Consider the following 72089-nt stretch of genomic DNA (forward strand, 5'->3'; position numbering starts at 1 on the left):
GCTGAGAAGAAAATATCTTTCATCATATTTTTGCCAAAGAGTTGATGACAGATATATCATACACTTTGGAGGCTAGACAGCACAGGGAGTTAATTCATTCAGTTTGTCTGAGTTTTGTATGGAGGTCACGCCTGGCAATGCTTAAGGGGTATTCCCTTAAGCATTGCCAGGGAATCACTCCTGGGGGTGTTTGGGAGATCATATGGGGTGCTGGGGATTGAACTCAGGTTAGTGACTCTACAATCTCACCAGCCCCAGAATTATTCAAAGTTTTTGGGTTTTGGAGGAGGAGGCGGGGTACATCTAGCAGTGTTCAGGGTTGTACCTGGCTCTGTGCTCAGGGATCACTTCTGATAGGCACTGGGACCATATAGAGACCATATAGTTACTGAATCCAGGTCAACTTTGTGCAAGGCAAATGCCTTATCCACTGTACTCTCCATCCTTAATCAAAGTTTTGAAGACAGTAAGTGGTGAACCACTAAGCCTGTATCTGACAGAACTGTTCTTCAAAAAAAAGGGAGGAATTAAGACATTTTCAGGTAAACCAAGCTGAGAATGTTTGTTACTGAACTCCCTGAATGTAAAGGGGGTCCTTCAGGTTGAATGAAAGGACACTGGACAGTAACTTAAGCTTTATAAATCAATAAACATCACTGGGGTAAAAAGTAATTTTTTAAAAATAAGACTTTTATTATTACTGACTTAGTTTGAAAATTACAGAGGAATGTTATTGACATAAAATTAAAAATTACATTTTCAATACAAATGTTAAATACTAGAACTATGTTTCAAAATGCAGTAAAAAGTTTGAATAATACTATGTAAATAGTTTTGATGTTAGTATTCTCTAGGTACCTTAAGATTTGTGTGGAAAGAATAAATATCAAAATTGAACTTGAAATACTAATGCTTTCAGTGGGATTAATTTTGTTAGACTGTCTTTGAATACTACATGGTTTTTCTTAAATTTGCATAGACAAATTTGAAAAATTATTTTCTAATTATAGAAATCAGAGAAGTTAGTAAAAACATAAATGCAAAACTGGTTGCAATAGAATTCTCAAGAGAAACATAACTAAAAACAAAAATATATCTGTACTGATCCTAATAGCACTGTAGCACTGTCCTCCCATTGTTCATTGATATGCTTGAGTGGGCACCAGTAATGTCTTCATTGTGAGACTTGTTGTTATTGTGTTTGGCATATTAAAATACGTCATGGGTAGCTTGCCAGACTTTGCCGTGCGGGTGGGATACTCTCGGTAGCTTGTTGACTCTCCAAGAGAGGCAGAGGAATCAAACCCGGGTCGGCCATGTGCAAGGCAAACGCCCTACTCACTATGCTATTGCTTCGGCCCATTGATCCTAATATATATACTAATTTATTTTTTATCTTTTATACTAGTATGTATCCATTCTCACAATTAGGGAGTCTGTAAAGTTCCAGGATCTGCAGTTGGAAAGCTGGGGACCCTAGAGAGGAGATGGTTTAACTTCCAGCCCACAATTTGGCCCAAAACTGTGTCTGAATGCAGAAGTAAACAAATACCTCTGTTCAAAAACAGGCAATTCTTTTTTCTTAAGCTTGTGCAGAGCTTCAGGGATTGGATGAGCCCCCCCCCCCATATCATGGAGAATAATGTGATTTCTTGAGTCTATCTATTCTAACCACCATTATTCTACTCTCCACACATCCTCAAAACCACATGTAGAACAGTGCTTGACTAAACGTCTGGACATGCTACAGTCCAGTTAGATTGACACCAAATTAACCATCACACTATTCTTGTAGAATATTTGGGACACATAGAAATAAAGAAGATATACTCCCAACTCCCTCATAATAATGATTATTAGAATTTTATTAGTTAATGCTTATTAGAGATTGTGTAATATTATTAGACACCTTTCTTTTCAGTTTTTTTAAAAAAATCTTTTCAATTAGTTGAGGCATTGTGATTTACAATATTTTTAATAATGGTTCCCCATGTACGTAATTTCAGCACCACACCTATCACCAGTGTCATCACCTCCTTTCCCCCAAGGTCCCCAGTTCCCCTTTGTTAACCTCCCTCCCATCTCAGTTTTTTGGGTCATTTTTCTCCTTGCGTTGTCATTGGCCTTTTCTTGCAACCTTGCAGTATATCTTTCAGTCGCACATATGAGAGAACATTCTGCATCTACCCACTTTCCCTCTTACTGACTTCACTCAACATGATATCCTCTAGTTGCAGTCATGTTGCAATAGATTGCATGATTTTGTACTTTCTTAGAGCTGTGTAGTATTCCATCCAGTGTGCATATAAATCACAACTTCCTGATCCATTCATCCACAGTTGAGCACTTGGTTTATTTTACATATCTTGGTTATTGTACCATGTGCTTCAATGAACATAGATGCACATATACTCTTTGAAATTAATGTTTTAGATTTTTAGGTGTAGATCCCAAGAAGTGATATTTTTGGTTGATATGAAAGTTCTATTTAGGAGCTGGAGTGATAGCACAGCGGGTAGGGCATTTGCCTTGCATGCGGCCAACCAGATTCGATTCCCAACATCCCATATGGTCCCCTGAGCACAGCCAGAAGTAACTCCTGTGCACCATCGGTAGTGACCCAAAAAGAAAAAAATAGTTCTATTTAGATTTTGAGATATCTCCGAATTGCTTTGGTTTTTACTTCCCTCAATGTGCTACAGATCAATTTTTAAACCAGTTTGACTAGAGACTTTTGTTGGTAATTTTTAAAAATTTATTTAGGAAAGTTTCTAAGGAAACGTTTTTATTTAGGAAAGTATTATAAGTTTCACTATGTGATTCGGCCATAAAATCACTAGTATAGAAAAAACCTGCCCCCAAATAAAGGAAATATTATTAAAGTCAAAGAGCAAGCCCTATGTCTCACCTACTGCTTTTCTTCCATTTCATTCATGTGGATACTAAGTTAAAGGGGGGTGGGCTAGCGGAGGTGTTAAACAATTCCTGAGAGACCCTAAAATTTCATCCACCATTTCTAAACTCAGGCCCATCTCAGGGAAACATTCCCAGATGTCCAGCTTGAGGATCTGTCCCCAACCCCGCACTGAAGGTGTTAACAGCCCATCACCTTCTTCCTAGTCCCAAGGCTGAGGCGTGAGTGGCTAGAGAAGCCCCTAATAAATTAAGGGTGGCAGCCTCCCTGGGGAGGGAGAGGTGGCTTGTTCAGCATTTAAGCCTTTTAGCTAGTGTCCTTTATCACTGATTGATTTATTGGATATTTGTGTGGTGGGCAGGGAGATTTGAAATACAACATAAGCGCTTCCTGCGATGTCAGTACTCTCATGTTAGTGGTCTGAACAAGGATGTAATTCATATCTGCAGGTGCTTACTCTAGTATCAAATACTTCAATAACATCATGCTTATGGAATCCACTGCTCCCTAGTGTCCTATTTGTATTCTGATATGCCCACGTCTTTTCCTATGTGTGTTTTCCTTTCTTAAGGAGCTCTCATTTCCTTCAATAGGATATGTTTTATTTCATCCCCTTTCCTGCATTTACTCATATTAATGTCACCACATTCACTGGTAATAGCTGGGTCTGGAAATAACCCACAAAGCCACGTAAATACTTGACTGAAATGCAACGCCTGGGATGCATTATTATGAAAGAATGGAATGGAAAGGAGTGGAAGTAACAGTTTCTTTTGGAATTTTAGCTAAATGGATCCCAGCGAGCGAATTCTTGAAAAGAACACAGTCAGAGAAAGTGGTGGCTTCTCACCAGAGCTGGCAAGGTTGTGAGCTCGGAAAGAAAATGTAAGATTTTGGATATTTCATTTCCAGCTAGGAAGTTTTTGGTTGATTGATGGAAGCATAGCACAGTCAAAACATCCCTTTGGATTTTGCATTTCTTTTATTCTTCTTTTAGTGCAGTAACGGAATGTTTTCAATTGACTGAAGCAGAAAACTTCTGAACATTTAGACTCTGAGGTCTGTGATGCTGAACTAATGGTGATAAAATGCTGTCACTCCTATCTGTCTCTCTCTGGCTCTTTGCTCATGTATCCAGGAGATTGGATTGTGCTGGCAAAAGAAGAATCCACTTCAGTTTGCAGCAGAGTTTATTTTGTTTTATTTGCTCTCTATTCCTTAAACTTAGCATCTGTGAAATGGAGCTAGAAACTTGCCAGATTTCTAACTCATGGAAACGTTAGAGAGAAAATACAGTTTTGGCATGTTGCAGGCTATAGTAAGTCATAAGCAAGAATAACAGAACTAACTTGTGTTTCATATTACTTGTTTAGAACACAAAATGAATTTTTGTCCTGAAATGAGTTTGACAACATGAGAGGCAGGCAATTATTACAATCCTCTGATACTAATATGTTGATAGATTATTTGATTCATATATCTAGTAATAATTGTTTTGTAGAGGGAGCCTTGGTTAGGTTTTAGGACGTTTTAGATTTTGGAAGGAATTGAAGATGCAGGAAGAGAGGTGTGGGCAGCCAACCAAAGACATAGTTGTTCTAGCGCAGCAGATATGCCTTGTAGAATCGTTCTATATTACCTGTAATAGATGTATATTGAGTTATGGTATAGTGTATGTATCCTATTCTTTGACATAGGTTTGGATCCAGAGGAGAGGGTTGTTGTTTGTGGCCATTTCCCATATTAAGTCACTGGTTTGGAAATATTTCCTTCTTGTATGAACTTCTTAGGTGTCATTGGGGAAAGGACCACTACAGATGCTGTGAACTTGAGCCTGCCAAAGAATTTGTCCTGGGATTTGGAAAATCTTGAGGGGGAGGGGACTATATGGAAAGATGAGATCCTGAAAAACTTTAGGACAAATCAGTTTCATGGTTGTGGGGAAGACCATATCAGTGGGAACTTTGGTTTTGCAAACTGATTTTATTTTTTTTTCTTTCTTGCAAGGGATTTTTTTTCAAATAAATGAATCTTTAAGAAAAACAAGCTGTTCTGCAGAACAATGTACCAACTTGTTTTTGTGGATAAAGTTTCATCTTTATCTACATGCCATAAATCAAAGTAATTATCATTAATTTATATAGGAAAAAATTTAAACTCTTTCACCCCCACCAAAAATTCTAGCAAATCATAAAAAATTACAAATGGAAAGGCGATTGGACAGTCAGGTTTGGACCTGCAGTGATGAGACACGCTGGAACTCACGGGTTGGGGGTAGAGCTGGCCCTTTCCTCCCCATCCCAACGAGACCCCAAGTTGCCGCGCACGAACAACCTCCCTGGCTCCTGATCAAGCTGCTTAATGGCTATGATCCCAGAGACTCAGAAACAAATCTTGAAACCCAGCGACTTTTGGCAGAAATGTGTCCAGACCCCGCAGTAGGTTACTGTTGTCGGGCCACTCCAGGGGTTAAAGGGTGCTGTCCCTCTGCCTGCTCCCCTTGGGTGGCCCAGTGGCCGCCATCCTCCAGAGGCCACTGGACAGTCCGGTTTGGGCCCACAGTGACAAGACACGTGGGACCTCACGGGATGGGGGTGGAGCCTGCCCTTTCCTCCCCATTCCAAAGAGACCCTGAGTCACCGCCCACGAACAGCCTCTGTGGCTCCTGATCAAGCTGCTAAAAGGCCATGATCCCAGAGACTCAGGAACAAATCTTGGAACCCAGCAGGTTTTGGCAGAAATCCCTCCAGATTTAAGTGTTAAAATTTTGGAATTTCAAAATCGACATCATATGTTATCCATAACCAGAAATAGAAAACAAGTTGTCTACTGTTGCCTTTTTGGCAGATCCAAGTGTTGGGGTAAAATATCAAATAATAATGGTGGGTCTCGTGTCAAAATATTGAATGTGATCAAAGTAGAGAGAGAGTAATGTGAAGGCCATCTGCCCCACAAGTAGGGGGAGGGCGTGGAATGGGGGTATACTGAGGCTTTTGGTGGTGGAGAATGGGCACTGGAGTAGGTATGGGTGTTTCATTGTATGACTAAGACTTAAACCTGAAAGCTTTGTAACTGCTCTCACAGTGATTCAATAAATAAAATGATAAAAAAAAATTAAAAAAGTAAGGTGGAGTTCATGCTCAATTCAATCAGCCTAATCAGTGGCTGAATAAATAGCAGTACTCCTACATTTAAAAAAATTACAAATGGAACCTAAAAAATACAAGTGTACAGTAGAAATAAACGTGGTGTGATCTATACTTATATAAAGTACTTCTAGGGAAGGAGCTTAGTGGGAGCACTTTGGGTGCTCATGGTTCACACTCCCGTCTAGAATGGCCAATGCAAACACCAACATTGTAAGTTGTATGTGTGTGTGTGTGTGTGTTTTCCTTTTGTCATAAAATAGACAATCCTTTTTGGATTTCATTTGGCTAGCAAACACAGGGGTCAATGTTGGTCTTTCATAAACGCTAAGAGGCTAAACAAGAAATTCCAAACAGCAGGGCTACTTGTATTATTATCTTCCTTTTCCAGATGAGAAAACTGAGACTGAGAGTGGGTAAATTGCCCCAACTGTACACTGGAAAGTGGGAGAGACAAGATTCAGCTGTGGCATGCTGACTTCAGAGTCCTGGATCCTAGTCATCAGAGGCGTGACTATTCCTTTCATGGAACTGTCAACCCATGCGTGTTTACCGCATGCCCAGCTAGTGGAGGCCCAACGAAGATTTCTGACCACCGAGAGTGCTTTAACTGAGATTCTGACGCAAATCCAAGTGTGTGTCTCAAAATGCCACACAGAGCTGGCACCCCCTCCTAATTCTTGTCCGTTGCTGTTTCTTTTGCTACTCAAGACCCCAACATTTTTCATTCTCTAGGCACCGCCCTAATTGCAACTGAGTGTTTTTGGGTTGAGTCCTACTGTGTGTCTAGTTAGAGGAGGTGCTGAGGGCAGGACTTCAAGAAAGCAGTCAAAGCCCCCACACTCAGAATCGGAGTTTCCTGGAGAAGGCAGGGAAGCGCAATCAGTAGCCCAGCGCTTCCTTAAACAGATTCAGAAGAGGATTTTTTTTTTTGCTTTCTTTTTGGTTACATCCAGCAATGCAGAGGGTTTACTCTTGGCTCTGCACTCAGGAATTACTCCTGGTGGTACTCAGGGGACCATATAGGATACGGAGAATCAAACCCTGGTCCGCCGTGTGCAAGGCAAATGCCCTACCCGCTGTGCTATTACTTCAACCCCAGAAAGGGGATTTTGATGATTGGTTTCAACGAATGAGTAAGTACAGGGAGGAATTTCTCATCCAGAATCTGGCCCCGTAGACATACTGCACCTTACTCATGGATTCAAGCTTGAATGGACCCACAGGTTGGGCAAGAACAGATGCTTGGAGTACGTACATGCTGGGAGAAGATGATGGCTTCCAACTGCTGCTGCTGCAGGCTCTCTGCCTGGACACTTCTGTCAGTGACCAAGCGTAGTGAGCGCTAGTCTGGGTTAGATGTACACTGGGACGAACTCCTCCCTGAGGTAATTTCTGCTCTGGGGCTCCCCGCAGGCTTTGCTGAGACTCTCAGAGCTGTGATGTAATCTGAGGCTCTTCCTACATCTTCTTTCCGCTGCTCTGACAAATAATAATAGACTTTTCTTTTCTGCCTCCACCCCCTCTTTAGGTCTCTAATAGCATTTCTCCAGTAAATCTCTGATACTTGAAATTCCTTCTCAGTGTCTGTTCCTCACACTGTGATGTCCTACTAGCATGCCGCCTTAATGAAACTTCTCCTCAGACTTGATCTTCTTTCCCTCAGTTGCTAGCTCCTCAGTTAGCTCCCTGACTGCCTTCCCAGCAAACCCCTCTATTTATCCTACAAAATACAGTGTTTTTGTACCTGTCACATGGCCTCCTAGGATCATTCCACAATGAAGCAAGCAAAAGTATGAGTGTGGGATCTACAGTGAAGTGAGTATGTCTGTTTGGCCCAAGAAGGAACAGAGACCCAGGGAACTTTAACAATTTATGTGAAACTTCAACAGAACCTTGCAGAACTCATTCCTTCCCAGTATACTGAGTTTTCCCCCGAAGACTTTTTCTATTTTAAAGTTAAAAAATTAACTAGTTGTCTACACATATTAAGAACTAATGTGTAGCAGGCATTAGGGCAAGCACCGGGCTTGTAAAAAGATCTATCTGATTCATTAACTATGATCTTTCTCAAAAGAGTGACAGTCACTGTGGTCATGTGAATACAAAGTAAAACGTGTTATCCCAGGAGTTAATGCTAGGGCTCTCTGGGAGGAAGAAATATAGACTATAGACCAAACATGATTGCCACTCAATGCCTCTTTTGCAAACCACAACACCCAAAAGGAGAGAGAGAAAACAGAGGGGAATTCCCTGCCACAGAGGCAGGGTAGGATGGGGGGATGGGGGTGGGAGGGATACTGGGATCCGTGGTGGTGGGAAATGGGCACTGGTGGAGGGATGGGTATTTGATCATTGTATAATTGAAACCCAAGCACAAAATTTGTAAGTCTACAACTGTACCTCGTGGTGTATCACTAATAAAAGTTAAAAAAATAATCTAGATGTGGGGGCAGGAGCGATAGTACAATGGATAGGGTGTTTGCTGCTTCCCCAAGCAACGCCAGGAGTAATTCCTGAGTGCAAAGCCAGGAGTAACCCCTGTGCATCACCAGGCATGACTCAAAAAGAAAAAGAAAAAAAGAATCTAGAAGTGCTGGAGAGATATTGCAGTCAGTAAGGCATTTGCTTTGAATGCGACAGGCCAGGTTTGATCCCCAGCATCCCATATGGTCCCCCAAGCAGCACCAGGCACCAGGAATAATTTCTGAGTGCAGAGCCAGGAGTAACCCCCAGGTACCACTGGATGTGGCCCAACCACCCTCACTCCAAAACACCAACAACAACAACAACAACAACAAGTCTAGAGCTCTTCTGGGAAGAGGGAGAAGAAAAGATATTTCATACAGGATTTTGAAAAAAAAGTCAGTATAGTTCTAGATGTTTTATGCTGGCTGTGATTGTCTATAGGGATGGATCTGAGAATTGTTTTCAGCATAGAGTTTTTGCACATTTCATGTTAGATTTATCCCTAAATACTCCATAGTTTTGATGTTATTGTAAATTATAAAGGTAAAGGTAAAAGGTAAAGGCCCTCCCGTTGATCATCGATTTGCTCGAGCGGGCCCAGTAACGTCTCCATTGGAGACTTTGTTGTTACTGTGTCTGGCATATCGAATACTCTCGGTAGCTTGCCGGGCTCTCCGAGAGGGTTGTAAATTAAATTATACTATATAAAAAATTTCTGATTGCTGCTGTTGTATATTTATTTTAATCCCAAACCTGGTAAAACTTAATTTTAATAGTTTTTTGTATTTACTGTAAATATTTTTAAATTTTTCATTATTTAAATATCTCCTATTAAGATGTTCTATATGTTCTCTAGCACCTTGAATGAAACACAATCATAAAAACTTTTAATTTTCTTTTCTTTTTAAACTTCTGTATTGTGGGTCACAACATGCAATATTCAGGGGATATTCCTGGCTCTATGATCATGACTCACTCCTGGGGATGCTCTGCAATCTGGGACCTGATCTGGGGTCATTGCATGAAGAGCAAATGCCTGACTCTTTGACTATCTCTCTGATCCCATTAACTCACTTTTCTACTGTGGCCAACATTGGTGTCATTTCTGCCCATTTAAAAAAAAAGTATATGGGAGGCACTGTGATTTACAATATAGTAACATCAGGTTTTCATGCATAAAATTTTCCAAAGCCATACCCTCCACTTGGCTATCAGTTTCCCTCCACCACTGTCCCTCTGCTTCTCTTCTATGGTGATACGCTCCTAATAAAACCCAGTTCTCAATTTCTGTTGTGTCTGGGCATATGTTATTTCCTTGCTATGCTTCTTTACTCGGAGAGCCCAGCAAGCTACCGAGAGTATTCGATATGCCAGACACAGTAACAACAAAGTCTCCAATGGAGACGTTACTGGGCCCGCTCGAGCAAATTGACGATCAACGGGAGGGCCTTTTACTTTTATGCTTCTTTACATCTCAAATAAGAGGGAGAACATTCTGTGTTCCTCTCCCCATGAGTAACTTCACTCAACATCATACCTTCCAGATCCATCTATTTGATCATTGTATAATTGAAACCCAAGCATAAAATTTGTAAGTCTACAAATGTATATTTAAAATTGCATAATTTTATCTCTTCTTACTGCTGAGTAGTATTACATTGTGTATATGTACAGTTTCTTTATCCAGCCATCTGTTCATGGACACTTGGGTTGTCTCCAGGTTTTGGCTATTGTGATTTGTTCTGCAATGAACATAGGTGTGCAAATTCTCTTCTGAATAGTTGTTGGGCCCTTACAAGAGAAGCCAAGACGTGGAATTGTTAGATAATGTGGGAGACAAGTTCTAGTTTTTTGAGAAGTGTTCATATTGTTTTCCCAAAAGGCTGGACCAATCTACATTTCCATCAGCAGTGGTTGAGGGTTTCTTTTAGCCAACATCCAAATCAACACTGGTTGTTTTTGTTTTTTTCTGGTGTGTACCAGTCTTTCTAGTTTGAGATGATATCTTATTTCATTTTTGTTTTGATTGGCATTTCCCTGATGATGCAAAGCATTTTAATTTTTTTTCTGTGAAGTGAGGTAGTTTTTTATTGAATGAAACTTAGTTGCAAGGGGAGAGAAAAAGAAGAAACATGTTCAAGAGACAACACAGGTTCTCAAGTATGGAAAAAATTCACCGCAAAGGGATATAGAGACAAGCAAGTGGGGTACATGGTTAAGGGAAAGTACAGACTTGAAGAACGAGCTGCAAAGCATTTTTTTTTCATATACCTTTTGGCTTTCTGCATCTCTTTGAAAAGTTTCTGTTCATCTCTTTCCCCTATGTTTTGAGGGTTTTTTTCTTGTGACATTCTTCTAACGCTTTACAGATCTTTGATATTGACCCTTTACCAGATGAATGGTGGGCAAATATTCTCGCCCAGTCTGTGGAGTGTTGCTTGAACTAGCCCTGCCCCTATCCACCCCAACACCCTCTGGTCATTGTTTCTTTTAGAGCAGAGACTTCTTAGTTTGTTGATGTCTCATTTGTTTATCTTTGCTTCAACTTGCTTGACCAATAGAACTGAATCAGAAAATATGCCTTAATATTTAATGTTATGAAGGGCTTTCCTCAATATAATTTATGCTCTCATCAATATAATTTATGTATTTGGGTCTGATATCAAGGATTTTAAAATCTATTTTTGTTTGATTTTGTGCATGGTGTTAGAAAGGGATCTGAATTATTTTTTTCCAGTATGGCCAATTTTCCCAGCACCACTTGTTGAAGAGGCTTTTCTTGCTCCATTTTGTTTATTTTGTTCCTTTGTTGAAGATTAACTGTCCATTTACATGAGGATCTGTCTCTAGACTCTTGATTCTATTCCTTTGGTATTCTTATTGTGATACCACACTGTTTTAATCACTATACTTTTATACTATAATTTGAAAAGCAGGGAAGGAGAAGTCTCCCATCTTCAGTTTCCTAGAGTTTCTTTGGCTATTCTTAGGTTTTATTACTTATTCCATATAAAATGAAACAATTACCACAACACTTCACTATGAACTAAGAAGCACTGAGCTTTGGTGGCCAGTTGCTTCTCTCTATCATGGTGTTCTATCTAAAATATTTAGTTTACCTAACATGGTTACAATAGTGTTAATATTTATGTATTTATGATATTAATGTACAAAGTCACTACACCCCCCCATAGTTCCCAAGACCATACAAGACTATTTCTATGTCACCTCTAGTCTGCCTCTTCCTTCCCTTTATCCACCCTCCCTCGCATTGGTTGGTGATCTGAGTACTTTAATCTAAGGCCAAGGGTTTGTCATTATCTGATACTGTCCATTCCCTTGTGTTTGTTTTCTACGTTTTATATATGAGTGATATCATCCAGTATGTGTCCATCACCTCTGGTTTATTTCTTTAAATATGATGCCCTCTAGTTCTGCCCACACTGCAGCAAAGTACGTGACTTAGCTTTACTCTGACAGCAGCAGAGTATTTCGTTTTGCACATATACTACAAATTCTGTTCATTTGATTTTGGACATTTGGATTTTCCATATCCTGGCTATCATACTAAACACTGCAGTGCCCTTTACTTACCATTGAGCAAACTGAAGCACTGTTTGGTTAAGAGAAGCTTCAAATAAGGAGAATTAGACTGTGGTGGTGGTGGTGGGGGGTGGTAGAATTTGTGCTGGCAGCAACCATGGACTTCAGTCTCCTAAATCATGTTTCTGTTCAGGGGATTCTGAAAGCCGTAAAATCAGCTGGACCTACAAACTATCTGTTAGAGCCAGAAGGAATTTTGATTGAGAACAATTCTCTCAATGGCCTATGTAGGACTGCGAAAGTTAAAAGAAAAAAATTGTTAAAGCAAAAAATTAAGTTCAGTTTCCAAGCTTAGCTTTGTTTTCTTTGTTCAACTAAACTCTCAAGTTAGGGAAAGTGATGTAGTGGGAATAATTAGTCACAATGGGAGGTATAAATCCAAAGAGAAAAATAATTCATCAACTTTAAAGCAACTCATTTAAAACTGTGAGTGTGGTTTATTTGACCTGCATTTGGGAGCAAATATTAATGAAGAAGTAAAGGAAGCTTATGGCTTTTTCAGTTCTTTCATTTCCCACTAGATATCTTTGATAGAAACTAATTATCAATGCTCTTGATTTAATTTGGGGAAAAATTGGATGTAGGTTTTTCTTAAGTCCCATGTCAGTATTCATAACCCAGGAGAACTAAAATTAACCCCTGATCCTTCCTCAGTAACTGCTCTAGCCAGTGGAGTCCAAGGAGTCCACTTTAGGAAACAAGAAAAATTATTGTTATTATGGTGATTATTATTTTTTAAATAAAAATTTCTTGTGGGAATGCAGGAAGATTGGAAGAAATTTTCCCCAGTGCTAAAATTGCTTTTATTAAGCCACTAAGCAGATACCACAAAACTTCCATTAATTGAAACCCCAACTAAATTGAACTCATTTTTTCTGAGTAGTCTACTTTCATGGAAAACAGAGTCAAAGGCAAGGAAGCAAGTTGACATTTGGAACTTATTCTAAAATTACTTTCAATACCATGTTTAAGACCCATATATATATATATAATGCACACATATGTGTCAGTCATGGATGCTTTCCACATTTTTCCTATAGTGTACTCTTATTTATTGATTTATTTTGTTTGCCTGCTTTTGGGCCACTACCTGGCAATGGTGTTACCCTGGCTCTGTGCTCAGGAAGCACCCCTGGGACCATATGGATGGCAGAGATCAAACCTAGATTTGTTATGTACAAAGCAAGCACTTTTATGCCTTAGGTTCTCTCTCTCTCTCTCTCTCTCTCTCTCTCTCTCTCTTTCAGTTGGAAATTGGGATTAAAAATGTGGACTCTTTTTTTTAAGTGTGGGATCTGGGTTTGAATCCTGGTACCATCATATAAGTTTTGTGACATTATCTGTAGCATGGTTACAGACTGGATTCCACGGGACATCAAAAGATCGCATGGCTGCCCACCTACGAGATGGTCAGACTTCTTTGTCAAGACCCTGAATGAATGGTTTGAGTCTCTTCATGTTCCTGGAGAAAGCAGATGCCATTGGGCTACACTGGAGCGATAGCACAGCGGGTAGAGCGTTCGCCTTACAAGTGGCCAACATGGCAGACCCGAGTTTGATTCCTCCACCCCTCTCGGAGAGCCCGGCAAGCTACCGAGAGTATTCGATATGCCAGACACAGTAACAACAAAGTCTCCAATGGAGACGTTACTGGGCCCGCTCGAGCAAATCGACGATCAACGGGAGGGCCTTTACCTTTACCTTTACCTTAGCATACAACAGGGACGAATGAAGACATTACTGGTGCCCGCTCAAGCAAATCATTGAACAACGGGATGTCAAGTGATCAGGTGATCAAGTGATCTGTAGCATGGGAAAATTATTCACACCTACTCATAGGGTTGTTTAGATCAGGATGATTCAGCCTTTCAACACCTGAGAGATGGAATTCCTCTACACATGGTTCCACGGATTAGCAGTTGGAATCACTGTGGTAGACCATTGGCTTTCAACTTTTCTACGTCCCTGAGCCAGCACTGGTCCATGGACTTGAGGTTTGGATGAATAACCGAGCCATGTACAAGAGCAATGGTTGGCATAGAAGTAGTAAACAGTTGTTTGCAACATTATTATTGTTAGTTTTATTAATGACCTCTCAGAGAAGCTGGCAAGCTACCGACAGTATCCTGCCCTCACGGCAGAGCCTGGAAAGCTCCCCTGGAGTATTAGATATGCCAAAAACAGTAACAACAAGTCTCACAATGGAGACGTTACTCCCGTTGTTCATCGCTCGAGCAAATCGATGAACAATGGAGGACAGTGCTACAGTGGACAGTGCTACAGTTTCATTAATGATATCTCTAGATGGTACGTGTTCACCTCTAAACTCATAGCTTTAGCTCTCATTTACATGTTATTATTGATAGCATTCAAATACAGGTATCTATAACTATAGTTATTTGTTCTATAGCTTAAAAATCTGCTAGATGTTTCTTTCCATTGGTCTTTACTCGTGAAGACCTCATGAGTATTATTTAAATAATCATCAGCATGAGTATTAATAGCACAGTGGTAGGGCATTTGCCTTTCATGTGGCCGACCCAGATTCGATTCCTTCGCCCCTCTTGGAGAGCTCGGCAAGCTACTGAGAGTATCTCGCCCACACAGCAAAGCATGGGAAGCTACCCATGACGTATTTGATAAGCCAAAAACAGTAACAACAAGTCTCACAATGGAGACATTACTGGGCCCACTGGAGCAAATTGATGAACAATGGGAGGACAGTGCTACAGTGATATGAGTATTATTTAAAAATATGGTACTTAAATAATAAATATATCAGGTTCTGCATCTCTTTGAATTTCACTTCTGCAGGCCACTGTAATAATGCCCATCAGAGACTATGTTATCACACTTGATTATTTCTGTCTTCTTCCAGTGAGGTCAGAATCTATTTATTCATAAAATTAGATCTCCTTTACAAGTTAAATTTATACAGGCCCTGGATGACTTAAGCCAGAGACTGATCATCACTCTGATTCCACCAGGAAGCTGCCATGACTTATCCTCTTAGGAAATCTATCACCAGTCCAGTAAATCCACCATGCTTACTTAGTCACCATCCCTGTTATTCTTAGTCACCATCCAAGATTCCCTAACTTTCTCTCAGACTTATAACCCTCTGCTCCCTCTTCCCAACCCACCTTCCCATTGCTCTGCTTTCCAAGGTTTTCAGAGTTTCATAGTAAACAGTTTCTCAGAACCCTCAGTCTTTTTACTAAAAATACTCTATTTCCATGCCTTAAGGGAAACCAGGCTGTTTCCTATGGACACTACTTCCCTTGGTCGCTATTTCACATGGATACTTTTCATTTGGGGTCTCCACACATGATTTTAGGTGAGGACAAACCCAGCCTCCTTGCAACTTTTGCCATAGTTAGCTGAACAGCAGAGATTTTATTTATTCATTAAAATTTTGTTTTTATTGTAGACACCATCGCTTACAAAACTGTTAATGGTAGGGCTTCATGAATAAAACATTCCAGAACCTTACCCTGCACCAGTGTCGGCTTCCCCCTACCACATCCCAGTGTCCCCAGACCCTCTCCCTTCGCCCTCCCTCCCCATAGTAAGGGCCTACTAAAGACTAGTTCTCAGCTTTGTTGCCTTTGGGCATTTTTTATTCTCCTGCTATGTTTTTTTTTTAAATATCCTGCATATGAAGGAGATCATCTGTGTTTGTCTCTCTCCTTTTGACTAACTTTACTAAGCATAATACTCTCCAGATTCATCCACAAAGCAGTAAATTGCATGATTTTATCTTTTCTTAAGGTCAAGTAGTATTCCATTGTGTATATGTACCATATTTTCTTAATCCAATCATCTGTTCTTGGACAGTTGTGCTGTTTCCACATTCTGGCTATTGTGTATAGTGCTGCAATGAAAATCGGAGTGCAAATATCTTTTCTGAATAGAGTTTTTGAGCCATTGAGGTAGATGCCAAGAAGTGGAATTGCTGGGTAATATGGGAGCTCAATTCCTAGCATTTTGAGAAGTCCATATTGTTTCCCATTTTGGCTTTTAATTTATTAATAACGCTTTTGACTGTTTTGTTATGCTGTTATGCGTGTTCTCTAACAAGCATAATGTTTCAATAGGAATAGTTACTGAGCTGGGATTTTCAAGAAAGGTGTTGAAGGGAAGATGGTTTTCTTTACATTTTCTTAAAGTGAGAAGAGAGCTAAATTGAGGGAAGATCTGTTAAGCAAAAATGGAGCAAGACTTGATGAGTTGAGAAATTCTCACTTATTCAGATTGCAGAAGTTGCCAGAATGAGGACATTCACCATCAGAAAAGTTGTGCTCTGGGGAGAAAGTCAGAGCACATTGTGTAGAGCTGGAAAATATTGATATTGCCTAGAAAGGGAAAAGGATGGAGTATTTAGTAATGCAGAAAACACTTTGAAGAGATCAGATTTATGACTCAGCAATCTAAATAGAATCCAGGAATTGAGATGAGATTATCCAGGAAAAACTTGTAGTCCTTTATATAATAAAACAGATCTCATGACATACACAGGAGAGCCATAGGGGTTTTGAGAATATTATGCCAGCAGAAAAACTGATAGATTGAGCTGAAAGGATAAAAAGGAATCTCAAAATTTTATAAGCAGGAAAAGCCTGATAAAATGACTGCCAAGTTTATGCTAACTTTCATCTGAAAACCAGGGCAACCCCAATGGCAGAACCTTGACACCAGGGGATGCAATTTTCAGGCCACAGAAATATTCGCAGGCATATATATATATATATATATATATATATGTATATATATATATTCTTATACATATATATATATTCTTTTTTCTTCTAGATTTCCAAAATTTTTAGGATCAGTATTTTTTTCTTTCTAATTTCTCCCTTTTTTGAGTGAGAGTGTTTATAACTGGCATCTAATGACTGCAATTCACTTCCCACCTGGCCCCCTCCCCTGGATCCATTGAATTTTGGAGTAGATAATTTGCTTTTCTAATGTCATCAGTTCATTTATGGAAAGGAAGTGGTTTTTTTTGTTTGTTTGTTTTTTGGGTGACACCCAGCTGTATTCTCGGGTTACTCCTGGCTCAGCACTCAAGAATCACTCACTCCTGATGGGCCTGGGGGACCATATGGGATGCCAGGTATCCAATTCTGCAGGCGGTATTATCTCTCCAGCCCCTGTGGAAAGGAATTGATGTCAGGATTATTGTTCCTACCCAGTGTCTCTTCCATATCTGCTCTAAGATGACTTATATAATACTTGAGAATTTTTAGCAAAATAAATAGATGAGGTTTTTTTTTATTTTGAATTCATGCAACAATGTAGCAATGGGGTGAATGTATTTTGTATTTTGTCTGGGTGTGTATATTTAGGTGTCAGATGGTGGTCAGTGGTAACAAATGGATGCCAAATATATTGTGGTCAATAATCTTTGTAACCTGTGAATGTTGCCCTATTACCATATTACCATATACCAAAAAGCTATTTAGAGGTGTGGTTAAGGATCTTGAGATAATAATTAGTAGTTGACAAGGATACCACAGGATAGTAGGTAATGCGAAGATGAAATGTAAGAGGCTGGCCGATGCCAGGAAGGTGCCACAGCAAAAACTGCAGGCAACTCTAGAAACTAGAAAAGGGAAGACAACCGACCTTTTCCTACATGCTTCAGAGGGAATATCCTGTTAATCCCTTGACTTTGACTCTATGAACTTTCACTTCTAGAACTGTAAGGGAATTAATTTGTGTTGTTTTAAGTCATACACTTGATCTTAGCCAAAAGGCTGAACACAGTAACAACAAGTCTCACAATGGAGACGTTACTGGCCCTGCTTGAGCAAATCAATGAACAATGGAAGGACAGTGCTACAGTGCCACAGTGCTAAGTCATACAATTTGTAGTTAATTGTTACAGCAGCAATAGGAAACTTATTCACTGTCCTAAGTGCTCATTCCTAGAACTGCTATACAGGCTATCTCTTCCTCCCCAGTAATCTCATCCATCTTTCCAACTCCTATAGAATCTTCAAATATTTGTTCACATGTTGTGTTCTCGGTGACACTTGCTTTATCTCTCCATCTAACATGACAAGTTGCTCTCTACTTACCCTACCTAGCACCAACTCCTTTCCTGCTCTATTTTCCCATAGTACTTACACCCTTCCAGTACCACATAACTCATTTATTATGCTCATTGTTTATTATCTATCTTCTCACACTGGAATATATGCTTCACAATGGCAGGGACCTTAATTATGTTCATTAATGTATTTCAAATACCCAAGGCAGTGTTATGCACATATTAGTTGCTCAACAAATAATTTTTAATAAATGAATCAAACTTTCTACTAGCCATTTTGTGGCTCATCTCAGAAGGTGATTTTGCTTCAGCTTTTTTTTTTCTTTTTGGGCAACACCCAGCAATGCACAGGGGTGTTACTTCTGGCTCATGCACTCATGTACTCAGGAATTCCTCCTGGCGTGCTCGGGGGACCATATGGGATGCTGGGAATCGAACCTGGGTTGGCCACGTGCAAGGCAAGCATTGTACCTGCTGTGCCTTTGCTTCAGATTTTACTTTTAACTTTTTCCATCCAGAACTATTTACTAAGTTTTCCCTTCCTACATTTTACAATAAAATAGTAAACTACTTATTTCTCATTTAATTTAATATTTAAGTTAAGTACCTTCACCAGTATTCAGTTTTCCACCCACTCCCATCTAATCAGGAAAATTGAATATGAATTATCCCTCTTTCTGCATTATCATTCTTTAACTTTCTCTTTTTCTTGGCTTTCCCCTATCAAAATCTAAACATATCCATGTCTTTCCCAATATAAAAACAACAATATTCTCTTGATTCTTGTCCCCCTTCAGATACTTCTCTATATTGTTTCTCCTTTACTGCCAAACATCCTGATTTGTCATTATTATTATTTCACCACCACTACTCATTCAATCTTCAGTCCACAGCTATCTGGCTTTCACCCAGAATTCTTCAGTGTATCTGCACATGTTAAAATAGAGAATGACCCCTATTGCTAAATTCTACACCCTGTAGTCCTTATCTTAGATGAACTCTTGGCAGCAATAGATAATGATTGCCACACCCCCTTCTTGAAATATATCTTACTTTGTTTTCTTTTGTAAGAACTACATTTTAATTCTATCTTGCTTTCCTAAATGTTCCTTTACTTTTTAAAGAGGCTCTGTTATCTAGAATACTTATCATGTTCACAGCATGATTGAGTGGAAGTTTTTTCATATATCTCCATATATCCCCATGTATGTTTCCATATAAGCATAGCCTTCCTTCCCCGTCCTCACAGGGGAAGGTTATAACAACCAATGAAAATACATTGACACGTCATTATCCCCCAGTGTCCATATTTTCTATTAGGATTCACTCTTTTTTGGGAAACGGTTTATGCTCAGAGGCGACTGAGATTATTCCTGGTGCAGTGCTCAGCAGGTCATGTGGTGCCAGTGATTGAACCTGGGGCTTTTGTATACAATGCACATGCTCTCATTCTTTGAGCCATCTCCCTGGCACAGCATAAAATCTTTATTTTATTAAATTATGATTTATTTTTTAGGTTTCCTAAGCAATGATCATGGGACCCCAGGGTTCAGAGAGTTTGATGGCTTGGGAATGTGATGTTTCTCAGGTAGGTTCTGTTGGGAAGCATCAGGGTTACCCCAGTGGAGATTCACGCCTTTGTTTGTTTGTTTTGTTTGTTTCTGGACCACAAACAGTGGTGTTCAGGGATTACTCATGGCTCTGTGCCCTGGGATCATTCCTGGCCGGACTTGGGTAACCATATGTGATCAAGTGCCCTACCTGCTATACTATATCTATGTCCTAAGACACATTCTTTTTTTTTTTTTTTTACTTTTTTAAAATTAGTATTAGTGGATCACCATGGGGTACAATTACAGAGTTATAAACTTTTGTGCTTGTGTTCCAGTCACACAATGATCGAGTACCCATCCCTCCCCCCAGTGCCCATTCTCCACCACCAATAATCCCAGTATCCCTCCCACCATCCCCGTCCTATCCCCCCACCCTGTCTCTGTGGCAGGGCATTCCCTTTTGTTCTCTCTCTCCTTTTGGGTGTTGTGGTCTGCAATAGAGATATTGAGTGGCCAGCATGTTTGGTCTATAGACTTTCAGCACGTATCTCCCATCCCATGCGGGTCCTCAGAACACCCTTTACCAAGGTGTTCCTTTCTCTGTCTAAGCTGCCCTTTCCCCCAGTATGTGAGGCCAGTTTCCCAAACGTGGAGCTAACCTTCTGGTACTTATCTCTACTATTCTTGGGTGTTAGTCTCCTGTCACTTTATAGTCCACAGATGAGTGCAGTCTTCTAAGACACATTCTTGATGTTATATATTCTATGGGCTTAGACAAATGCAAAATGTTGTGTATCCATAGAATTATTTTACTGCCTAAAAATCTCTGTGCTCTCTAAATCCCTCTCTCCCCCCACCTCCTGGAAACCACCCATCTTTTTAATATCCCCAGACTTTTGCCCTTTCTAGAGTGTCCTGGAGTTGTAGCAAATGGTATGTAGTCATTTCCTAGTGGTCACTTTCATGTGGTCATTATGCATTTAAGATTCCTCCATGTCTTTCATGGCTCAATTGTTGATTCTGCAGCATTGGATGCTATCCCACTGTATGTATGCGGCACTGTTTACATTTCCATTTATGTCTTGAAGAGCATCTGGGCTGATTTCAAGATTTGGTAATTATGAATAAAACTGGTATAAATATCATAGTGCAAATCTTTGTAAGAACTTAAATTTCTAACTACTTTAAATAAATATAAAAAGCATAATTTCTGGGTTATACGGTAAGAGTATTTTTGTTATAAACATCCAAAGTACCCGTATGTTCTCGCCAGAAAGGAATGAGATTTCTTATTGCTCCACATCCATACCAGCATTTGTCATTTCAGTTACTTTTTTTTGGATCCTCTTATTTCCCCCCTCCTTACATATCACTGTATCCCAAAGTTTTGTCTGAGAATAACATTTCTTCATAAGCTGCATGTCCTTTAAAACTTCTGGCTTATAAATGGATAGACATGGAGAGCTTCATACTATGTGAAATGAGTCAGAAAGAGAGGGACAGACATAGAGGAACTGCACTCATTTGTGGAGTATAAAATAACATAACATGAGGATGACACTCAAGGACAGTAGATACAAGGGCCAGAAAGATTGCTCCATCGCTGGAAGCCTGCCTCATAAGCGGAGGGGAGAAGGCAGATGAAATAGAGAAGGGATCACTAAGAAAAATGGTGGCTAGGGGAATCAGTCGGGATGGGAGATGTGTGCTGAAAGGAGATAATTGATCAAACCTCTCAGTATCTGTATTGCAAACCATAATGCCCAAATGTAGAGAGAGAGTATACGAAATATTGTTTGCCATGGAGGCAGGGGGAGTGTGGGGAACGGGAGTATACTGGAAAGATTGGTGGTGGGGAATGTGCACTGGTGGAGGGATGTGTGTTTGATCATTGTGTCATTGTAACCCAAACATGAAAGCTTGTATCTATCGCAGGTGATTCAATAAAATTAATTTTTAAAAAAAAACAACTTCTGGCTTTACATATTTACAAGCTGATTGTTCTCAAACATATTGCTTCATTAATATGGGCAAAATATTCTTCTAGGAGTTGTGATTGGAGCAGTGCAAACGGGGGACACAGTGTATTTTCAAACTCTGGGTCCTGAAGATGAAAGTTAAGAAAACATGAAAAAAAAAGTCTTATCTTTTAGGATTTGTACCTCTGATTTCCTGTCCCATTTCAACACAATGCCTCTGGCATCTGTTCTCTATATCTCTGTACTGTGTTTTAGGACATGTATGGTGCTTGTCTTGTACATAGCTCTACATACTATATACCATCTCTCTGGCTCTAACTGATATCATTTTTCACTGATGTATAATTCACAAGCAATTAATATTGCACTAGTTTCAGATTTGCAGCAGAATAATTCAATATGTGTATGTCACAAAATGATCACAATAAGTTAATATTCATTCCCACATTTCATTTACTTATAATTTTTTCTTACGATTAACCTGATTAACCTTTTAAGAAATAGTCTCAGCAACCTTCAAATGTGGAAGACAGAATTGTAATCCTACTTGCTATGGTGTGCATACATCCCCAGGACTTGTTTTATAACTGGAAGTTTGTACTTTCCAATTCCCTTCACCCATTTCAACACCCTGTCTCTGGCATCTGTCCTCTATATCTATGAGTTTAGGTTGTTCGTTCAGTTTAGTTTAGTTTTGTTTGTTTATGGGCCACATTGGGTGGTGTTCAGGTTTTACTCTTGGCTCTGACCTCAGGGACCACTCCTGACAAGACGTGGGGGGACATGTGGAGTATTGTGGATAAGAATAAGGATAGCCATGTGCAAGGCAAGTGCCCTACCTGCTCTACTATCACTCTGGCTCTGAGTTTGGGGATTTATTTTAATAGTTCACAATTAAGCAAGATCATAAGATCTTTGTTTTTCTCTCACTCATTTTACTTAGCATGAGTATCTCAAGGCTAATTCATGTTGCCTTAAAAGTTTAGTATTTCATTTCTTCTAATCAATGACTAAATAATTATTTTGTCTTATAGACCGCATTTTATTTATCTAACAGTGTAGATGCTGGTTATTTCCATATCTCACCTATTGTAAATAGTACAATAATGAAGAGGGTGCATTATCTTTTGTGTTTTCAAAACCTTTGAATAAATATCCAAAAGTTACTGAATAGTGCCAAGTTTTATTTAAAACATTTTTATGGTTTTAAAATCAATTTATTTTTTCACTTTTTGGGGGCGGGGGTGGGGCACACCCGGCAGTGCTCAGTGCTTAATCCTGACTCTGTACTCAGGGGTTACTCCTGGACCATATGTGGTTCCAAATATTGAATCTGGGTTGGATGTATGCAAGGCAAGTGATGGTTTACCATCTCTCCCGCTCTAGGTTTTACTTTTTGTAGGAAACTCCATACTGTTTTCCGTAATTGGCTGCATCAATTTATATTTCTTCCAATAGTGTGTAAGTTTTCCCTTTATTTTACGTCCTTACCAATACTTTTTCATTTCTCATCTTTTTGATAATATTCTAACAGATATAAGGTGATATCCCATTGTTGTTTTTATGTTATTGTTTTATATTTTAATATAAATAAAAATTTAATTTTTTATTGATTAAGGTTCTAAATAAGTAATTGTGTTAATGATGGTTTTCCATGCACATAATTGCAGTACTACATCCATCACCAATCACCAGTATACCCCCTACCTCTCCCCAGTGCCCCTCACCTTTAACTGCCCCCTCCACCCTGACACACGCATAAACTCAATTGTGCACATCAGTTATCCTTTTGTATTGCGTTTGGCTCTTTGTTGCTACTTTGCTGTGTATCTTTAAGTCTCACATCTCATCATTGTTTTGATTTGTGTTTCGTTGCTCATCAGTAATCTTGAGTAGATTTTCAGTATGATGCTGTTCTTGATGGTGTTACTATCCATTGCTGATTTAAGAAATCTGAGCCTTGACTACTTGTAGCAGTTACACAGTTCTAGTCAGTGATAAACTTCTTTTGAACAGCTTCTATTCAGGCTACCCAGTCTTCCCTTTTCACAGATCCAGGGCCATTACCTAATCTAGGTCATTGTTAAGCTTCCAAATCAGTGTGCAAATTTTGATGCTTCCTGACTTCACCTTTCTGTATCTCTGATCCCTTCATCCTGCAAACGAAATTTTATTTCTATAAAATAAAAGGAATAATTCCCTTTCTCTGCTCAAAATTCTTTTTCCTCCCCACTAGACTAGGCTGTTCTTTCGTACACTAGAGTACACCTCCAGTTACATCCACATTGCTGCGAAGTGCATGATTTCATCTTTTTAAAAAGTTGTATAAGATGCCATTGTACAAATGACCACAACTCATCTGTTATTGGACATTTGGGTTATTTTTTATGTCCTGGCTTTTGTACTAAGCACTGCAATGAGTATACATGTGTATATATATCTATATTTTTTGTATTTTGATATATATGTCAAGAAGTGGAATCTCTGGGTTTTATGGGAGCTCTAGTTCTACACTTTTGAGAATCTCCATTCTCTATTCCATAGAGGCTGAACCATATGACATTCCCCTCAACAGTGAATGAAGGTTCCTTTTCACTGCATTCCCACCAATGCAGTTTGTTTCTGTTGTTTTTGATATAAGCCATTTTTACTGGTGTAAGGTAATACCTCATTTTGTCTTGATTTGCATTTACCTAATAATAAGTGATGATGAACACTCTTTCTTTTGTCTACTGACCATCCTTTATGTCTGATTTGGAGAAGTGGCATTCATCTCTTCTTACCATTTTAAAAAGTGGGATTGTTGGTGGTATTGTAGAACTTTGTATACACCTTAGTATATAGGATATTAACCCTTTTATTTAAAAAAAAGATAGTTTTTACTGAAACTCATTTAGAAAGACGTAAGGAGAGAGAAAGAGGAGTGCATGCTGAGAAAGAACACAGGTTTCTATAGGGTGGAAATAAGTAAGCAAAGATACATAGGCAAGCAAGCAAAAAAAATGTGTTCAAAGGAGAATATGGGCTTGGAAAGTTAGCAATTTATTAGTCCTTTATCTGATGTTTTTGAGTTAACATTTTCTCCCATTCAGTAAGATATCTTTTAATTTTAGCCTTAATTCCTTAAGTTATGAAAAAACTTTTAAATTTGACTTAATATCATTTGTTTATTTTTGTTTTTCTTATTTTTGTCAATGAAATTAAATCATTGAGGATGACATGGAAGTTCATATTCTAGAATTTTGTCAATATTTTCATAGAACAATTCAATGTATTTAGTAAATTCTTGTCTTGAGACTTTTCATCCACTTTGAATTAGTTTTTGTAAATGGTGTGAGATATGGTTCAGGTTTCATTTTTTTTTTCACACAGTTTACCCAACACCATTTTTTGAAGAGACTTTACTTGGTGTATTTCATAAACCTTTGTCAAAGATTAACAAATCTTTTCTCAAAGATTATCTGTCTGTATATCTGAAGGTTTAATTTCTGAGATCTTAATACTGTTCCACTGGCCTGAGATTCTATAGGGAATAGACAATAGCGAACAATGACAAAACCTTGGTCTTGGATTACAAAATCTATAACAAAGAGTGTGTGGGGGGGATAAATATTGTACCAGAGGTGACATAAGGATAGTGGTGAAGGGTTATGGAATATTAGCGGAGGGGGGTGGAGGTACAGTCACTTTGTATGTTAATGTTGTAAACTTTAACACTATTCTAACCATGTTACCTAAACTATAATATAATTAAAAGAAAGAAACAAAATAGGGGCCAGAAAGATAGTACCACAAGTAGGGTGCATATCTTCCATATAGCCAACCTGAATTAAATCTCAGAAACCAAATATGGTCTCCTGAGCCCTATCAGGAATGATACCCAAGCACATTGGGTCTGGGCCAGAATCCCCACTCCCCAAATTTAAAAAAAAAAAGGAAACAACTAGAGTGCTTAACATTGTTGACGAATATTTCACATCTTTCAACTTCCCTACAAATTTCATATTTCAAGATTCTAATTTTACATATTTGGCTCATCTTTTGCCTGCACATGATTTGTTTGCCTTTTCTACTTTCTTCCCATTATATACTTCAACTTAAACATTGTACTCTGGAAAAACTTTCCCAAACCCAAATCCAACTTTGTGGCTTCTTAGTCTCTCTTTGTTGATCTTGGCATGCATCACGCAATCTTATTATTGCCTGCAAAATCACTTCTCTGTTATTTTGGTGAGGGTGGGCTATATTTCTCACTCGGTATCTACTGGAAGTTCATTGAATCTCTTCATTTTATTTTTCAAATTCTGATGAAATTTCAAATTCTGATGAAAAATTCTGATGACTTGATGAATGACCCTTTCAATAGGATAAATGTTTTATTCTAGAGTATCTCCCTGATTGTTCAACCTTGGATACTGAGTGGTAATTTCAGGTCTAATTAAAAGGTACATCTTTCTCGGTGAACACGTCCATTGTTTGATAGTTATGGGTGTTGAAGTCTCCTTTGAGAAAGTAGTGTGTGGGGAATGGTGGTTGTGGCATGCCTGCTTAAGTATTCTGAGTGACATATAAATAACTTTAAAACAATTTGCTGAGCTTAATTAACATAATATCTTACAGTCTAGTTCTCCTTCTCGGAGAACCTGGCAAGCTACTGAGAGTATCCTGCCCGCATGGCCGAGCCTGGCAAGCTCCCCAGAGCGTATTCAATATGCCAAAAACAGTAAAAATAATGGGTCTCATTCCCCTGACTCTGAAAAGAGCCTCCAATGCGGCACTGTTGGGAAGGACGAGTAAAGAGAGGCTGCTAAAATCTCAGTGCTGGGATGAATGGAGACGTTAGTGGTGCCTGCTCAAGCAAATTGATGAACAACGGGATGACAGTGAATCAACATAATTTCTATTCATTCTATAGCAGTTTATAGATTCTCCTCAGAATATTTGTTTGGTTGGTGTCAGAGAGATAGCATAGTGGGAAATGTGTTTGCTTTGCATATAGTGACCTGGGTTTGATCCCTAGAATCCATTATGGTCCCCCAAAGCACTACCAGGATCAAACAATGAGTGAAGAATCAGAGTAAGCCCTGAACATTGTTGGGTGAGTCTCTCTCCTCCTGCAAGGAAACTAAAGGGAGAAAAAAAAGAGTAGTTGGTTGGATCTGGTGTTTAATTGAAAATACTTCCATTGACTAGTGTTTCCCTATAATCCTCCTCAATGACTTATAGGTTAGTCCTCCTTAAACCTGGAGAATAGTTTGCCTGTTATTTGTCTAGTTCAGTGATACTGTGTGAGTTTATTGAACTGAGAACATACACATAAGAGCAGGGTGACACATGTAAGGGTTTTGGCTTCCTTCCCTCCTCTTAAAAAGAGGCCATGAGCCACACATGCTTGGGGAAAAGGGAGATCAGATAGAGAAGGGAGCACCAAATAAAAGGTGTTGGGAGGATCCTCCCAGGATGGGAAAAGAATGCTGAAAGTAGACTATAGGCCAAACATGATTGCCACCCATTGCCTCTTTTGCAAACCGCAACACCCAATAGGAGAGAGAGAACAAAAGGAAATGCCCTGCCACAGAGGCAGGGTGGGAGGCGGAGATGGGGGGTGGGAGGGATACTGGGATCCGTGGTGGTGGGAAATGGGCACTGGTGGAGGGATGGGTATTTGATCATTGTATAATTGAAATCCAAGCACAAAAATTTGTAAGTCTACAACTGTACCTCATGGTGTCTCACTAATAAAAATAAAATAAAAAGAGGCCATGTAAGTGGCAGGACCTGAGCATGCTGTAGCTCACTGCTATATTTATTAATCAGGTGTCAGTGAAAAATGGAGATGCATTTCATCTGTGATTCTTCTAAGTGACTGTGCGTTCCGTTTTATATAGCAAAGTTTAGGGAAAATGTCAAAAGTATTAAGAATATTTAAACAATATTGCTTCTTTTCTTTCTTCATTGGCTGAAAGAAATGAATATTATTTAACTTTTCAGATGGTGTCTTGGTATCTTTATAATGTATATCTATCATTGTTCTAGGCACTCAGGGTCATTTGAGCTGGAAAGAACTCCTACACTAAATGACCTCATTTGTTGATTAGTATTAGTTTTTATTTGATTTTACTCATTGTCCAATTTTTTTTTTAAGAATCTGTGTTTTTCCTTGCCATTCGATGCATTCTGCATCTTCTTCTCTTCCCATGAACTTCTCTGAATCTGGTGTTGACTGAGAATCCAGAAAACCAAGGTCGGGAGAACTAGTTGCTGAGTGTCAGTAATTTTCAAGCAAGGAAATGCCTTTGTCTGTGAAAGTTATGACTTTCCGGTTCAGATGCATGTGGCCAGTACTATATTACATCTGTGCTGATTCTTAGACGTTCCGATTTAAAAATCACAGAGTGAAACTTGAGATTTGAAAAGATCTTTTATCCCCCAGTTGTTTTTATTGTGGGAAAACACACACAATATAAAAGTTTATATTTTAACCATTGTTAAATGTACATGTCAGCAGCATTACATGCACTCATGTTGTGTATAGCATCTCCTCCATCTACTTGCTGAACCTGCTTTCTCTCTTAGGTAGGAACTCTATACTCATAAAATAGTAATTACCTATAAGTCCCTGGCAATCACCCTTTAAAATTCTTTGCCACACCTGTTAATTTCCACTTCGAGTTGAAAAGTTCTTTTACTGTCACTTTTCATCCAGGATTTTAGGTTTCTATAGGAAATGGTCTGAGACTAGTCAAATATTCTATATTGCATATTGTTTTCTTATCTATTAAAGGAAAACCCTTCCAACATTTGTTTTTTTTTTTTTTGTTTTTTTCCCTTTTGTTTGTTTTTATTAGTGAAACACCATGAGGTACAGTTGTAGATTTACAAATTTTTGTGCTTGGGTTTCGATTATACAATGATCAAATACCCATACCTCCACAAATGCCCATTTCCCACCACCATGGATCCCAGTATCCCTCCCACACCCATCCCCCCTATCTCACCCTGCCTCTGTGGCAGGGCATTTCCTTTTGTTCTCTCTCTCCTTTTGGGTCTTGTGATCTGCAAAAGAGGCATTGAGTGGCAATCACATTCAGTCCATAGTCAACTTTCAACACAACATTTGTTTTTTTAACGTAGAATTTTTTTAATTGAATCACTGTGAAATACAGTTACAAAACTTTCATGTATGAGTTTCAGTCATACAATGATCAGACACCCATCCCTCCACTAGTGCACATTCTCCACCACCAATGTCTCCAGTATTATCCCCCCTCTTTTCACCCTTCCTTCTGCTTCTATGGCAGATAATTTCCCCTGTACTCTCTCTCTACTTTTGGGCATTATAATTTGCAATATTGATACTGAGAGGCTATCACGTTTGGTCCTTTATCTACTTTCAGCACACATCTCCCATTCTGAATGAATGATTCCTCCAAACATCATTGACTTAGTGATCCCTTCTCTCTTCCAGCTGCCTTCTCCCCCAGCTCACGAGACAGGCTTCCAACTATTCTTCCAACATTTGACACTGAAACTTTTCAAGGATGATAACAATAACAAGAGAATCATGTCTTCCCTATCTGAAGGCAGCTGTATGAGTCAGAATTTCATCTTTCCGGTCAAAGATGTGCGGCTGCAGACAGACTTGGCTAGAGTGTGACCTGGGGTGCAGGAGGGAAGAGATGGGGAGACACTGTGAAGCTGTTCGACCAAAAAGACAAACCCAGGCATGGAAAGAGACCCGCAATGCAATGAACATGGGCTATCACGAGACGATGAATGAGCCTTGTCCTCATCTTCTGGTTTTCATCTTGTCATTTCTCTGTTCCACTTCTTATCCTAGGGATAAGAAATAGCCAATCAGTTCATTGTGTGGCCATGAATGGCTGAGTAAGTAAGGCCTGTTTCAAGGAGTTTAGTCATAGTGTCCTGGAGTGGTTCCTGTCTGTGAAGTGGAAGATGTGGGAGAAACCTGTTATTTAGTGTCTGGTAACTGTTCATGATTGAATGAATACATATTTTGTATAGGGGACCTAAGGGAGCTGGTGGCAAGGGTGGGAGTGCAGCAAGGATTGTTACAAAAGAAGAGTGGAATCGTGGACACCCCAGCAGGTATTTATCATTTGTAGCTCCTCAAAAAGGATTCATCTTGGTCTTTTCAATTTGCTTCTCCTTGGCTTTGCATACTGAAGAAGATAGGTCATTTATCTTCTCTAGAATATATTTTTGGAATAGTAGTTAAGGAGAAATTGGAAAAAAAACTAGACTGAGTTCAATCAGGCTACAGTTATAGAATTATAGAGGTAGGAATATAAAATATCTTGAAGAGTTCACTACTTGTTTGCTCATGCTCCAAACCTGCATGACAGATGCTAGCTGGTCTTTTTGCAAGAAATACAAAGTATTAAAGATAGCCTATGTCAGTTTTAGACAGTGCTCACTATGAGATATGATTTTGCAGGAGAGGAGGAGAAGAGAGGGCACACCTAGTAGTGCTCAGGGCTTACTCTGGCTCTGCACTCAGGGATCACTCCCAGCAGGCTTGGATCTGTGTAAGCTCCCGGCGGCTTGGATCCCCGCAGCTCTCTCTCGCCACCTGCGTTCGGTGGACTCCAGCCACTTGTCCACCCATGGATGCCAGCTGTGTAATATCCTCAGGCAACTTGGGAAAGCCCCGGCAGCTCTCCCCCTTGCTGCCCACGTTCAGTGGACTCAGGCCACTTCCAGATCAGGGGCAGCCCCAGCCATGGGTGGACGAAGGAGGAACGGAGGACCAGGCTAGTGGATGATCACTTAACACTTATCACTTAACTTCCCGTTAGTCGTCGATTTGCTCGAGCGGGCACCAGTAATGTCTCCATTTGTCCCTGTCGCGTGCTAGTGTAGCCCAATGGCATCTCTTCGCTCCGGGAACATGAAGGGCCTCAAACCGATCGTTCATGATCTTGACGAAGAAGTCTGACCATCTGGTAGGTGGGCAGCCACGCGGTCTTTTGACATCCCGTGGAATCCAGTCAGTAACAGCTCTAGTACAACGGTCGTCTTTAAATCTCATTACGTGACCAGCCCATCTGATTTTCGACACCTTGGCAAATGAGACAGCGTCCCTGATCCTTGATCGTCGACGGATGTCAGAACTCCCGATACTTTCTCTCACTTGAGTGAAACGTGATATTCCAAGCATAGCTCTTTCTATTCTTCTTTGGGAGACCTGAATAGCGTTCTCATCTTGTTTGCGTAGGGCCCAGGTCTCTGAGGCATATGTTAATGCAGGAAGAACAGTGGAATCAAAGAGATGTGCCCGGAGCCGGAGGTTCTTCGTCCTCTTAGCTATTTCTTCGACTTTCTTGAAGGCGTTCCAAGCCGCTCTCTTCCTCCTGCGCAGCTCGGGTGCCAGGTCATTTGTCATGTTGACTTCTCGACCTAGGTACACATAGCTGTTGCATTCGGAGATGGTCGTTCCATTGAGAGCGAATGGGGCGTCAGGAACAAGGCTGTTTTAAACATTGTCTTCGTAAGATTCAGCTGTAGTCCTACATTTCCACACTCACGGTCAAAGTCGGCCAGCATTTGTGCGGCTTGGCTGATGTTTGGTGTTATTAAAACAATGTCATCAGCAAAGCAGAGGTGGTGTAGTTGCCGACCATCTATCTTCACTCCCATTCCTTCCCATTCCAGTCGTCGCATGATGTTTTCGAGGGTGGCACTGAAGAGTTTCGGTGAAATGGTATCACCCTGCCGCACCCCTCTCTTGACATCAACGATCACTTCTTTGTAGAATGGTGAGATCCTGGTAGTGAATCCGCAATACAGCTCACGGAGGATCCTGATGTATTGGGCTTGAATGCCCTGATTGGCTAGGGCTTCAATGACCGCTTCCGTCTCAACAGAATCAAAGGCCTTCTTTAAATCAATGAACGTTAAACAGAGCGGCATCTTGAACTCCCGAGAAACCTCAATGAGCTTGGTTATCGTGTGGATATGGTCGATGGTGCTGAATCCTTTGCGGAACCCTGCTTGCTCGCATGGTTGTCCTTCATCTAGTGTTCTGCCAATCCTATTTAGGATGACTCGAGTGAACAACTTGTAGATGACAGACAATAGGCAGATTGGGCGATAGTTGCCAATGTCATGGATGTCTCCCTTCTTGAACAGTAGTACGGTCCTGCTGGTTTTCCACTGGGACGGAACCTTGCATTCAGACAGGTAGCGAGTGAAGAGCCGAGCCAGTGTATTGATGAGTACTGACGGCAGGTTCTTCAGGTATTCAGGTCTGACCTTGTCTGGGCTGGGTGCTGTTTGTTTCTTTACCGACGAAATGGCATGTCGGATTTCGGAAGGGAGAATGTTGGCAACGACATATCCATCCTGTGGAATTTGGTATGTCGGCAAGTGGACATGGCTATCGAAGAGATTTGAGTAGAAGTCATGGATAATCTTCTCCATTGCCATTCTGGAGGATGTGATGGATCCATCAGGACGTCGGAGGGCAGTCATCTTGGTCTTATAGTTGGCGAAGGACAGGCGGGCGTTACGAATACTTTTCCCGGCTTCTGCCGCATCTACCAGTACTTCTGCTCTTCTCTCTTTGAGGTCTTCCTTGATCGCATCTCTGCACTGCTTTGCGAGCTCGGACGTTAGCTTGCGGTTGCCTGAGGCATGCGCCAAACCACGCTGGCGAATTAGCTCAAGAGTTTTCGAAGATAGGCGATTTTTTGTGGCTATCTCTCTCTTGGCATTCCTCGCACATTCATGGAGGTGCTGAACCAGTCGATCGTATTCCTCGTCAATGTTGTCAACAATGGCATCTTCCCATGTTGCCGCAATAGTACCAAAGAGTTCCCAGTTGGTGGTCATTCTGGGAGTTCTCTTTTTGAACTTTGCAGCCCTTTCTCCCCGCTCTCTGAAGTAGAATTTTGCACGAAGGAGACGGTGGTCCGATCCCGTTCGAAATTTTGGGACAACAGCAACATCAGTCAGGCAAAACCGTCGATTGAATATGATGTGGTCTATTTCATTGTGGAATCGTCCACCGGGAGACTCCCATGTCCATCGTTTAGATTCTGCCTTCTGGAACTGTGAGTTACCATGAATGGTCTTGGTCGACATGATGAACTCAGACAGTCTCTCACCCTGTTCGTTCCATTCTAGGCCATGGGTCCCGATGTGAAGTTCTTCAGCTGATCTTCTCGGTCCTATCTTGGCATTAAAATCACCCACAATGATCTTGTAGAAGGTGTGGTCTTCTTTATAGAACTTCTCTAGCTCCATGTAGAACTTCTCGATTTCTCTTTCATCATAATGAGATGTTGGTGCGTAGACAACGAAGATAGAAACTGCAGGCAGTGAGCCACATCTATTCAAATGTAAACGTCCGATTCGGGTTGTTAGGCATTCAAATGAATGGATGATCAGCTGCTATTTATTCCATTTTTCCCAAACGCCTGTTCCAGTCTCAATAAGCCCCTCATTCTAGTCTCACTAAGCCCCTCATTCCCATCTCTCCTGTCTGTCTCTCTCATCTCTCCACGTTCCCTCTCACACCGCATCTCTTGTCTCTTTTTGCGCCACTCCTGCATTCTTCCCCTACATTTTTCTTCCTATGTCCCCGCCCCCCCAACCCCCCCTCCCCCATGGTCTCTCCATGCTCCATCTTGCTTCCCTGGTATCTCTCTCATCTCTCACCAACTCCCCGGCATTGAGGGTAGCTTCCACATCCCATCTGGTAGCAAAATCAACATATCTAAAGCCCTTCTTGATCGCTGATCAGGCTCAAGGAAGGGAAATACTACCGAGGGGTGTTTCTCCTCTCCTTAGTCCAATAACTTAATTAACATCTTAATTAATGTCTTAAAAATTCTACTTCTTAATATTAGTTATTTTGTATGGACACAGTAAGAGATACATTGAGCTTGTAGGATTGCTATCCAGGGGGCATCTCACCAGACTCAGACTACAGTGCTCAGGTCAGATTAATTATTCCCAACAGTAGCAGAGTCCTACTCCAGTTATTACTTTTTGGACCATGACAGAATTTGTCCATGACCATGCTCTTAACTTATAGTTAGGTATTATGGTGCTTTGGCCTGGCCCATTTCAATGCCAGGGTAGCTCACTGCTTGCCTGGGTTAATTGAGTCTCTCGTCGGGACCCTGATATGGGGATGCTAGGAAGTAAGGGCAACTGAGGCTTAGGTCAAGAGAACAGATGTCCAGGAGGTAATGTTATCTGGAGTCAGTTAATCCCAAGTTACAAAAAACATAGCATCAACTGTCTTCCTGTGTCTATACAAAAAGGACACTGCTCTGAATTAACTATGCAAAGGACTTAAGAAGTAGAGAAAAACAATATTGACAAGTAAACAGAGTCTGATCAGGAGGCAAAGGTAATTGATAGTGTGGGGAAGTAGAGCACAAAGAAAGAGGTTACAAATAAACACAGAGGAATGGGAGCACTGTGATGGGAGTAACTCAATAAACCTAAGCTCCCTGCCACCAGGGAGGAAGGGCAAACCAATGTTACCCTACAGGGAACCATATAGAGTTCAAACCTAGATTAGCCTTTGCACAAGACAAGTGCCCTAACTGCTGTATTATTGCTCTTCCCCTACAGACCTAAAATTTGTGGGCAACTAATTATGATATTTTCAAAGCAAAACATGCAAAGATTTTAAGACTTGGTTTATCTAGTCAATTATAAGCCTCTTAACTCTGTTAGTCATTCTTCTCCATGGAAGTTTCAATTTCTCAATGCTTCTCCCGCGGATCTAACAGCACAAAGGAAAGTTATATAACGACTACAATTTGGTGATAGCAGAACTTAGAATCATATTGTCTTTTGGATTAAAAATGAGCTAAATAAAAGCTACTTCTGCTTCTTTATTCTCTGTGTGCTTGTGTGAAAGTGTGCATGTGTTGATTTTATTTATTTTTGAAGCAAGTTAGGTTTTTTTTTATTATTATTGAATGAAACTCACTTAGGAAAATGAGAGAGGATGGAAAATGTGTTACAGAGAGAACACAGACTTCTCCTGAGTGGAAACACACAATAAAGAAACAGAGACAAGCAAGCAAGATATGTGTTCAAGGGAGAACATGGGCTTGAAGAAAAAGCTGGAATTATTGCTTTAACATAGCCAACATGTATTGTCTACCATATGCCACAGGGGGTCTTGCTACCAAAGTATTAGAAGAAAAGCAGGCTTGGCAGAGGCTTTTAGATGACACACAAGCCAAAATAGTCCCCAGGAAAGAAGTCGCCTTTTCAGCCTCATCACATAGCAAATATGCAAGAGCTGTCTTTAAGATTTCCTCCCCAGAAAGGGGAGCAAAGCACTGAAGGATCTAATAGTAAGTTGAAACTTGGAAACTTTTTCCTGGGGAGCAGGGTGCCAAGGGAAGGATCTGCACAGTCTCCTGGGGGTCAGTCCTAACAAGCGCCAAGGGATGAGATAAGAGAGATTGTACTCTCACATGTTTTACTAACCACAACAGAAGACAGATCAAGAGACTGGAAGGCAAATTGTTTCTGGTGGCCTAATTGTGAAAAATGGTGAAAGTGGGTTTGTAATTACTTAAAGCAAGGTTGTCCTGGCTCCAGCCCTTTTGATGTTTCAAGATGCTTGAAGGGGTGTTCTTCGATATGCACTCGGGGCAGATTTTTGCATTGAAAATTTATTCAATTTGGCCCATTGTCTCAGATTGAGATGTGGGGCCTGAAATCTGTTATCTCTCCCTCTTTCTTTCCTGTCACTTGCATATTTAATAAACATACCATTTTTGTCTAAGTCACCACAAATGTTTAGCAGAACAGTCCAAGGACAAATAGTTCTATGGCACGGTATAAAACCCTCCCTTCAGGTTGACAGTCATCTACTGATCACAGCATTTGGAACAGAGCCTTCCAAGTGCTGACTAATCTATCTAATAGTACCAGCGTTGAGCTCAGATTACTAAATCCTGTGCATATGGACGTAGTCCACAGACTCTGTCAAATACCTTGCTGAATTGTAATTTATTGCACTTTGCAATTGTCTATGCCAAAAGCATAATGAGGTTTAGACTGGCATGATTTACCCGTATTTCACACAATCATTGCCATGACATGATTATCTATTCACCTGTATTCTGTACATCCTAATCTTGCACATAAGAGAGTTTAGTAATAAATGATTTTAAAATAATACTTAAAAATACCACTCCCCAAAAGTTTCCCATAATGGTGGCCCCATACTTTTTGGCAAAAAATCTGCTGTGGCATGTCATACAATTGGCATAAAATCTGCTGTGACCCACGGGCCTAAAAACACTATTTCAAATAAGATGTTTGCTCTCTTATGTTTATTACAGCACTATCCATGATAGACAAAATCTGGAAACAATGGAGCATCTAGGAACAGATGACTGGAGAAAGAAATTGGTATATATACACACCAGAATACTATTTGGCTATGAAAAAAAAGATGAACCATGCAATTTGCTGCTCTGTAGGTGAAACTAGAGGTATCATGTTGAATGAAGAGTATCAAAAAGAGACAGATCTCTCTTATATGTAGGACATAAAGAAACTTAGTAAGAAATGGTCAAAGAAAACAGAACCTGACAACTAGTCTACAGAACTGAGTTTACTAAGAGTGATGGGTAAGGGGTGACATGGAGGGTCCCTGAGACAATGACGGAGGGAAGAGAGCACTCTGGTGAAGAGTGTAGAGTTGGTATGCTGTAAGTATGACACCCTATTATTAACAGTTATGTAAATCATGAAGTCTCAAATAATTTTTAAAAAAAATCTGTAATAATCGTGTAATGAAATTTGGATTAGTCTTAGTGGACCCATGCTGACTCTTGGTGATCACTACTTTCCTTTTAAATGTGTCCACAAAACATTTCCTTTAAAATCCACTTTGAAATGATCCTAGAGAATATCAATCTATTTTAGTTTATTGTATCTTTTTTTCTGCTCTTCTTTAAAAATTGTGAATAAGGCTAACCCACTTTATCCTACTTAGACTTCCTTTCATTCTCAACCATAATTCATTAAAAAAAAATCTTTAACACCTCAGCTGAAGAACATACACTACCAAGATGTCCAGAGAGGCCTTACCAAGATATATCATTTTGGCCTAGGAGTTGTTCTGAAATGAAATGGGTTGAGATCTGCATTCCCATGAGAAACTTTTTACTGTTCTCTTAAGTACCTAGAAAAATGAAAATTGGGGGTAATCCTTAGAATAAAGTTTTTATAAGAAATGATTTTTATTTTTTTGGTCAGAGAAACCCTATATGGCAGGACAAGAATCTAATTACATAGCATCTGGTCTTTGTCATATGAGTCACCCTTCCTTGTCGTGTAAATTTCTCTCCTCTTTCCTTGAAGTCCCAGGCGTACTGTGCTCGCTCATTATCTCAGGATATCTATAAATCTATATATCTTCATGCTGTCCCAGTTGCGTTAGAGACTACATTCATGTAGATGCTTTGGAATCTACATCCATGTGGATTAGATACTAGATACTTCTTCATACTATCCTGTTATTAAACTGTTATTAAGCTCTCATACTATCCTGATATTAAACTGCTATTTTCTCCTACTAGTCCAATATTAATTTTGTTGCTTGATTAGCCCAAGACGGGCCTGAAAGGCTAGAGGGAAATATCTCCTACATAGCTTTCATTATTACTACAAGACCCTGGTGGTATAGTTTGTGTAGATCTGGTGACTTGAACTCATTGGGAAGAAATATGTGTGTTATGATCACCGTGATTTCTTTGTTGTGATGTTTGCTTCGTCTTTTCTAATATGAAGATCACGCTCCTTGAAATAAGAGGGTAAAAATGAACTGGAAAAAGGTGGTTCTATTTCTCTCCATAATCAATTAATATCAATCTCTGCTCTTAGCTTGAAAACTTCCTTATTTTTGATTCTTGATAGGTTTCTTGATATATTCTTTTATAAGTTTTTTTAGTGTTTTCCTATTGACACTAATCAGGCTTAAAGTCAGAAAAGTGCTTATATATTCTTTTGTTAATTTTTTGACCACACCCAGTCATGTTCAGGGCTTACTCCTGGCTTTTCATTCAAGATCCATCCTGGCAGGGCTCAGGAGACCATATGAGGTGTCAGGATCAAATCCGGATCGACCACATACAAGGAAATACCCTCCCAGCTATACTTTTGCTCCGGCCCCACTGCTTATATCTTTTTTGTATGTGCCTAACATCATGTTTATATATTTTTTAAAAAAATAGTTGTTGAAATTTATTCCAGAGCCACCCAGTCTGTGTGAATTTTGTCTCTATTTAGCTACTTATTTTGGAGATCAGAAAGGTCCTTCTCCCTGCAGAGAACAACTACAGCTTTTCTGCAACTATCACTGTCCTCTACGAGAGAGAGAGAGAGAGAGAGAGAGAGAGAGAGAGAGAGAGAGAGAGAGAGAGAGAGAGAGAGAGAAAGTTGTGTGGTCTTTATAATAAAAACAAGGCAAAATGGAACCAATCAGAATCATTCATTTAGCCAATGACGTTTCAGAGGGCTACTATATGCCTTGCGCTCCTGAAACTGTATAACAACGATATACTTTCATTCTCTCTGTTTTGGTGTTTTCCTTTTTCTTTTTAAGACCACTACAATTCAGGATTTTATTATCTATAATTCTCTTTAGTCATCCATAATATTATCTGGCTTCCATATTACTTAGTTTGCTTTGTCTAGCAGTCCTATATCCTTCCACATGATTTTCTAATAATGTTCTATATCTGTGCTGCTCTGGGTGACAACCACAAGATACACATGATTTCTTAAATTTAAGTGATCAAAATAGAACAAAGTCAAGAAATCTAATTCCTTAGTCACACTGTTGGTACTTCAAGTGCTCAATAGCTCCATGGCCTTCTGTATTGAATAGCACAGATATAGAACATTTCCGTGATGGCAGAAAGTTCTATGCAAGGTGTTTAGCTATTCTTTGAGCCCTTTTTAAATTTTTATTAGTGAGACACCATGAGGTACAGTTGTAGACTTACAAATTTTTGTGCTTGGGTTTTAATTATACAATGATCAAATACCCATCCCTCCACCAGTGCCCATTTCCCAACACCACGTATCCCAGTATCCCTCCCACCCCCCACCCGCCATCCCACTCTGCCTCTTTGAGCCCTTTTGAAATCTTTCTGTCAGAGAGCCTGGATTAATTTGATGCAGAGTTCACACTTGCTGATTATTCTTGTAGGTCACTGAAATATGTTTCTCCTCACCAGAGAACTTTAGTGTAGTGAGTCCCTGGGCTTTTAACTTCTAAGCACATGGAAAGGCAATTTCCATGTGCTTGATTTAGATATTCCTCATAGAGGCAAGTAATTACAATGCTCCTTCACTGTTGCTTCTGTCAGAGAACAATGGTTTGCAGATCATTGTAAGCAAATATCTTCCACTGATAGCTATTGCAATTACCATGCTTAATGCAATGAAGCACTTGAAGATACTAAAAATGTTTGCTTGTTAGATGCTTTGCTTTTCCCATATTTTGATGACAATAAATAATGATAAACATCAGGATGTGGATAACTTTTTAAAATTATTATTTTAATTTTCTATGGATAAACCCCTAGCACTAGAATTTCTGGATCATGATATAACCCTATTCTTAGTTTGTAAGAAGAGTTGCCATACTATTTTCAATAGTGGCTACATCAGTTTGCATTATGGACTTACAATGCACAGGGGTCCTAATTCTAAAGATCCTCAATTACTCTTGTTATATCTTATCTTTTTTTGAAATAGTTGTTCTAACAATATCGCATCGATATTTTGATTTGCATCTTTTTTATACTTGCATATCTTCTTTGAAAAAAAATGTCTATTCAGATCCCTTGCCAACTTTTGTTTTATTTTTGAGTCACACCTGAAGGTGTTCAGGTTTACTTCTGGTTCTGTGCTCAGGGATTACTTCTGGTTCTGTGTACAGAACCAGGTTCTTGGGGTATCATATGCAGTGGTGGGGATTGGATTGAAGTCAGTCACCTACAAGGCAGGTGACTTAACTTCTGTACTCTCTGCCCCTATCATGCAACTTTGAAAACTTTTATTATTATTATTTTTATGATTTTAAAAATATTTTATATTTACTCCTTATATGTGATTTGTAAATAATTTCTCCCATTCAGTAGTTGTCATTTAAGTTGATGGGCTCCTTTAAATGAGTGGAGGAAGTCAAGAGGTACAGACTTATAGTTACAAAATAAAAAAATCAGAGGCATCATATGCAACATGGTGACTATAATCAATAATAATAAAGAGCATGCTTGAAAGTTGCAGAGAGTAAAGTCCAAGCATTAACTTTGCATGATGATTGATGGTAACTTGATTTACAGTGCTGATCTTTTCACAATATGTACACATTTTGAATCATAATGCTCAACACTTGAGACCAATATAGTGTTTATATCATTTATACCTCATAAAATGATTGCTTGAATGAGGAAATGAATGAAAAGAGATAGCATTAGTCCACGTACAGCTCTCTTATAAGCCAGTGAAAAGTGTTGTGGCATTAGGAAGTAAAGGAGCAGAGGAAATAAGGAAGGAGAAAAGAAAGAAGGAAGGACAGAAGAAAGGAAGTAAAGATTATGGCACTCATCTAGGATTTCTTTTCTTTTTCATCTTTACTTCTCTGCTTCCATATCATAGAGAGACAGAGGTGGGCTGGAATGCATGTTTACGTTCATGGAGGAAGAAGATGAGATAGAAAGGAAAAAGGACTTGCAAGGAGGGGGAAGGGCACAGAATTTTAAAAATCTAGAAAGGACTGCAGAATTCATTTAGCTTAACTCCTCATGTCACTGATGAAATATGAGCATTTCATTTGGCATTTAATACAAGTTTGCTTAAAAAAATGAAGAAATTGAGGTCGAAAGACATAGGTTAAGCGACTTGTCTAGAGTTACAAAGCTTGTGAGTGTCAGAGCCAGGGCTAGAAGCCAGCCCACCTATCCAGCAATTTCCCACTCTCCCCTGCCCCCACGATGGCCCAGAAAGCAGGGGCAGGGAGGGGAAAGTGAAATGGGGGACAAGCTAAGGAGAAGGAGGGAAAGCAAATTCATATGTCAGCTTTTGGGCTCCCTTGTGACTTTCTTCTTTCTAACTGAAGAATGTTTCACAGCCACTTCACCTACTCAGTATGAACTTCACAGTTTCCCTATCCCAACAGATTTCCAATTGGCAGGAGACCTTGCTAGCCTGCACTATGATACAACTAGCTCTCTGACCCCAGGGAAGGTATTGCTGGATGAGTTACCCCCAAACAGGTTGCATTGAGCTTAGTAACCACTTGGCCCTCATAAGCTTGGCCCAGATTCAGTTGATTTAGGAAGCAGTTTAAGGGTCCTATATTTTCACCCACCTAGAATATCCAAGCACACCACTACAGAGTTTGACAAGGATCTTAAACAGAACTCTCACGTGACTTTATCGCATGTCCTTCCCTTTTCATCCTAGATAATCAAGACTGGAAGCATGTTTTTGAAAATAATTCATGTTTCCTTTACTTCTCATCTCCTGGAAACTCTCCATGCCCCAACACTCTGGCATTGGAGTGTGGAGTTGGAGGTCATACAGATCTGATTTCAAATGGAAGTTGTCACAGGGCATGTTACTATGCCCAGAGGATTTAAACTTGGATACAATTTAGACATTAAAGGCAATCGTATTATTATGGGGGACCATAGTGCTTGTGGGGGGAAACATCACATGAGCCAATGCAATGCTGATTGCAGTGTGGCTGAGGGTGAGGAGACCTGGACGTGGGTTCTGCTACCCTTGCCGTCTAGTTGGAGCTAGTTAAGTCATTTCTTTTCATTTTACTTTTCTTGTCTAGTTCACAGGATTAGTAATAGTGCATATATGTGTGATCAGTTTAGACAACACTTGCCCAGTGTTTAGCTAGAAACTGGACACAACATATACATAAGCTCTCATTGTTAATTTTTAAAATACCTTGTGATTAATGTGTATATGTGTGCGCGCATGCGTGTGCTGAGGAGAAGGACCTCTCAAATGATGTTCAGGAAGCCCAAAGTCCTCTTGCTGTAATACTCTGCCAAGCAGACTGTCGTTCAATGCAAGGACATAAGTGCTGTAGTGCTGTTTAGGCTGGGGATTACCTAGGGCTGGACTCAAGGGCCTCCAGTACTGCACTGGGTGGTGCTCAGGGAACTGTATTGTTCTGGGATGGCCAGTTTCATGCAAGGCAAGTGCCTTAACCTCTGCACTCTCTCCAGCCCATCTTGTATTTTTTTTTTTAATGTAACTTCATTATCCTTGAGGGACACCAAGGAAGCTGACTTGAATTCATTGGCCCCAAACAGCTGCAAGTGGCAGCATTCACACCACACTTGGGATAAATGTCCTACTTCCAAGAACTAGCTTTAGCCAGGCTAAGAGAGGTGAGCATCAGGTTTTATGGGTCTGACGAAGATGTTTGAAATATTGTCGGAGACTGTCAAAGAATCCTTAGACCCACTCTGGAAAAGGGCCGTTCTTAATTTTCATCTTTCCTGTAAGTCAGAAAGATATATACTCTCCAAATAATGGCAGTTTCCTCGTCCTGAAGTTATGGCAGCTTGGTGATACAATAAACAGCACCCTGTCATAAGGACCGCATAAAACATGGCCTGACGTTTCTTTAAAAGTAAAAAGAAACACGACTGCAGCAGATGACCTTTCCTCTGAGGGCACAGCTGTTTTGTGTGGTTAGAGGGACCCGTGGTTTCGTACTTAGGAGCTACAATATATGACTGGCTTTTCACAAAGTGTTTCCATGAGAAATTACAGTACGTTCTGAAGGGAGAGCTCACTATGCAGCCTTCACACCGGGCAGGAGGTATTCACTCCCCCCCACACCCCCTTGATGTTTTCCAAATGATATTCTGTTGAATATTTGTCATTAGAAATGTCTTTCGTTCATGAAGTGTAAGTGATACGAAGAGTGCCCAGACAGCTTCTATTTCTTCGGGGAGGTTAGTTTGGGGCCATTTGTCCGGCTGGTGGGTCAGCCCCTTTGAGACTTACTAGGACTCACTCAGAGTCCAGGACTTTTCTTTGTGAGGACCCGAAGACAAGGGGATGAAGTCAAACAGTCTCTGTTACACACCTGGCCATTGATTTAAAATTTTAAAATTGTATTCATTTATTTATTTACCTTATTTAAATACCGTGGTTTACAAAGTTGTTCCCAACACAATTACAGGCATTGGATGTTTCAACACCAGTCCTACCACCAGAGTAACCATCCCTCCACCAAGTCCTCATTTTCTCAACCACCCCTCCCCCCATGCCTGCCCCGAAAGCAGTTTCACAATAACTTGTTTGGTATATGCTTTGCTTCCACTAAATGGTAAATGGAATTATAAAAGAAAATACTACTGTAAAAGAAAATTGATGAAAATTGCTATATCTCACCATGGGGTCATTAAGTCTTTGTCGGAGGGCTCACTAAGCTGTTGTCAGTTGTGCCTTTTGTTTTATAGTTTTTGTTTATTGAGCTTAGTTGGCTCCCATGTTATTTTAATTTTCTTTAAATAATGTTGATTCCTCCTGTAAAAAATTATTCATGCTATGCATTGAAACCACTTGAGGATAAAATATATGCTGTGCATGCGATATGCGGGAGACTATTTCTTTTCTTGCTTGTTTCTCAAGTGTCCCCTAATATGCTTTATTGACTTCATAATGAAATAAAAAAGAAGGATCACATCTCCATTTAATTTTTTTATTGAGTCTCCAGAAGGCATCAACGGTCACTGCAAACAAGCCTGTTAAAGCCCCTGTCCCCATCTCTAGCCTCTAAATTAGAATAGTAAGTCCTCTGAGAAGGCAGTTTGGCAGCCTCTTTGCAGGGTGGGGTGGAGCACGCACCAATTACTGACCACCATTGTGCCAATAGAGGAAAATGTTCTCGTTGTTCATGTTCCAGTCCCGGCTGCTGACCTGGCAACAGCAGGGCGATGAGTGCATGTCCCAATATGGTGAGAGATTTCTTCTGATTTATCTCTGCTCTCTCACCTTGTCCCCTGTGTGACCAAGGCTGGAGCATATGCAAAATGACTGGCGTGGTTTAGAAGTACAAGCTGGGGCCTTGAACAGTTGACTTATTGGTAATTAGACCACACTGGTATTGAACCCATGACCCCAGCCTCATTAGAGTTACATTCGGGCCAACTGAGTTGACCAGAAACAGATTCAAAACAGTGAGTGATAGGAGTCTTTGGTGCAGGGTCAAAGGCCTATTTACACTACCCAGTGTCACAAGTGGATTCTTAGCCTTCCATGTTAAAGGAGTATCAGGAGAGCAAAATGGCCATATGGACAGATCATTTCTCTCTGCTTCATGTGCGTGGGTTAGTCATTGCTGTTCTGATAAGTACTCACCTTCCCTTAACTGCATCTGTGTGACTCAAGGATTAATCAATGAAGAGCCAAATTCTCCATTGATTTTCCCCCCCTTTTAGTTTCTAATGACTAATAGTAACGAAAGTACTATGATTAAAACTTGGAAAGGATAGATTTCTTTTGAAATGACACTCTTTATATTAAAAAATATTCATGATTCACATTATTATATTAATTCTTTATGAGTTAAAGAGTTGTGAAAACAGGTTGCCAGTCTTAATTCTTTGTAGAAAAGAAGATTTCCACCTGCCCCCCCCAGTGATAGGGCAGGACAAATTAAAAAATGCAGGACAACGGAATGGCAATAACTCGAAATTGTGACAGAAATGTTGTTTGTGGTATTTCTGGCATTTTAACTCTATGAGAAGAAAACAGATGATCTAATATTGGCTTGTTATTTAATAAGGTATTTTTAAAATTCAAAAATCAAAGTAAAGCTTCAAATGTGGAAAATAAAACTTTATAGTTTTCAGGCTGGGGAAAGAGCTCAAGGGGCTGGGGTGCATTCCTTGCACGCAGAATCCACAGGCTCCTTCACTCTCTGGCACTACAATTCCCTGCTCCCCACCCCGTACCTCCCAGCACATAAACCTGTACACCCAATACCCCTCACCACATCTAGCACATGTTTCCTGAGGTTCATCAGGAATGGCCCCTGGGTCTTAAGGCATTGCTGCCCCAGCTCCAAACAAAAGCAAACTGAATCCGTACTTTTATAGTTCTAAAAGATAATGAAGTAATTCAGAAAAAATCTTGGAAAGCCTTTCTTAGTGTGCATGAAAATACAAAAGTCAGGAAGAGATGGAATTATTTGAGTCCATAAAAATTTATTATGCAAGCTTGTGCATATCATACTGAGTAATATTAAAATACAATCTGAGAAACAATATTTTTTGTGCCTGTGGAAGAGTGAATCTCTAGCTATTTATATAAGGTGCATATGGGGATTTAATAATAAGCATTTAGAAATCAATAAGAAAAAGAGAAACTACTTAATAAAAGACAGACCAAAAATAATCACTTTATGTAGGAAGAAATGTAAATGGCCAGTAAACTTATGAAAATATGACTATGAAATATATTTTACCTCTCTAGTAAATGTCAAAAATTGTACATTTTAAATGATAGCCAGTTAATTTTTATTCCAAAAAAATCAGCAAAGATAAAAATAAAAGTTCTGGCAATGTTGAAGGGAAATTAGTACTCTCTTTATACAACTGTGGCCTTATAAATTGCCATAGGTTTTTTTTTTACAGACTATTTGGCAGTAGAAAAGAAAAACCTTAAAATTTTACATGTGCTATGACCCAGAAATTATACTTGTAAGAAAGGAATAATCTTGGATTTGTACAAAGTTTTTGCTATTAGAATGTTGATTAAAGCAGTTTTATAATAACTAAAAATTGGAAGTAATTTAACTCTCCTACAATAGGGAATTGGTGAAATATATCATGGGATATATCTGATGGACCTTCATGCAACTTAATATATTGTAGAAACAATATTATTTTATGTCATGGAAAAATATTCATGTTACCTAGTTCAGAAGGAGGTATCTTTGAAAGTATAATGTTATATTATAAAGTTATGTTACATATGCATAAAATAGATGGTAGAATAATACATATATATCAATATGCTAACATTCTTTCCTCTAGGCACAAGAATTATACACGATTTTAAAGGTTTCTTAGAATATTTTTGGAAAAAAACAGAAATTATTTGGAAAACGAAAGGTGAGGCAAGACATTTTATTTCATATACTAGAGTTACCATAGGTTAAGCATGAAGATTAAATGGGATATATATAAGAAAGTCCTAATACAAGTTTATAAAGCTTGGTACCTAAGATTTGGATCTGAATCTAAAAAAATTACTATGTAATCTACAAATCTATAGCAATCTCTCTTAAAAACCCACATCTCTAAGTATTGGACTGTGCATGCTCCAACACACAACATCTTTTATTTTAATACATACATAGTCTACTATTATACCAAATATTATTATTGTTTGGGGGCTACACCCAACAGTGCTATAGGGATGATCCCAGCTCTATACTCTGGCGTCATTCCCAGAGGTGTTTGCGATGATATGGTGCCAAAGATCCAACCTGGGGCCCCAGTATGTAAAGCAGATATAATTCTTTGAATTATCTTGGCCCTCTGACTTTCTTAGCAACTCCTGCATACCTCCCTAAGATATCAGACAAAGAACAGAGGAAAAACCATGTCAGTTCATTTTCCTAAGATGGTTCTTTCCCATTCATCTTTTTCACTAAGGCATCCCTCATTCTTCTAAGATGGTTGTTTGCCATTTATCTTCTTCATTAACAAGTCCTAGTTTGTTCTCCTAAGATGGTGCTTTCCCATTCATCCTCACTACCATGAGAAGCGCAGCAGGGTGTGCTGGAGCAATGGGTCTTTTTCTCAAGCAATTCAGGAGTCAACAGCAATTGCTTATTATCTAACATGTTCTTCAAAGGTTGAGAGATCCGCATGTAACCAGTGCATCAACCTGAAACACAAAACTTGTGACCATTTCTTTGTTTTTGAGCCAAACCTTGTGGTACTCAGGGCTTATTCCTGGCTCTGTGTTCAGGTCACTCCTGTAAGTCAGGGACTCAGGGACCATTATGGGACACCTGAGGAGGACACGTTCAATGCAAGTAAGTGCCCTGCCTGCTGTACTATTGCTTTGGCCACACTTTTAGACATTTTTAAAAAGATTAAATATGCCAATAGGAAAGACTCCGCACAAAGTTTCTATTACACATCACCTCTTTGGGACCACAGATCTTGTCACCAAGGATATGTATGTATGAGTGTGTGTGTGTGTGTGTGTGTGTGTGTGTGTGGTATGGTGTGTGTGTGCTCACATATGTGCTCACAGGATGTGTTGTTGTGCTGATGGCTCCTGTAGGTGGGCCTTAGGAGTTAGTGGAAGATTTTTCCTATGTGTCACAACTATGGCGTTAGTAAATTGTTAATTTTTTTAAAGATGCAAAGGCAGACCATTTAGTGACTTTATTTTTATTAATTTGGGGTTCTTCTTAGTGGGTCTCAGATGACCCAGGGTCCACTCTCCGTGAGACTTGGCTCAGCTATGTTGGCCTGGTGGTACTGGGGGTCACCATGGTTGTGTCCTGTGGTGCTTAGGGAGTTCATGCATTACTGAGTATTAAAATTGGCATCATAAAAATAATAAAATTGGGATCATGTGACCAAACATTTCAACTTTCTACCTGGCATACTTTTGGGTGACTTTAAAGGGGCAGAGAAAGAGATAATAATAATAATAATTAAAAAAAGAAAAAGAAAAAGGAAGAGTATGGTGGTAGGACTCCATATTCTGACTGTGGGGACTGTTACTGTAGATAAAAAAATATCTCAGAGGTCACAGGACCCAATTTTGGGAATCTTGTTAGGGAACTGGATATTCTGTTGTAGCAATCAGGTTAGAAAATCTCAGCAAAATATAGATTGCTGCCCTTAATGTAACTTCCCTGTAAACCGGGAGCTTAAGTGCCCTGGGAAAATGTGTGTTGCATAGACAAGTGTTGGTTTCTGTGATTAATTCAGCTGGCAAGAGTTTGATACTAATGAGCCCATGGCCAGGACTATTTGCTCTATCCCCTTAGGAGCTGTTAGTGTCTCGTGGCTCCAACACTGAGGTGACACCCGTCACCCTTGCACATGGTGGGGATTGGGTGAGAGAGTATGGTGTCTTGACTCCAGTGTTAATGTTTTTCCAGCACCCATGCTTTCCCCTCTAACACAATGCCACTGCTCTGGGTACACTTGCAGTTTGAATTTTGCAACATGACAATCTAATCAATGACATTGTCCCCAGAGCCACATTACACTTAAAAAGCAGAGGTTGCCTGCATTAAAAACAGTATAGGTTACTTTATTAAGTAGTCCTTTCAATAGATACAGCCTGCTCTACCAATTGGCTTTCACAGATAAATACAACTTGAAAAGAATCAGGCCTGGGTTAACTGAGAATTTGACTAGCTCCTTGCATAAAACCAGTCTCTTTTTTCTTTCTCAAAAACTGATTGGCATTCTGTTGTCAGACATATTTGTAAGGAATCAAAATATATGCTTTGTCGGGGGTCCCTGGGGTCTTGAAGTGGCCCATCACTTTAGTCTTTTATTCTGGGCTCCATTTTATTTTATTATGATTGGGGAGGGTGGGTGGTCCACAACTGGCAATGCTCAGAGGCAACTTCTAACTGTGCTTAGGAGTGACTGACCCCTAGAGGTGTTCAAGGGACTGTATGTGGTGCTGGGGATAGAATCATGGCCAGTTGCATGCAAGGCAAGCACCATAACTGCTGTATTAATAATCCGGCCCTCCGTTTTATGGGTCTTATTTAACTGCCCCCTTTCAACTTCTCTTAATCTCAGTGTTTATGAGGATGTGTTGAGTTGCAAGTAACTGAGGCTCAACTCAATCCAGCTTTATTGATTACCTCACACACCTGGGGGAAAGATACGAAGATTGTTTATAGAATATAAAGAAGTTGCAGATGGAATAAGAGTCTTAGAAATAAGAATTGGAATACAACCCTCCTGAAGACCTGCTTTTTTTCCCCTTTCTTTCCCTGCTATGCAGTTTGGCTTCTTTGTGAGGAAAGTTCTCTCCCTATAGTAGCTCAAACTCCCCAAAGCATGTCCTCCTGCCTTAGCAACCGAAGCTGGAAAACTACCTTCTCCAGAATCTTTATAGAAATCCAAGAGAAGAGCTAGTCCACTCCTCAGTGCAAATATTGTCAGGCAAGGGGTTTAAGTACTAAGATTGGCTAGGTCTAGGTCATGTGTCCATTCTAGTAGGTTGTGTGTTGGGAGTGAGAAAATTAGAGACATTGAGAAAATTGGCTGCAGACAAAGAACAGTGGTTACTACAATTCTCCTCATTCCTTCCTAAGACTTAAGTGACCATATCTCATCCCTTACACAACTCCCCAGGACACAATGAAATTTCCATAGACTTCCAGAATAATATAAATGCAAATTAAAAAAAAAGAAATGTAGTTATCTGAAAAATCTGGAATGTAGGGGGTCAGAGTGTGAGTACAGCAGGTAGAGCACTTACCTTGCATGCAATCAATCCAGGTCTGATGCCCAGCACCCATATGGTCCCCTGAGTACGCCAGGAGTGATCCCTGAGTGTAGAGAGAGAAGTAATCCCTGAGTACCAGGGCTTACTGGTTCAGACTCCAACCCCCTGCCCTCCAGAAAGCCTCCAAGACTGGAAATTAATATTTATAATTAGGGAATATCACCCAGACCTTTCTTTATTTTACAGAAACATACACTGAAGTGAATTACCCAAGGTGAATCATACCTACCAATTGGCGGATAATGGAAAAAAATCCATATCTCTTCAGATCAAGATTATTGTTTCTTTCCTGCATTGGCCTATCTTTGACAGAGTTATTCTTAAACTCATTACTGACTTTAATAGTGAAAATTTCAAGCAATGGATGCCATGTTTTCAGAAAGCTCAGCCAAGATTTTTTTTTTTAAATACCGTTTTTAAGGCAACCCTCTACTCTTGTTTCTAGATGAGTAGTTCTACTTTTGGAGGTCAATGGAATAAATTCATGGAGCCAGTCAGCTATGGATCTCGAACTCAAAGAATAAATCCATGGTTTCCTGGTCATGTGGGCTTATTCAGGTCTGTGTCATATCATCTGGTCAGAAGGAAAGGGAGAAATCAAAATTAAGACCCACTCGGGGATTTCACTATCACCTAAGATTCACATGAAAACAGATTCTCCCTTATCAACAAGAAGTACCACAAAATCTATAACATCAATTTTTGGAGTTTATTAGACAGCTGACTTTTTAAAGGCAATGCAAACCTGCATTCTAAAGTGGGAGGGGTAGCAATTCTTTCTCAGGAGACACAGAACATATGAACTGCTGCTCTTTTTGCCAAGCATGGGAAGAAGAGGGAGTCGCTATAAGCAGCTGAAATTTAGAACATTCCTAAAGGCTAAGTGTGGGCTGCTGTTATTAATTAATACTTGGACCATTCGTTGTATGTTGGACATTGAGTAGAGAAAGGAGCTCTCCAGTGGTGAGGCTGTTTTTGTCTGCATTCTTTCTAAATGGGTATATTGGTTGTCTATTGCAATTTAACAAATTATCTCCAATTTGTAACTTAAAATAACAAATGTTTATTGCCTCACAATCCTTACAGTTTAACAGGTCCTTCAAAAATGGGTGTTCAAAGATGAATGCTGGTCATGACTATAGTCATTTTAAGGCCCATCTTGGGATAGCATCTGCCTTCGGGCACATGGCTGTTGGTAAGGCTCATGTTTCCTTCTGCCTATTGGGTAAAGTCAGAAGTTCATTTTATAGGGCAGCTCATACATGGAGCTAGTCCCCTCAGAGCACATAAGGATAAAAGAGAGGGCCAAAGAGATACCCAAGAGCTGTGGGTGATTTGCCACCTAATCTCAGAAGTTTTACCCCTTCACTTCTGCTGAATTTTGTCCACTAAGAGTGAATTCCTAGCTAAATATAAAACTCAAGGGAACGGAATTACACAAGCACATGTATGTGAGGATGAAAGGTCATTGGTGGCCATCTCAGTGGTTGCTTGCCACATACGGGAAGATTGCATTAAGGCATTCAAAGCTAACTCTCAATCCTTGGGGTGGAGGTATGAGGGATGCTTCTGTGTCAAGTAAGACCGAAGCTTGAGAGCTCAGTTGGAGTTGGCAGGATTCCAGAATTTGAGATTTAGGTGGGTTAGGACAGAAGAGCACCAAGTCACATAAGTGACGGATTCTTCTACCTGGAGGAAACACAGGGGTCATGTGTATTAAGTTATGCTATTAAGTTCTCAAAAGAAAACCTAGGACAGGTGGGTTGGAACAAAAGAAATGAAGCTGCAGGGATGGTAAGTCTATCACTCAAGATTACATAGGTATCTTGAGAGGAGATGGTTGACTAACTTTATAAAATACTACAAGTCATTGACTTACACACTTAACACAGTGAAGTGTACTCTGAATGTAGATACATACCACTGTTCTTCAATAAATGATTAAAAGAAAGAAACAAAAGGTAAGACCCGCCCCACCCCCACCTGCAGGCATTCTGGGATTGAGTGGGGAAATTTTTGACCTAATTGTGTTAGACTTGCTACTAATCTTCCAGGGCTACCAAAACCAAACTCTGTGAACAAACTTAGAGAGGAATAGACATTGGTTTTCTCACAGTGCAATGGCATATTACTGGAAAGGCTGGCATCTCCTGAGGCCTCTCCCTGGACTTACAGAGGCCACCATCTCCCTATATTCTCACAATATCCTGGATATTCATGTTTCCCACTTTCTTTATGTCCAAATCTTCATATTAATAACATATATGAAGGAGGACCCACCCTAACAGGTACATTGAACTTAGCCACTTCTTTGAAAAGTTCACTTTCAAACATGATTATATCCTGAGGAACTGGGTGTTAGGATTGAAGCTATGAGTTTTGGGGACTAGAGGACACAGTTTGGTCTACAACAGACTCTTTTAAAAAAAAACAATAGAAGCTCTTGTATTTGTTAATGGATTTTACTGATAAACATTATCCTGGCTTTATTAGTGTAGTATTTATTTTCTTTGGGTAGAACAATGTGATAAAAATTTTCATTTACACAGATAAGTATTTGCAAATGGCAACAATTTTAAATGAGCTCATATTGTGATTTCTAGATACTCTTCAAATAAATTGAGGCAAAGCCCAAAAGAGGAATAGTTGGGCTAAAAAAAAATTAAGTTGAATTACTGCCGATATTTAACATCTGTTAATATTATTTATCACAAAGAGATAAGTTAAATAAAAGGCATCCAAAATGTGTAATAAATGCTAACATGATTTGTATTGTGATGCTATCTTGAGTCTTGCCATCTCTTTACTGGTTACGATACAACTGACAGTGTGCTGGAGTAAATCCTTTGAACAGAGATTCACCAGCCTGGCCTGATGTCGCCTGGATAGCCAGTCCACACTTAAAGGACACATGTGTACACTATTTACCCAGAGACATGCTGAGGCTGGGATCTTAAACGGCCCAGACACACACATAAATTTACTCATGTGCTTAAATTTTACATTGGATCTATAAGGTGTTTGATAGTGTTTTACTTAAAAAAAAAGTAAGAGAAATTTTTAGAGTGTGAATCAAAAAATGTGTGGGATCTTGGGGTTCCGGAGTATGAGTTTTAAAACTACAGACAATACATTCTGAGGCTTCTCACTCCTCCTGTTCCTTGCCTAACTAAAGAGGGTCGCGGGAGGGGTTTGTCTGGCAGACCCCTTTTGAATGAAAGGCCTTGCTGCTAATGAGCTGGGACTTGCTGTGTGCGGGTGGGGTTGGGGCAGTTGTGTGCTTAAAAGAAACACTACAGGACAAGTCCAGCAAGATGCTTGATCTAGGGTAACTGAGAGATTTAGAGATAGTTGAGGGGCTGGAGTCATAGTATAGCAGGTAGGACACTTGCCTTGCACTTGACCAAATTGTGTTTCATGCCCAGCACTACATATGGCATCCTGAGGGATCACAGAGCCAGGAATAAGTCCTGAGCACTGCCAGATATGGGCTCCAAACAAACAAGCAAACAAACAAGAGAGAGAGAGAGAAACAGACAGACAGACAGACAGACATGAGAATCCCTATTATCTGTCCTCCGAACTAACAGTAAATTTAGCATTCCCCAGGAAGAGTCCATTGTCACTTAAACTGCCCTTCTGTCTGCTTCCTCCTTCAATTAGAGAAGGCTTTGTAGCACAGAGACCAAATGAGTCCATAAAGGGGCCTTATTTGCCATTTGGCACTCCACTGAAGCCAGAGGCCCTTTCCTCTCCAGGTTCTCACTGATTCTATCTCTACCCTGCCCCGCCCCCTCCCCTACCCCCACCCCCCAGACCCTTCTTTTAAACCAACTGAGGGAGGAACTGCAGAGGTGGTTCAAGAACCACAAAGAGGTTGCCTTTTTTTGTTTTTCTTTTTTTTCTTTAGTATTGACTTTTTCAGTCAACAGGAGAGGCCGGCCAAGGCTCCCTAATCTCAAAGACAAACAAAGACAGCTAATGAGGGAGGTACGAAGACTGGGGGAGGAGAAGGGACATTCTGGAAGCTTTAGTAATTCTTTGGAGGAGATAAGATGATGTTAGGCAGGCTGATTTTTAGACACTGAAATCATTTCAGGGGGGACGCTGACCATCATGCTGTGCTGAGCCACTGGATGGCAACAGAGAGCCACCCATGACTGTCCCTGCTCCCGACAGTTTAGCTTCTCTGTGACAGGACTTGAGAGCCTGTTAAGCCCCTCTGTAAGGAACAGTCTTGAGAACTTGACTTGGGAGATGTCGGCTTCTTGCTTATTTTGACCCTCTTTGACCTGATTCTGTGTCTTCATGTCTAACATTAGTGGCATTCTTTGTTTTCATTAATAGAAAAATAGATTGGCATATGGAATGTCACTCAGGCTTAAGCCTCTGACCCTAACTGTTAAGCAATTTCCCAGCCCTCCCCCCACACCCCCATCTTTCTCTTTTATCCAAGAGGATTTGCAGTTCTGTGAAAAGTTTAGGTCAGTTCTCTCTCAACTGAGAGCTAAGTAGCCAGCCTTGTAGGGTCTGAAACAGTTTGCCACCAGTCCACAGACACCAATTAACTATGACCACGGTCAGGCTATGTCACACAGGATTTCCTGTCTGGGAAAGTTGATTGCTGCCCTCTTGGTTGTGCCACTGAGAGGTGGGGACAAGGGAACAGGTTTTGAGGGAGAGACGCGAGTAGAGTAAAGGAACTCAAAAGGGTCTGGTTCATGGGAGAAAAAACCTGGTTTGTAGAGTGAACACTCAGTCTTCCAGAGGTTGATATTCTCCTGGGACTTAACTGATAGTGTTTTCAAACCAGAAACTGAAGAGAAAAGAGTTGGAACAAGCTGAGGGGAAAGAGAAAGCAAGGGTTGCTGGTAGTCATGCGGTAACTCTAAAATATCCAGGCATCTCTTTTGGCTTTGAGTATGACTGGTAAGTGTAGGGACCACTAGTATAAAGAGAGAGGGGTAGGTATGAGAAAGACAGAAGATTCTCCGTGAGGCAGGATGTCTGTCCAAGCTGACATCTGCTCATGCCTTTAGACAGCCTCCTCTAGCCCTCTGTCTGGCCAGTAGTTACTGGCCTGTCTCTCCACTGTGCCATGTGGAGGCGCTCACCGTGGACCACATCTGATTGCTGGGCAGTCAAGAGAGCCCGGGGCTGGTTGAGAAGCCCAAATGACTGATGACACTCCTCTGGCCTGGGGATCAGAGTGTGAGTCCAGAAAAACCCCAAAGTCATATCTGTTCAGCTGGGAACTCAAGCAGGATTGCATAAATTCCTCTGGGAGGTTGAAACCACCTCATAACGTCAGCTTGTGGTGCTCCAAGAGAAGGGACTGGCCAACAGGAGGGACAGTGAGGCCACGGAGGCTGCAGGGAGAGCAAGGGAAAAGAGAGGGGCAAGGGTGGAGGCAGAAAAAAGCAGGGTGCAGGTATTCAGGAGACTAGGTGGGGGACGAAGAAATGGGCATCTGTTCAATCAGGTGGGATGCAATCTCACACTGAATCAAATGATGCAGTTTTGTATTGATTTAGCCTTGTGTATCATAAAAAGAAGAGGAACTTTCTAAGTTAAAAAAAAACCATGTTGGAAAGACAAGGCCCAAGGAACTTTGAGAAATAGCAGAATTCAGTTCTGTTTGTGGGAATCAAACTAGAAACGTTGTTTTTATTTTTAAATGAGTCTGCACTCATTCAATGTATTTGTAGTCTTAGACTTCTTGAATACTTTGGCTGTCAGTGTTTCTGGCACCAATAAGGCCAGGGTATACCATAAACTTTACCTCAGATCACGTAATAATCCTGACTCAATCATTTTAAATTATTTTGGTTTGTTCCAACCCTCAGGGAAAATAATATTGTACATTTGTGCAAGGTATAACAAAGATAACATTAATGCCCTTGTCTTCACTGTGAGGTTGATAAGGCGTCATTGCAACCCTAACTTGCAAGCTCGAGATATTTTGTTGGTTCACCAAAGATGGAGTGCTGTACTCACAAATAACCTAAGGTACACAGAGAGAGTGTCAGGAAGCAGATCTCCTGTTTCCCAGTCTGATGTTTGTTTTGCTTTGGAGCTGAGTGATTCACATCTATTTACAAGCTATTATAGGTACCTTGTGAAGTAGATCTGATTTTTGTTTGTGTTTTAGCTTCATGGCTATTTTCAACTGTCCCTTAGAAAGTGACCTCAGGAAGTGTGACATCAGAATAAGTATCCCAGTGACTCATCAGCATCCTTAGCTGTGTGAGTGGCAGTGGATGATAGGGCATGGGAAGATATTAGGACAGGAGACTGTCAATGGAAAAAGTACAGATGAATTATTTCTTTCAGTTCGGCAGCCATCCTCCTAAGAGTCAGAGTGTTGGTAGACTGGTAGGTTCCTGTTATTTTCTTTCTATTGTGAGCATTATTTTATTTATCTTAAACACCTTTCCCCCTGAAGCCTGGGATAACTCAGGTCTCATGCGTGCAATGCCTTCACTTTAATGTTAATCCATATCACAGACTCTTAGATACTCCCCTTTTGTAGCTGAAAATGACTAGACTAAAAGAACTTCTGCTTAAGTAAAGGAATATGATTTTCAAAAGTCAGAGGTTTGTATCTGATGATTAGAAAAGGGAATACAGTTTTAAAGTGTACATATATAAGGTATTTTTATCCTGAAGGATTTTTTTTGGAATATGTCTTGATAATTTTCAAGGTAATGAGTTTGGGAAATCTCTGAAGCCATAGGACTACATTGGCAGGCTATGAAATGGTTTAAAAACTCTTCTTCAAGTTACCACGTTTTGGTCGCTCTTCTTATTCTAAATCACCCAGATATCCAGTGGGATTTAGAACTGGCCCTAATGGAAACTCTAGCAGCAAGACTTCATTAGACAATCCCTCATTTAATCTTCTCCTGTAAGATTTTCCTAACATTGGGTCCCTTGGCAAACATGAGAGAGAAGTTTCATTTCAATAATATTGCTTTGTATTTATATAACCTCTATATTGAAGGAGCTTAAAAACACTTAGAGCCAATGCTTCCCTACTTAGTTCAACAAAATCCTAAAAAAAAATTCAACACATTTGGTGTTAACAAATTTAAGCTTTCCTTTTTGCAGTTAGGTAGTAATAATAGCGTTTTGTAGCACACTTTTCTTCTTCCTAAAAGATCAAAATAATTTGAATGCTTTATTAGAGAACATATGAGATAAATGTTTGGTCTAATTTAGCATAATGTATAATATAGTGTAATGAGGTCATATATATAATATATTTACATATTGTGATATGTAATATACATCATATAGTTACACATAATATATATTATATATTATATAGCAATATTATATAGTACAATAGTATATTACATATAATATAGTATACATAGTATACTATAGTATAATAGTATAATGAGATCAAGTGTAGAATTACAATGGGGTAGAGAGATAGAACAGTGGGTCAGGCACTTGCCTTGTGTGTGACTGACCCGGGTTTGATCTTCACCACTACGTATGGTCCCCTACCCCAACACCTCCAGGAATGATCCCTGAGTATAGAATCAGAAATAAGCCCTGAGCACTGCCCAATGTGGACCCCCCCCTCCCCAGCTCCTGCAAAAAAAATGAAGAGTTGAATTAGAGGCAGAGCTTTCAATTCTCCCATCATCCTCTCATTGAACCTGGGTCATAATAAATACACAAACTAATTTATCTGAATAGCACTGTAGCACTGTTCTCCGTTGTTCATCGATTTGCTTGAGCAGACCCAGTAATGTCTCCATTGTGAGACTTGTTACTGTGTTTGGCATAATAAATTAAAAATTTAAAACATTCAATTTTTTTTAAATAGAAGGTGACTTATTTTTTTGGTTTATTACAAATCTTTGGCAGTTTTCTCCTCTTTTATCCTAGGCCCACTTTGACTAAAAGGAAAAGTCTCCCACTTCAAATGTGAGGTTGTATTCTTTCTTTTTGTGTCCTGGCTACTTCTACTTAGATGTTAATAGAGGCAGGGCAGAACATTGTCTGATAAAGTTCTGATTAACTTAACACTGAAGGATGGAAGCATTTAAATTCTTTGAATTGAGAAGTAAATGAATGTTTTGCAATAAAACTGTCCCTCTTTGATGGCTACGATCTATCTTTTCAAAGTCTGGAGCCAGCTGAATCAGGTCTTCTGACTTTTCTATCCGGATTGTAGCTCTTCATTGTCAAACCTGCTGACCGATCTCCCATGAGAAATGGAATGACCAGGTTCTGATCTTTCAAGGAGGCCCTGGATTGTATATTGACCAAATACCACAGTATTTGTCACTCACTCTGGACCACCCCCTTGTCTCTTTTCTTATGAATCTATTTCTTCCAAGTGCTTGCTGGATGACTCGTCATTCACCAAGGCCATGTCCCTGTGAATGAACGCAGAGGGGCAGGGGACTGTGCCATGGCCACTGCAAGTTGACAGTCTGGGCTTTCTGTCCACTGTGCATCTTCCCTTTATTCTCCTAGAAAAACTCAGAATGTGGGTTTTGAGAAAAGCAGAACCTTGGGTTGCTCTTTCTGCAGATTGTATGTTTTTAATTGAAATATTCTTTACATAAACATTGTGTAAATTTAGAGTGTACAACATGTTAATTTGATACATTTATATATTGCAATGTGATTACCACTGGAGCATTATCTAACACCTCAATCACATCAATTAATTATCATTTCTTCTTGTGGTGGGAATAATTAAGATCTAGTCTCTCAGCAAGTTTGCTGTTTATCTCAGTAGTGTATTAAAAATTGTTCTTGATGTCTGATCTCATACCTGCTGCATTGAACCTTTAAGATTCCTGTATTTATTCTTACAGTTGGAGGAAAATAACACATTTCCAGTCTTCAAAAAAGAACACTTCAATGTCCCTTCTGTCTCCCAGTTTCCTTCATTGTGAATTTGTGCCTGAAACATAGTGACGCTCCTCAGGGGAAGTAGAGTATCTGGTCACTCCCACACTCTTGGGTTGGGTATCTTTGCCCCTAAAGAAGTCTAATTTAAGTTTACAGGAAATAGAAGCTGAGGGATTAATTGTCTAGAGACTCCAGGTTTCTTAGAGCAAATCTCCCAGAGCAGAGACCTCTGGGCTGTTAGGCACAGATATGGCAACCTGAACTTGGCCCCCATTTCGGTGCGCATATGGCATTCAAAGTCAGGATCACACACAGCTATGTACCATACTGCGCATGGGGAAAATATTTATGGGATAATAAATGTGAGCAAAGCATGTTTGTGCTCTCTGCATAATTGGCAGTAGAATATGTAGATGAACTGATTTCTTATATTCCCCTTTAAGGATCTGTGGGCAGATGCCTTCTCAGACACAACTAGATGCAGTTTCCCAAGACCAGGGTAAGGACTTGGGGAATGCAAACTGTTAACTAACTTAGGTAAATACTTGCCGACGAAGCTGGCTGAACAAAGAACACTGATTTATTTTCCTCTAAAAATGGATTATATGTATTTTATATATGAAGTATGAAGTCAGAACTGTGAAGGAGGCTCAGAGTAAATCCTTGCATGTGCCGAGAAGTAATTTAACATGATCTGACCATTGTCTTGGCAAACATGGCAAAAATCCAGGGGAAATTGCCTAATTCAGATAAACTTCTCTTGAGGTATAAATCTCATTATTCAGGGATTTTTAGACAAAGAATTCAGAAAGTACATTTCAACTGTACAACTGCATTAGCTACTATGTGGTATTTCAACTTCACTGCCAGATTAGAGTTATTGTACTTAGAGTTTCAAAGAGCTCACAGAGAGAACAATAACAACAAAAATCTCAAAAAATACATCCTTACACTTAGATTTTTGAAAATTTTACTTTTAGTCATTGCCGAGTGTGAGTTATTAGCCGAGAGGCAGATTTACTGACTAAAAGAAAAATAGTGTTCAGGTATCATTTGTACAATCAATGGTATACATTTTAAATAAATTTAAAAACAGGGCTGCATTTCTTTTGATGAGAGAAATCTCTTGCAGTTTTCTTGCTTCCTTGCTATTGTCATGTAGTGGGTAGATTTCTCTTCACATTCTTTTTGCATTATTGTAACAGACAAGTCTAAGACACTGTCTAATGTTAATTCTACACACTGCTGCCAATTATAATCAGAGCTAGTCAAAATAAACAAATTAAACAAATAAACATGTCAAAACATCTCTGAGTTAGCGAAAATAAGCCAAGTCTGAACTCTCCTGGTGTTTTCGGCATAAATGATGGGCTGTGGGTTGTAAAATGCTCCATAACATTTTTTCACCTTTGCTAGGGGGGAAGGTGGGTCAGTTTAGAATTACAGTGCAGCTCAACTTTGAGAAAGGGCTCTTCGACTGAAACCAAATCAAACCCAAATGTTGCTGCCTTCACCCAGGGCAGTAATGATCTGCCGCATGTTCTAAATGCTTTCAAAAGAAAGAAAAGCAGTTGATTCTTTGCTGACGTGATGCCAGAACCCCTAAATCACTGGAGAGGTTAGACACAATGCAGGTGAAAATATCCCAAAGGCGGATGTACATTTCAGTATGAAGCGTACTGTCACCGTGACATTTCCCGATCAGCACATTTAAAATTCTAGCCAATTAAGTTTGAGAGCTCCATGGACTTCAAGAAGAAATAGAAAAAAATGACTTTGCTACCCAAGTAGGATATCTTGGCCAGAGTTCTGCTTAAATAATGAGAGGGGTATAAGGTAGAAGGCTGTGTGTGTGTGTGTGTGTGTGTGTGTGTGTGTGTGTGTGTGTGTGTGTTGGTATGTAAACTTAGAAAAATATGAAGAGAGGTTAGGGAAGAAGGCTGTCATTCTTGCAGGTGGTTCTCATAAAAAGGTGATCTCTTGAAGTTCAAGAAATTTAAAAATCTCTATACCCACTTCTGGGCAGCAAGCCCCAGAACAGGTGATTTGTACAACCTCCTTAGGATTCTTCATTTATTGAATACTGATCTAGCACCAACTCTCCAAGTGACACAGGACAAAACAAAGGCGAGCAGGACTCAGTGAGTGCCTTAGAGGAATCTTGCTTGTGCCCCCTGGGAAGCTGAAATGTTGGGTTTCAGAGAGAAGTCAGTGATGGGCAGCAAGGAAGAGCCCGGGAGACCAGGCTGTGACATACCTTCCAGTTCCAATTTCACTTTTCACTTGTCAAGGAAGAGGATTTGGGTAGGGTTATACTCCTAGGAGAGGAGCTTTGCAAAAGAGTGAGAGAGTGACATTCACTCCCTCCAGAAGACAGAGAACTTGATTACTTCTCTCGTCTCCCATGGCTTTGATTTTCAATGTGCACTGCATTTGGAAGGGAAGGGGTTGGGGGATGGAAATCACTATGTCTTTGAGATGTTGTTTTCTGAGGACAGTGTATAGAATCTTGGTTATTAACAACCTCTCACAAGACAGTTATTTTTGGAGTGGCCTCTTAGGAGGCAACCTCTTGGAAGTGAACTCATTTATTTTGCGTCTCACTGTCCTGCCATTTCCTGCAGAGAGAGGGGAAAAGTGAAACCACATGTTTTGAGGGGCGAATGGAGGAAATCCCTCTGAAGACAAATGACGACTCCTCTCCCCTGGCAATTAGTCAAACCTGGGCTTCAGGCCAGCCCAGGTGTTCCCGACTGTGTATAAATTTGCCAAAGAACAATGAAAATAGCAGCTGATTGTGCTGACAGATTCTTCTGGTAATTTCCTGTTGTTTGGCATCTTCAGGTTACTTTCCCACAATTATGGCTGCTGATGAAGTCTGGGACCCTTAGAAGCAATTTTCTAACTCTGTCCTTGCCCCTTTCTCTCATCCCACCAGCAGACAGCCTCTTACCTCCAATCTGAAAATATGATACAATCAAAATCTGAAACCAAGATAAAACATATTTTAGACTTGTGGATATTTCCCCCTTTCCCAGATGTTTGAATCAAATCCCTTTGCAGAATAGATGTTTTAATGAGTCTGAATTTAAAAGAGGGAGAAAAAATGATTTGCACCTGCATCATATAGAGTTTCTTGGCAACTGAAAACTAGGATTCAGATTCCCTCTGACTTTCTAACATACAAGTTGCAAGTTTTCATGCATTCTCCATGACTATGTCAATGAACTTGGAACAGCCGCACTCTGCTGAGAGATCAGACTCCAGCGAGGAACTGAACAAAAGGGGGTAGACCAGAGAAGAGGAGGCATCATTCTGATGTTCCCTGCCTGAACAAGCCTCTGCTCAACTACTGCTCCCCATTCCTCCTCATCAATTTTAGAAATTGAAACTGCTATTATATGTGAGTGGAAGCTATGCTTGCACCCAGAGCATTTGGGGGTGAAATGAAAATAAGGAGAATTGCACAATTTTCTCAAATCTCCACATTATCCAATCTGTCAGGAAGCTATGCATATTTTCTTAGTTACAGCAACTATGTAAAAGATTTTTTTTTTGAGGGAATGGGGAGCTGGAACTATTGTTGAGAAGCTGCCAAGAAGCTGGTTTCTTTCTCTTCACTTCTCCTTTTCCTGGCCCCTCAAACCCCCAGAGGAGAGAGTAAACGTGAATGCTGCAATGTGGGTTTGCAGAAGGGTTGCTTAGGATATATTAGACTGGAGCATAATGTATTGGATTTTTCTAAACAGGGCTCCGTGTCCCCTATTAATCAGGGCTTCTAGTCGGGAGAATTGCTAACCAAATAAAAAAATTCCATGATAATCCACAGCATTTGAGAAAAGGGTAAATCTCAGAACCTATCACATCTGAAAAATGCTTTTAAGATTGACTTTGAAATAACTGTCAGTCTGCTCTGCTCTGTGTATGTGTTTGGTGGAAAGACTCTATTTCTTTTTATTCAAAGGTGAGAAATATGGCAAAAACTCACTAAACAAATATTAAGTTTGAAAGAACTGGAAGCTAGATTCTAAAATGTAATAACAAAATATCCAGGTGGAGGTAGAGTTAGAGAATGTCAGAAGTGATGGGGACATGAAAAGTGCCATTTATTTGTGGTCTTTTCTATGCCCATTCTTGAATTTTATTGCCATATGCATAGAAGTGTGGATGAAAGACATTAGTTATTTTCAATAGAAAATGCCCTTAATTCTCATTTCCTTAATTCAATGCCCTTAATTCTCATTTCCTTCAACAAGAAAGCCATATACTTATTGTAATATTTATTATTATAATTGTTAATTTACTTGCCATTAATCAAACATCTTTTATGTTCAAGTAATAGTTCAAGGTATTTTACCTTTGTTGGTGACCACAACAATCGCCTCTCTTCCTTTTTGAAATCCTACTTAGCCTTAAAAATCCAAATCAGGGTGTGTCTCCTCCAGAAGTTTTCTCTTCGCATTTTGATCCTTGTTAATTTCCATTTTTTGCGTTTTGAACTAAATATTGTACACATTCATTCATTTAAAAATCAGAGGTGACCCTGAAAATGTGTGTTTCTATAATGCAGAGAGAGAGAGAGAGAGAGAGAGAGAGAGAGAGAGAGAAAGTGCCTGCCATACAGGCAGGGTTGGTGGGGGGAGGGATACTGTGGACACTGGACATTGATGGTGGGAAATGTACACTGGTGGAGGGAGGGATGGATCTTGGAATACTGTATGACTGAAAATTGACCAAGTATAGCTTTGTAACTTTGTATCTTATGGTGATTCAATTAAACAAAAATAAATGTGTGTTTTTCTAAATGGTGAAAAGACAAGGGCTTAAGGTAATTGTGTCTCCTGTTCTCTTATAACTTAAAGCAGAATAGTTTAATACAACAGTTAGTTAAATACTTATAACATATTTAAATGCGGTAATGTGGTAAGAAGAGAGAATAGGATCCACTAGGTGATGATGTTTAAGGTAAGACTTAAAGTATGAGTAAATGGTCAGGAAAATGGGGTTTTTATAGTATTATAGCTCGAGGGAGCTGCATGAACTGAGAGGGAATTATGCCTCTCAGACAGGAGCACAGTTTATGGTGTCTTAGCCCCATTGATGTCCAAAGTGAAAGGGGAGGGATGAGAAGTGAGACCCAGTGGTAAACAGAGGCACAATTTCAAATGGTCTTCAATTTTATAAAACACCATAGCAAGAAAGGTGGCATGCATTGAGAGGTAGAGGTGTTGATATTGTTCAATCAAAGAAATGACATTATTAGATATGTATTGTAAAATGTCCCAACCTTTGGTTTAGAAAACAGATTGTGGGTGGGCAGTGGAAGAGAAGGTTGTTTTCAATGGAAATCATTAAATTTTGCATCCAGTTTTCTTTCACTGTTCTATTACTTAAGCTGCTTTTTAGTCTGATTGCAAACATTTTGAAATCAGGGATTATATTTTATCTCTCTGTGCACAAAGATAACATAGGCTTTGCAAATACTGTAGTTTCATTTTAGCTGCTTCCTTTCCATTTTAAATATTTTATGGCAGTGAAAGCCATTGATGAGTAAGAGAGAGGGAGTTTTTCTGGGTGAATGTCATGAAAACAATATCTGAATCTCAATTTACCAAGATGAAAATCCATTTTTTTGGTCTTCCTGCATCATAATTCCCCAAAGAGAGGAGTTGTGATTCTATGTGCCTTACTATTTCAGTTGTGATTCCATGTGTCAATGTTAAAAGTCAAAGTACTTTTGCTAGAAGTTTGGGCAAATTCCAGTTTTAGGAAAGTCAAACTTGTTGATTGGTGCAGAAAGAGAGCAGAGATGTATAGGTTGCTGGTTAAGTCCCCTATAATACCCTGGAAAAGTGTGTCCTCTCCACCACCCACCAAACAAATTTCTCACTGTCCACCAGCGATCAGACCCTGTTAGGGCTGAATATTTATGACCAAAATTTTCCAGTGATTATATGAACAGTCATATGATTATAGGTCAAATGATGAGAACAGTCAACTGTGTTATAATGCAGTTGTGTGTATGTATGTGTTAGGGGCAGATTTGGTTCGAAAAGAGTAATATTGCTTCTTTAAAATTATACCCCACAACCAAATTGGAAAATTTGGTAATGTACTCATTAAAGGATATAGAGACATAGGGTGGGGCAATAGCAAGAATGTTTCACAGATGAGGACACTGAGGCCTCGAAGGAGGTTTTATACTGGCTCCATGGCTAAGTTTCAGTTAACCATGAAACTGAAATAAGGTTTCTAACCTTCTGGTTCATGTCTCCCCAAGTTGACTCACTGTTGAGTCTCTGCATTTTAGTGCTTGTCTGAAACCAAGCCTCAGGGTTCACTACTGATCTGACATTTCTCTTTCCTCTGACTTCCTTGCCATCTCCTTTGGCACCTGTCATTGCTTATGCTTAGAGGGTGGCCATTAATGCCCCAGTCTGTGCTTCTATTTTCTGAGTCATTTCCAGGCCTGGGAGTCCTGAGTTCAGTGGGAGGCTAAGGAATTTTCTTCCTTCACAAATTCCAAGTTGGTGTGCACACAGCTTTCCTCTACTGCTATTTCTGTTCTCTCTGTGGATAACCTTTGTTGGATTCAATCACTGTAGGCTCTTTACTGTGAGTCCTTGTCTTCATCCTTTAGTTTTCTACTTTCACAATATTTCACATATCAATATACAGGCCCAGACAAGGTCAGGCCCGAACACTGAAGAAGCTGCCGTCAGTACTCATCAATACACTGGCTCGGCTCTTAACACACTATCTGTCTGAATGCAAGGTTCCATCCCAATGGAAAACAGCAGGACTATTCTACCGTACAAGAAGGGAGACATCCATGACATTGGCAACTATCACCCAATTGGCCTGTTGTCTATCTTCTATAAGCTTTTCACTAGAGTCATCCTGAATAGGATTGGCAGAACATTAGATGAAGGACAACCATGCGAGCAAGCCAGGTTCTGAAAAGGATTCAGCACCATCAACCATATCCACACGATAACCAAGCTCATTGAGGTTTCTCAGGAGTTCAAGATGCTGCTCTATCTAACTTTAATTGATTTAAAGAAGGTCTTTGATTCTGTTGAGACTGAAGCGGTCATCGAAGCCCTAGCCAAACAGGGCGTTCGACCTCAATACATCAGGATCCTCCGTGAGCTGTATTACGGATTCATTACCAGGATCTCACCATTGTACAAGGAAGTGATCATCAACATAAAGAGAGGGGTTCGGCAGGGTGATATCATTTCACCAAAACTCTTCAGTGCCACCCTCGAGAACATCATGGGACGATTGGAATGGGAAGGGATGGGAGTGAAGACAGATGGTCGGCAATTATACCACCTCCGCTTCGCTGATGACATCGTTCTAATAACACCAAACATTAGCCCAGTGGCACAAATGCTGGCTGACTTTGACCGAGAGTGTGGAAAGGTCGGACTACAGCTGAATCTCAGGAAGACAATGTATATGAGAAACAGCCTTGTTCCTAATGTTCCATTCACTCTCAATGGAATAAACATCTCCGAATGCAAGAGTTATGTATACCTAGGTTAAGAAGTCAACATGACGAATGACCTGGCACCTGAGTTGCACAGGAAGAAGAGAGTGGCTTGGAACGCCTTCAAGAGCGTCGAAGAAATAGCTAAAAGGACAAAGAACCTCCGGCTCAAGGCACATCTCTTCCACTGTTCCACTGTTCTTCCTGCATTAACATATGCCTCAGAGACCTGGGCCCTGTGAAAACAGGATAAGAATGCTATTTGGGTCTCCCAAAGAGGAATCAAAAGAACTATGTGTGGAGTATCATGCTTCGCTTAAAATGAGAGAAAGAATCTGGAGTTCTGACCTCCATTGATAATCAAGAATCAGGGATGCTGTCTTGTTTGCTGAGGCATTGAAAATCAGATGGGCTGGACACGTAATGAGATTTGGAGACGACCGCTGGACTAGAGCCATTACTGACTGGATTCCATGGGATGTCAAAAGATCGTGTGGCCACCCACCTATAAGATGGGCTTCTTCTTCAAGACCCTGAATGATTGGTTTGAGGCTTTTCATGTTCCTAGAATGAGCAGACGCCATTGGACTACACTAGCACACGACAGGGATGAATGGAGACATTACTGGCACTGTTCAAGCAAATCAATGAATAACAGGATGTCAAGTGATCAAGTGATTAATATACAGACTCTACACAGTATTGTTAATAGATTAACCAATTTTTAAAAACTGAAATGCATGTACTTAAGACACTTTCTGACAATAGCACAAAGGAAACCAAATCATTGGCCCACACAGAAGGTAGCACTGTAGCACTGTCCTCCCGTTGTTCATCGATTTGTTCAAGCAGGCACCAGTAATGTCTCCATTTTGAGACTTGTTACTGTTTTTGGCATATCGAATATGCCACAGGTAGCTTGTCAGGCTTTGCTGTGTGAGCAGAATACTCTCAGTAGCTTGCTTGGCTCTCCAAGAGGGGCGGAGGAATTGAAACTGGGTTGGCAGCATGCAAGGCAAATGGCCTACCCTCTATGCTATCGCTCCGTCCCAATACAAAAGGTATTACTTTAAAATAATTTGGAGAAAAATAAATTTTGGCATATTGAATATGTCATGGATAGCTTGCCAGGCAAGCTTTTCTTCTGACTTAATAAAAATTACTAAATGAAAACTTGAAGATATTAGAAGTTTCCTATGTATGAATATGTATTTTTATGTATTAATTTTTGGTAGAGGAGGTTTCCACCAAGACTCGGAGGGCCTGAGGACTATTCCTGGTGATATTCTGTCCTCTGCACCTGACAATGTAAAACTACTCAGGCCCTGGGAACCACTAGAGCCAGCCTGGCAATTCTTGGCGACCTCTAGGTCTACACCCAATTGTGCATGGGAGGCCAAATGCAACTGGGGATTGAACTTGAGTCTAACCCCTGTACTGTTTCTGGGTTCCAAATCTGTGAATTTAAACGACTCGAACGAATGCTACTTATCATCTTCTCAGTGGGTGTCCCATACTCAGGCTAACTCTGACCTCCATAGTTAATTAAAGTTGCTATTTGGATGAGTCTTGAGCTCTGGGAATGTGGAGAGCCTGTGCTCTTTCTTTCTTGTGCTCCTACTTGCTGGTTGTGCTGGTCACCTATGCGAAAATCTGGGAGATGTGTAGCTGGGATCTTGATTTTAAGCTCTCCATGTATCCGCACCAGGTGTTTGTACCTATTTAGACACATTTGCTATGAATCAAAATAAATCCATGATCAAGTGCTCTTGATCAGTGTAGTTTGTTTTTGATTACAGGAAAAAAAAATAGAAGGCTCTGAATGTCATCCCCCCCTCACATTTCAAACTCAGTTTTGTTTGACAAAGCAAATGAAAAGTAGAATTTCCTTTCCCCTTTTCAACTGTACACACTCACTGGGAGTCTTTCCACACAGGGCATTATGATATAAAAGATATATACAGCACGTTTGTTTGATTCCAGGCATCAAACTGTTTTTGTCTGGCAGAAGGGGAGAGATTGAGAATGTACTGAAAAGGGCTTTGGAAGTGATGCCAATTTGAGATGGCAAAGAGACAACTGACTCAGCTTAGTTCCAGCAATCTCCTTTTAGCATGCACTTTGGGAAGGGTGCCCCCTGGTGTTGTGCAGGTACAGCCAGTATAGTTTTGGAGGGAAAAGTGCCAACATTTTAGGGGAGGCCTGCAAATGTCATAACCGTATTCAATCTACCAACCATCTTCCCAAGAGCTTTTAATTCTTGATGCTCTTCTAGAAATTGGGGAAAGCAAATTTACTGGAAGATATGGATTTGGCTCCTGAATTTTTTTTCACTCATATTGTGCAGCATAGAATGACAAAGGGTCTGCTCTCTGGAATCAACTTGTGGATTGGAATCTAGCTGTGCCATAGTCATGGTCAATAGCAGGTTAGCTACCTAAACTTTCTGGCCTCAGTCCTCCTCCTTAAAATGGGGGTAATAATTCAGCACTACTTTAGATAATTATTGTACAATTAAGTGAGAATCAATGCCCGACACAGAGTGAGTGTTTAATAAATGCACACTCTTTTTATTCCTAATAACAGAAGCTGATTTCAAAGCACGAAAAGAACCATCTAAGGTGTTTGGAAATCCATTCAGTACAGATGGTAACCTCAAAACCAAGGGAATTGAAATCAAAGAAAAGATCACTTAGGACTGATAATATTAAGGGGAAAAAATGGCCAGACTGTCCTTGTACTCTAGCATGCTCAATTTCCCTCCCTTTTGGAAATTATATTACATTTATGATTTTGGGAAATATGAACAGGACTTATCACTGAAAGTAGAAAAATCAGAAAAATACTAGCATCTCCATCTTGCTGAATTATTTATCACTTCTTGCTGAGGAACAGAGTGATTACTTCTTGCTCTGCGGTAGATGGATTGGATTTGATTCTGTCCCCATGCAGTGTGCTGAACTTATTTTAATAAGAACAACTTAATATTGCAACCATACAGTGAAGCTTTGAAGTCCTCTAGGACAAGCCGTACAATACACTCTGAGCTGGCACGGCTCTTCTGATTATTTCAGATGAGGAAACTGAGTTATTCTCCCTAGGAGGGTTTATGTGAATAATCTTAGAACTGACATTTAAATTCAATCAGCATTCCTCTCTTTTTTTTGCATTTGTCAAGTGCCAGACACTGTACCAGACACCATCATGTTTGTCATTACATTGAATCCTCAAAATAATCCTATGGTATAGGTATTATTATAAATTCATTTGAAAGAAAGGAAAGATGAGGGATGGGTAAATAACTTGCTCAAAGTCGCCAAGGTAGCATATTAGGAAGTAAGGTTTTCAGCTCAACTCTCTGACTCTATACTCAGTTCCAGCATGTTACCTTGCTTGAGACTTCACTCATTCATGTCTCTCATCCCTCCTGTCCTCCCTCCCTCCTTGACTCCCTCATTCCCTCACTCCCTCCCTCCCTTGCTCCTTCCTTCCTTCCTTCCTTCCTTCCTTCCTTCCTTACTTCCTTCCTTCCTTCCTTCCTTCCTTCCCTCCTTCCTTCCTTCCCTCCTTCCTTTCTTCCTTCTTTGTTCACCTGGTTTATACTCCTGATTATTAAACTACACAGAAACAATGGAAAGGAGCTCTGCGTCCCAATTACATGCTTGGCTGGTGGTAGCCCATGTGTGTACACCTAACAGACCTTATCTCAGGGAGCATTGCACATCACATGCAAAGAGATAAGTCATTGAGGGATACAGGGAACTCCCTCTGATGAAATAACTACTCAGGATTTGAAGACTTATCCTGGACTTCCAAGATTATCTTATATTTTTCTAATTAAACGTTAGCTTTTATCAGGGATGGGAAAATAAGAGTTATTCGAAGAAAACAGCAGACAAAGGGGAAGCTGCCCCATGACAAAAATGAGGAGCAATTCCTCCTTTGATGGTCCTCAGAGAAGACTTAGCTTTTGGAAATGATGTAAATGTCACTCAGAGCGTTCCAGACCAGAGGCCCAGAGTGAGACCTGGGGCTGATCAGCAAGGCCACTGCACTCAGTCACCTTGTGGGCTGGGTCACGGCTGTAGTTTCCCTCTCAGCTGACCTCCGCCTTCCCCTGGTAAGGATAAGATGCTGTTTATTTTCCATCTTAAATGATTGTGGTTCTGTAAGCTGTTAAGGACTCAACATGTTCCAGGCTCCCATGTTAATGGCACGGGGATTAAAACTCAACAAAGCATCTAGCATTTGACAATAAATGTGCCGATTGGAAGTGAGTAGTGCGGGCAGAGGGGAGTATGTGTTTCTTGCTTGTTTATTGACTCTGGTATTTTTGGCAAGTCTTTAAGCTTTGGTTTGCCTCTGTTGTGCTGGCTATAAAATGGGAGATAACAGTAGCATGGGTGTCTTTAAACACTTGGAGGTGGTGAGAGTTTGATTACTTAATGCCTCAAAAATCTCTCGGATTCCATGGCCTAGACCAGATATTGGAAGGATTTTCTGCCCAGACATTATGGGAGTTTTCTCCTGTCCTCTGAGGCCCAGATCTTAAATGGGAATTGGAAGAAGAGGAGAGCAAAGGGAAACAGGAGAGTGAAAAGAAAAGAAAATATGGAAGTCGGAGGGACACAGGATGCTGCCCTCAGGAATGTCTGACTTCCATTCCCTTAGAAGCATCTGAAAGAGGATGCCTGGGTTAATGAAATCCTTCCTTTCCTTTCCTTTCCTTTCCTTTCCTTTCCTTTCCTTTCCTTTCCTTTCCTTTCCTTTCCTTTCCTTTCCTTTTCCTTTTCCTTTTCCCTTCTCTTCTCTTTCCTTTCTTTCTTTTATTTCTTTCTCTCTCCTTCCTTCCATCTCTTTCTTCCTTCCTCCGGTCCCTCCATCCCTCTTTCCTCTCTTTCTTTCTTTCTTTCTTTCTTTCTTTCTTTCTTTCTTTCTTTCTTTCTTTCTTTTCTTTCTCCTTCCTTCCCTCTCTTCCTTCCTTCCTTCATTCCCTCCCTCTGTCCCTCCTCCCTCTCTCTCTCTTTCTTTCTCTCTCTCTTTCTTTCTTTCTTTCTTTCTTTCTTTCTTTCTTTCTCCTTCCTTCCCTCTTTCTTCCTTCCTTCCATCCTCCCTCTCTTTCTCTTTTTTCCCCTTCCTTCCTTCCTTCCTTCCTTCCTTCCTTCCTTCCTTCCTCCCTTCCCTCTCTTCCTTCCTTCCTTCCCTCCCTCTGTTCCTCCTCCCTCTTTCTCTTTTTCCTTTCTTTCTTTCTTTCTTTCTTTCTTTCTTCCTTCCTTCCTTCCTTCCTTCCTTCCTTCTTTTTTTCTTTCTCTTTCTCTCCTTTTTTCTCTTTTTTTTCTGGTGAAGCAAAATAGTTTATTGAAACTTATTTAGAAAGATGTGAAGGGAGATAAAGGGAGAACAGGCTTCTCCAGAGGGGAAATAGAAATGCAAAGAAATACAGAGACAAGCCAGTAAGGTACACGTGCAAGGGAGAACACAGGCCTGAGGAGCAAGCCAAGGAGCCCATAATCTCCTTTTCTGCGAAGACTGAATCCTTGCTCTTTGGTAAGAAGTACAAAGGCGTTTGCGCTTCTTCCCAACGTGAGTTCTTCTGTAATAGGGTCCAGAAGTGGATTTGATTTTGCAAACCTTTTTTGTTTCCAGATGAGACCTTGTCGGCCCTTTGTGTCCCTCTCTCATTTGCCCTCTTGGCATCTTTCATGTCATTTCTGGCCACACCTGAAGGGAGGGACATTGACCTCCTACTGGGCAGTACTGACAGTCATTAGCTGAGTCCCATGGAACAAAATCAAATCCACTACAGTCCATTTTGGGAACCGTAGAGGAAAGCAGAAAAGAACTTTCAGCCTAAGCACCATCTTTTCTACTCAGAGGGAACCATTGTTTACTCTCTTTTAAAAAATATTTTTTTAATTCAAGCACCATGATTTACTTATAAGTTGATTGTGCTTTCTAAACAGAATCAATTGAATTTTTATCACAGGATTTTAGGAAATCCTGTCACCTTTGAGCACCCCACACCTCCTGGACTTTCGAAGATTTCTTTTTTATTTTTTTGGGTGATAAAAAAAGGTTTTATAGTAACCTTATAACTTAGACTGTTTTTACTCTGTTTACTTCATCACTGACCACATGACCGTTTTGGGTTGGCCCTTCTGCCGAGATTGGAGGAGCAGAAACTAACCCTCGAGGGGTGACCCTTCACTCTGTGAGAGGGAGGACTTCGCCTTGATTGCCTCTCCATCCCTGATGCTTAGCAGAAAGGACACTGCAATGATTTCATACGTAACTGTCAAGTGCATAAATTCCTCTCTTCAAAAGAGTAAAGTTTATTTATTTACTTTTACTTCATTTCTCCTCTTTAAAATTTCTATTTCTATTTTCATTTTTTATTAAATCACTGTGAGATAGACCCTTACAAA

This window comes from Sorex fumeus, unplaced genomic scaffold (assembly GCF_029834395.1).
Source record: "Sorex fumeus unplaced genomic scaffold, SorFum_2.1 ptg000039l, whole genome shotgun sequence".
NCBI classification, from domain to species: domain Eukaryota; kingdom Metazoa; phylum Chordata; class Mammalia; order Eulipotyphla; family Soricidae; genus Sorex; species Sorex fumeus.